Source organism: Pinus tabuliformis, chromosome 4_1 (assembly GCF_031772625.1).
Source record: "Pinus tabuliformis cultivar Carrire ecotype Pingquan chromosome 4_1, CPIR1, whole genome shotgun sequence".
Lineage (NCBI taxonomy): Eukaryota > Viridiplantae > Streptophyta > Pinopsida > Pinales > Pinaceae > Pinus > Pinus tabuliformis.
The window spans coordinates 394,634,898-394,706,986 of NC_142303.1; positions in this window are offsets into that span (position 1 = coordinate 394,634,898).

The following is a 72,089-nucleotide window of genomic DNA, read 5'->3' on the forward strand; positions in this document are numbered from 1 at the left end:
AAAAAATATATACAAGAAACTACAGTCCATCCTCTTTCTGTACCTTCTTACGAAATTTCAATCCGATGCTCAGAGAGAAAGTTATGATGATTTTCCCTATGTCAGCTGTTTGGAATGTAATTCAGGAGTCTGCAAAAAGACCAACTTCCTTAGATCATATCTCCGCAAATATAATGCAAAAAGCTTTGAAATTTGGACCCGAGATTCAACGCGATTTCTTCTCAAATGGGTTTCTTTTTAGCTTTTGAAACATCGCAGAAAAAAATTTATAGTGAAAATGCCATGATGACCTGTTTGGAGCAGCGAAACCCTAGAATCCAAAGCTCTGATACCAAATGTTATGAAACCAGCTCAAGAAAGAGATAGAAAAGATAGATCAACGCCTTAAAATTTAGCCTCTTCGAGGGGGAAACCTCCTTTACATTACATAAATGAACAATTCTTGGATGCTACAAATGAAAAGACCTCCTTTCTATATATAGGAGTCTAAGGGGTCATAACATAATCAGAGCCGACATAACAATAATAATGTAAGGGCACAATAATAACAATAGTGGGCTTCTATGGGGCACAATAGTAACAATATGGACACTACATGGGTACATCAATATAATAAGTGGGTTGTACTAATAACAATAAGGGGTTACACTAGTAGTATAGGGGCCTAACAGTCGGCTCCTTCACCCAGTTCTTCAAGATATCCCTGGAGTTGGCATTTCTGCTGGGTATGCTAAAGGGTGTCTCCATGGTGATCACTGGCTTTGACATATGTTACATTTGTTGAAAATCCTGTGCCCTGAAGGTAGCAGTCTCTGTCCTTGTTATGAAACCAGCTCAAGAAAAGATAGAAAAGATAGATCAATGCCTTAGAATTCAGCCTCTTCGAGGGGGCAACCTCCTTTACATTACATAAATGAACAATTCTTGGATGATTCAAATGACAAAACCTCCTTTCTATATATAGGAGTCTAAGGAGAAACAATATAATCCAGCCGACCTAACAATAATAATATAAAGCCACAAAAATAACAATAGAGGGATTCTATGGGGCACAGAAATAACAACATGGGGGTAATAGGGGCACAACAATATAAATAAGGGGTATAAGTACAATAGTAATGGGGTAATCACTAGTATTATAGGGACCCAACAGTCCTGCTGAAACTGCTCAATTTCATCGTCTCGGGATCAATGTGCAAGATGATCCAATGTATCATGTCTGTGCATGGGAATGCGGGATACCTACATGCAATCTGGTACAATCTAGACTTGTGAATGTTCACATAGACTTGGCAGTCTTCGAGATCTTCCCCAAATGTGCCTGCAAATGCATCATTTACCTCTTTCCATTTCAGCTTGATGTCTTTGTCTACAATGATCTTTGTGTCTTCATAGATCGACAAACTCGTAGACACTCGCTCAATTGCTGCTCTAGTTGTGCTTCCGTCGGTGTCCTTCGATCCTGCTCTCTAAGAGGCCATTGATCCTTAACTACTTAGAGATGGATGAAAACCTGCTATATATGGAGACATGGCGACATGCATGGCAAGAAATTTTTCAGCTAAAACCAAAGAAAACTTGAGGAATGACATGCAACATACCTGGGAATTGACTCGCAAGGATTGCACAATTTTCCTGTGAGGCCGAGAGACTGATTACTGGAACTGTGCAAAAGGTAGTTCAGACTGTTGGGAGGCTAGTTGATGGTTGGAATTGCACAATGCACAATCCAGACTGTCTTTTTGGGTGCTGGGATTGCGCAATGCGCAATTTCAGCGGGCATGTGATGCAGGCACAAGGACTGCATTGCACAATTTTCTGGGCCAGCAGTCACTGCCTCTCAGGATTACACAAGGCAAGAATGGAGGATAGTCACTGGATAGAAATGCACATTTTCTGGGAGGGAGGCAGAGCCTTCCCTCTCAGAATTTCACAATGCTGTCTTGGTGAGGCGGGGTCCTGGCCAAGGTTGCCCAAACCCACCGACAGGCAATTGAAAGCAAATGAAGATGTGAATGCATGGCGATGATGAGTGTAATTAGAGGTGAATGATCATGCATGCAAACAGTGAATGTAAGATTCATAAAACGAAATAACATGCATGTGTGTGGAACGATTCACCGAATCGACAACCATTCGTGCAAAACAGTGTCATGCATGCGACAGCAACAAGGTGCTAGCAAATAATGAAATGGTGCTAGTACAAGCTAATATGCATGCAAACAACAACAAGATTTCACAGAAATCAAGAAAACAACACTCACACAAGCCAAAACACAAAAGGTGACAAAAATGCTGCAAAAGAGAAGTTAAGCGGACTTACCCGGAAATAGTTGAGCTAGATGTGTCGAAGATTCCTGGATGTGCTGTGGGATATCAAAGCTCCAAGATCAATGTGAAGAAATGAGCTTTTAAGTGTCAAATAGATAAGTTTGAGGCTCATGACGTGCATGCCACAAATCTAGCAAAAAGCGACACTTGGAGGAAGGTTTCTAAAATGATCTTTGCATGTAACCTCCAGCTGCTAAAAATAGCTCCCTAAAATATAGGGATGCTTTTTGCATGTTTCTTTTTTCTATTTTGAGAAAAGCAGCTCGTGCATGTAAGTCAATTTTTCTTGGTCCCGGGTGGAATCGGTTAACCTGAGGGCACATGCAATAGCCTGCTTGACTGAGGGAAACTTTTGCACAGTTTTTGGGAGGAAGCTAAGCTGGTTGTCCAAAGTGATTGCGCAATTTCTGGGAGAAGCAACTAACTGCTACCCATAATTGCACAATTTATGGGCTGAGAAGTCCTACTGGGCCAGATTGCGTAGTTTTCACTAGGAAGGTTGAGTGACAGGATTGCATAGTTTCTAAGCCCAGCAGGCTACCAGTCAGATTTGCGCAATTTTTGGAGGGAAGGCTGGTTCCCCTCCAGAATTGCGCAATTTATTAGGGGAGATGTGCTGGCATTATGATACAAGTGTTGTCCTTGATTTCAACTTACTCAGATGAAATATCACAGTGCAATAGGTCAACAGCAAAGAATTACAGATCAGACTCCAAAGAATGAAGAAAGAGAGGTATACACAGGTTCACCTTTTCCAAGCTGTGTATACACATAGGTTTACTGAACAAAAGGAGCGTATACATACACAAACACTTTCATAGGAGGAAAAGAGCGTGTATCTTGGAAAACCAAAGTTTTTGGTCCAAGGTATTTGACCCAAGGTAATTGGTCCGAGGTGTTTGGTCCAAGGTATTGGTCCTAAGTAGTTTTGGTCCATGGTATTGAGAAAGGCCTAAAACTATATAAGGAGGAGAAGATCATTAGGCCAGAAGTGTGCAAGTATTTTGAATATCTTATGAGGTGTTGGATCATATATGCATGTTAATGAGCTTCTGATGGTTTGCTTGATCTGATCTAAGGAGGCACCTATATGGCTGAAAAAGGTTGATGGATTGGGATCATAAAGGCTTAAAAGTTTTTCTCATTATGTGGTTTGATCTTGAATAGTCTAGATCTAAATACTGACGCGTGTTTTATTCTGTAAATGTGATGATCTGGGTATGACTGAAGTTTGTAATAGTTGAGATGTTTTAAGTTAGCATTTACAGATCTGTACGCAGGTTCGCTTTAGTAAAAGAGCGTGTACACACTGGTTCAGCATATCAAAGTAGCATATACATCATAAATTGGAATTTGTAGATCTATACGCTAGTTCCCCTTGGTAAAAGTGCGTATACACGCTGGTTCGACACATGGAAGTAGCGTATACCGTATGAAGCATGATGTTTAAAGTTTCAGTTGTTTCTATTTGCTGTTGTAGAGTTCTGGGTTCTGCTTTGTGTTCTGGTGACTGTATTCAGGTAATAGTGTTGTGAATGATCAGATTGATTGATTGTGATTTGCTTCAGTGATGATGCGTTGTTAGTGATTGATTGATTCAGTTGTGGTTAATTTAGAAAGTGATGATTAAGTCTCAGTAATTGGTTGATGCAGATGTATTTCATGGCTGTATTGCAGTTATGATTTTTTGAGTTTCAATGTTGTTGATGGGTCCAGTATGAAAATTGGATGAAACGTGGCCTTTAGATTGTGGTGTTGTGTTCCAGGAGTATCCAATCTGAAAATTCATGAAACGTGGTCCCTGGTAGAAGAGTGGAGTTTTTTGTAGGCTGGCACCTACGTACTAGTAAACATATTTGCTAGTACAAGAGCTAGGGGGTTGTAGCTCCCTTCTAGTAGTAGCTGGAGAACGAGAGAAGGTTGTAGCCTTCTACAGGTGGGTGCCTGTGTACTGGTATGAGTCTGAATCAGTACAAGATTGTAAACAGATTTTCTTATTATTAAAAGAAGACAGAGATGACAACAATAGGTGATTTTTACCTACATTGGGTTTCCACCTTATATCTTGGTGTTCATGTGTGTTGCTTATGTGTGATGCTTTATTATGCTTTTAATACACTATCTAATAACTCTCTGAAATACTGATTAAAGCTCAATACATGATAAAGTTTCTAAATCAAAATTTCTTTGCATATACGTTGGTTGCTTTAAGTACAGTCGTGTATACATGCCATTTCACTTAACTGAAGTAGCGTATATAAATCTATTTTGGAAATAAAATTATTGATCATACTGATTCACCCCCCTCTCAGTATTATTTCCAACAATTGGTATCAGAGCAGGTACTTCAGAAGAAGCTTGATCTCTTGAAGGGAGATCCATCATCATGAGTAACCAAGAAAGTGCGGGATCCATCAGACCGCCAATCTTTGATGGGAGAAATTTTGTTTATTAGAAAATAAGAACCACAGCCTATCTACAATCACTTGGAACGGATGTCCGGGAAATTGTGGAAGGAAGATATACATTTCCAACAACAATTCCTACAGATACGGTAGGTAAAAAGCAATATGAAACCAATGCCAGAGCTGTCAATACTTTATTGGGAAGTCTGTCACAATCAGAGTTTGTCAAAGTCATGCAACTCAAATCAACCAAAGAAATATGGGACAAAATCGTTCTAAGCTACAAAGGAGACTCTCAGGTAAAACGTGCTAAACTTCAAACTCTCAGAATTCAGTATGAAACTCTTAAGATGCACAGTGATGAAAGTATAGCTAGTTAATTCTTATGTATAGATGAGGTTGTTAATTGTATGAAAAATCTGGGTGAAGAAATAAAGGAAGTTACCTTAGTTGAGAAAGTTTTGAGATCCTTGTCTACTAAATTTGAATCAAAAGTGTCTGCCATAGAAGAAAAACAAGATCTGCAGACTATCATTATGACACAACTTCACGGAATCTTAACGGCCTTTGAGATGAGAAAAGGAGGACCATCAGATGTGAGAGAAGCCGCATTTAAAGCTTCAGTAAAAGGAAAGGAAGAACACAATGAATTAGGACATATTTCAGAAGAAGAAGATGAGGTAAACTTTGTCAAGAAGCTTCAATGGGGTTCCGAAAGATTTAGAGGTAAGCTACCCTTCAAATGATTTTCCTGTGGTAGAGTCGGTCATTATGTTGCCAAATGTCCTCATAAAGATAAGGAATATGCAAAATGGAATAGAAAACAAGTTGTAAATAAAAAGAGTTACTATACTCATGAAGATAGTGATGGTTTATCAAATAGTGATGAAGATGAAAATAGTAATGACTATAGACTTCTAATAGCTTATGACGATGATAATTTTTGGGATGCTTTAGAAGAGGATGACCTTCATGAAGAGATCTATAAACTGAAAATCTGTTTAGAAGAAAAGAATATGATTATAGATACCTTGACATACCAACTTGCTGAAAAAGAAAAACACAATGAAAAACTAGAATGTGAAATTGTGGGTCTAAGAAAGGATCTTGAGAAAACAAAATCTCTCAATCTTAGATTTGCTAAAGGATTAGAAACCTGAAATGAAATTATTAAAGTGCAGCATTCTCCTCTGATAAAGACAGGTCTTGATATACTGAAGAAGCATCTCAATCACAGAAGCTGTCAACCTCCACCAAAAGCTATCTTGATGCAGCAAAGACCAGGGAATAGTATGGAAATTGTTAGCAAAGGCATAAAGCAGATCACCAGGTAAATCAGACTCAATTTTCTCCAAGGATGAATAGAAGCCACAACCAACCTTAGGTAAATCATACTCAATTTGCTCCAAAGATGAATATCAATAGAAACTACAATCACGAGGTCAATAGATTCGATAGTCGCAGGAACTTCTTTAATGGGCATTGTTTTTCATGTCATAATTTTGGACACAGAGTTGCTCAATGTGTTGCTTACAAAACCATCATGACTAGAGAAGCACGAAATCAAAGAAATGTAACAGGGGTCAAGAAAAGTTCCTATAATAACTTTTATCTTCTTGAAAATGAAATAGAATGCTCAATTTGTAACAACTATGGTCATGAAGAATCTAAATGCAGGAGCAAATTTCGGAAAACATCTCAAAAGGAGCAAACTCCATTAAATCCCAAGATATGGAGAAGGAAAGAATCTCAAACAGAAAGATGTGTTATAGCCTTGTATGCAGAAGGACAAGAAAATCAGTGGTACATCGACAGTGGATGCTCAAAACACATGACAGGTGACAAAGAAAAACTTCACTCATATAATGCCTTAGAAAAGGAAAAGAATGTCTCATTTGGAAATGACACTCTTGCTGTCATAAAAGGTAAAGGCTCTATTTTCTTGAAAGAAAATGTTAAAGCTAGAAATTTTATGTATGTAGATGGTTTAAATCATAACCTGTTGAGTGTCAATCAAATGTGTGATCAAGGAAATGAAGTGGTGTTTCGATCAAATGGATGTGTTGTTTGTGAACTTGATACAGGAGAGACTGTGATCAAAGGTACAAGAACTCCAAACAACTTATACATACTCAAGGGAGGACAACAACAATGCTATCTAAGCAAAAATGATGAAAACTGGCTGTGGCATAGAAGATTGGGACATCTAAGCTTTTCTCAAATAAGAAAAGCATGCAGATTCAAGGTTGTTCATGATCTTCTAGATATCAACATCCCTGAAAATACAATATGAAAACCATGTCAAATTGATAAGCAAACCAGAGCTCACTTCATTGAAAAAGAAGGGTCAGCTAGTAAGCCTCTTGAACTTGTCCATATTGATTTATGTGGACCATCAAGGAAAAAGTCACCTCATGGAGCAGAACACTTTATTTTGTTCATTGATGATTTTTCCAAAATGTGTTGGATAGGTCTTCTAAAGCATAAAGATGAAGCATTTGAAAAGTTCCAAGCCTTCAAAGCTTTGGTTGAAAATGAATTAGATCGAAAAATCAAATGCCTCAGATCTGATCGAGGAGGGGAATTTACCTTGGATGAATTCTTTGACTTTTGTGAACAATATGGAATAAAAAGGCAATTCTCCACCGCAAGGACTCCTCAGCAAAATGGAGTGGTAGAAAGAATGAGCAGAACTGTTCAACAAATGGCTCGAGCTATGCTAGATGAATTTAGAACTCCTGCAACCTTCTAGGGTGAAGCTACATTCGCCACTGTAACTATTCTCAACCAAGCAAATGTTCGGGTAAATAGCACTCAAAATCCACATGAACTTTCGTATGGTAAGACTCCTACTGTAAAATACTTTAAAGTTTTTGGAAGAAAATGTTATATCAAAAGGACTGACAAAAAACTTGGTAAGTTTGAACCCAGAGTAGATGAAGGTATTCTTCTTGGTTATTCTTCCAAAAGTAAAGGATATAAATGTTATAATAAAAGGCTTGGAAAATTTGTTGAAAGCATTGATGTTGTAGTTGATGAAGCATGCAAAAATCCAAAATAGATAAAAACAGAAGATTATGACAATGAAGAAGATGGGGACTATTTTCCCACATCAAATCAAAATGATATTGAAGAAGAAACAAATGAAGCACCAGAAGAAGAGATAATGGTAGAAGAAAAGACTCCATCCAGGTATGTTTAGAAAAATCATCCAGAAACTCAAATTTTAGGGGAAAAAGAGGTAGGTGTACAGACACGAAGAACTATTACAGGGACCTCAAGCTATCTAGCATTACTATCCTCCACCGAACCTCAAAATGTAAATGAAGCATGCAAAGATGAATATTGGGTCAAGGCCATGGATGAAGAACTTGAGAAAATTGAAAAGAATGATACTTGGGAATTAGTTCCTAGACCTCATGATAAAAATATTATAGGAACGAAATGGATATTCAAAAACAAGTTGAATGAAAATGGAGAAGTCATTAGAAACAAGGCCAGACTTGTTTGTAAAGGGTATGCTCAACAAGAAGGTATATATTTTGAAGAAAATTTTTCACCTATTGCCAGACTTGAAGCCATAAGGATGTTTCTTGCTTTTTTTAGCTTTCAAAAATTCAAAGTATATCAAATGGACGTAAAATCAGCCTTCCTGAATGGAGATTTAGAAGAAGAAGTTTATATTGAATAGCCAGAAGGCTTTATTCTTGCAAATGATGAAAAACTTGTATGCAGACTCAAAAAGGCCCTCTATGGTCTGAAACAGGCTCCAAGGGGCCTACTATTACCGTCTTGACAAATATCTACACCAACAAGGTTTTACAAAAGGTTCAGCAGATAAAAATCTATATACAAAGATTTAAACTAATAAATTGCTAATTATTATTGTTTATGTTGATGATATCATTTTTGGTAGCAATGAAGAATCCATGAGTCAGAATTTTGCTTCAGTAATGCAGCAAGAATTTGAAATGTCCTTGCTTGGTGTGCTTACCTATTTTCTTGGTCTACAAGTTCAACAAAATAAAGATGGTATTTTTCTTTCAGAAACCAAATATCTCAAACAGATCTTGAAAAGGTACGGAATGGAAGATTCTAAACCTGTATGTACCCCAACAGTAACATGATGTTCAAATGATGAATCAATAGCAGTACATCAACCAACTTACAGATCCATGATTGGTAGTCTGCTTTATCTAACAGGTACCTGACCTGACATCATGCATGTAGTAGGAATATTTGGAAGATTCCAAGCTAATCCAAAGGAATCCCACCTTCAGGAAGTCAAAAGAATTTTCAAATATCTTCAAGGAACTCAGGACTTTGGTTTATGGTATCCTAGAGATACAGATCTTACTCTTCATGCATATACAGATGCAGATTGGGCAGGAAGTGTTGATGACAAAAAAAGCACTAGTGGTGGTGCATTCTATATGGGTTCTAGGTTAGTATCTTGGTTCAGCAAGAAACAAAGTTCAATTGCTTTATCTACAACTAAAGTAGAATATGTGGCTGCTGCATCTTGCTGCACACAACTACTTTGGATGATGCAAACCTTGCAAGACATTCAGATCACATGTACTCCACCCATCTCCATTCTATTTGATAATACAAGTGCCATCAGTATTTCAAAGAATCCAGTCATGCACTCCAAGACCAAGCACATACCCATCAGATACCATTTTCTATGAGAACAAGTGCTTGAACAAAAGCTCAAATTGGAGTATGTTCCCTCCAAAGAACAGGTTGCTGATATATTCACTAAACCACTACCCAGAGACACATTTTAATATCTCAGACAGAAGCTAGAAGTACTTGCTGCATCATCGTGCTATTAAATCCAAATCTTTCAAGAAAGGTTATTATAGCATGTTTCATGAAGTATAGTCGTGTACACATGTGGGTTTTTGTGGGTTGAGGAGCGTATATATTTTTCAGACAAGAAAAACAGTGGGGCAGGCTTTGATATGGGTGCTCTGTCTGATGATATGCCATGTTCATTATTTTTTATCTAACTAACAAAGATGCCTTAATAGCATAGGTTCAAGGGGAGCATTAGCCTTCACTCACATTCTGCATTGTTGGCATTATGGTTGCTGAATACAGCTATGGTTGTAGATACTTATACCTAGGGTGTGATTTTTTAATAAGTCCTATTGGACAAATGATGTAATTTGTATCCCCACTTTGCATGGGATGGATGATGTAATTATATTTCTATCATGTATAAACAATTGGTATATCCCCACTTGGTTGGGTGGATGAGTCAAATTTGGTATATCCCCACGTGGTTGGGAAATTGATGTATGCATGAGTCATTGGTGATAGGAAGGTCATACTCACTTAGTTGAGTTATAGAGTCATGTTATTCTTTTGAAAAATATTTTTGCAGACTCTGCATATGCTCAGGGGGAGCATGGACGGTTTAGTGCATCTTAGCATGTACAAAGGGGGAGCTCAATCAAATAATTCAGCATGTACTCAGGGGGATCATGGACAACATAATTCTTGGTCCACCCTTTGCTCTTGATGTCAAAGGGGAAGAGTGGCTTGGTGTTGTTGTTGCCATCAAGTCCAAAGGGGGAGATTGTTGGCATTATGATACAGGTGTTGTCCTTGATGGTAACTTACTTAGATGAAAGATCATAGTGCAGCAGGTCAACAACAAAGAATTACAGATCAGAATCCAAAGAATGAAGAAAGAGAGGTATACACAGGTTCACCTTGTCCAAACTGCATATACACACATGTTTACTAAACAAAAGGAGCGTATACATACACACACACTTTCATAGAAGGAAAAGAGCATGTATCTTGGAAAACCAAAGTTTTTGGTCCAAGGTATTTGACCCAAGGTAATTGGTCCGAGGTGTTTGGTCCAAGGTATTGGTCCTAAGTAGTTTTGGTCCATGGTATTGAGAAAGGCCTAAAACTATATAAGGAGGAGAAGATCATTAGGCCAGAAGTGTGCAAGTATTTTGAATATCTTATGAGGTGTTGGATCATATATGCAGGTTAATGAGCTTCTGATGGTTTGCTTGATTTGATCTAAGGAGGCACCTATATGGTTGAAAAAGGTTGATGGACCAGGATCATAAAGGCTTAAAATTTTTCTCATTATGTGGTTTGATCTTGAACAGTATAGATCTGAATACTGACATGTGTTTTATTCTGTAAATGTGATGATCTGGGTATGACTGAAGTCTGTAATAGTTGAGATGTTTTAAGTTAGCATTTATAGATTTGTACGCAGGTTCGCTTTAGTAAAAGAGTGTATACATGTTGGTTCAACATATCAAAGTAGCGTATACATCATAAATTGGAATTTGCAGATCTGTACGCTGGTTCCCTTTGGTAAAAGTGCGTATACACGCTGGTTCGACACATGGAAGTAGAGTATACCTTATGAAGCATGATGTTTAAAGTTTCAGTTGTTTCTATTTGCTGTTGCAGAGTTCTGGGTTCTGCTTTGTGTTCTGGTGACTATATTCAGGTAACAGTCTTGTGAATGATAAGATTGATTGATTATGATTTTCTTCAGTGATGATGGGTTGTAAGTGATTGATTGATTCAGTTGTGGTTAATTTAGAAAGTGATGATTAAGTCTTAGTGATTGGTTGATGCAGATGTATTTGATGGTTGTATTGCAGTTATGATTCTCTGAGTTTCAATGTTGTTGATGGGTCCAGTATGAAAATTGGATGAAACATGGCCTTTAGATTGTGGTGTTATGTTCCAGGAGTATCCAGTCTGAAAATTCATGAAACGTGGTCCCTGGTAGAAACGTGGAGTTTTCTGTAGGTTGGCACCTATGTACTAGTAAACATATTGGCTAGTACAAGAGCTAGGGGGTTGTAGCTCCCTTCCAGTAGTAGTTGGAGAACGAGAGAAGGTTGTAGCCTTCTGCAGGTGGGTGCCTGCGTACTTGTATGAGTCTGCACCAGTACAAGATTGTAGACATATTTTCTTATTATTAAAAGAAGACAGAGACGACATCAATATATGGTTTTTACCCGCATTGGTTTTCCACCTTATATCTTGGTGTTCATGTGTGTTTCTTATGTGTGATGCTTTATTCTACTTTTACTACACTGTCTAATAACTCTCTGAAATACTGATTAAAGATCAATACATAATAAAGCATCTAAATCAAAAGTTCTCTGCATATACGCTGGTTGCTTTAAGTACAGTCGCGTATACACGCCAATTCACTTAGCTGAAGTAGCGTATATAAATCTATTTGGGAAATAAAATTATTTATCATACTGATTCACCCCCCTCTCAGTATTATTTCCAACAAGAAGCTCAGCCAGAAACTGGACCAAGTCCGGAGAGGCAGCCTGTGAGGGGATTTAAACAAGATATCATGCACAGGCTATCAACCTGATAGAAAACCAATGAAGCTCATGTACTTGACAGTGCAAGACATGTTGTTGAGGATGATTGGTAGGGAGGCTCCAAAATGAAGGTAAGGAAAAATTTTGGAGGGTGGTTGTAGTCGCTACAATAAGGACATGAAGATAAATATTAATGAACCTATATCTATCAAGTGAAACAATACAAGCGCAATAAGCATTTCGAAAAATCACGTGCTCCATTCAAAGAATAAACATATCCCTATAAAATACCACTTTCTCAGAGAACAAGTGGTTGAGAAAATAGTGAAGATGGATTACAAACCCACAAGGGAACAAATAGCAGACATATTTACAAAACCCCTTGCTATAGAGCCATTTGGGTATCTGAGAAACAAGCTAGGGATAGCACCTATAGACTCTCTTCACTAATGTGACTTCAAGAGGAGAACCTAAAAGACTGTAGAGTATATGAAATTGAGCACCATCTAAGGGGGAGTAAGAAGGAGTAATGAAGAGGAAACAAAGCTTATGAACAACATGTCAAGAATTTGAAGCAATTAATGAAGAAGAAAGAATAAAAGCATCATCAAAGTGGGAAATCAAGTCACATTCTCTAGTAGCTAACAACATGAATCAGTTTCACCATTCAAAAGTCCTTTCTTCAATGGATTTTTTTTCTCACATGTATATATCTAATGCATAAACATGTAAATGAATTTCTGCAAGTAGACATAGTACTAGTGCTACTAAGACAATTACATATCTATTCAAATCATGTTGAAAGTTAATCATAACTTATTGTATAATTTCATCATCAATTTTTCTCAAAATTATTCATTCTCTGAATGCTTCAATGTACATTATGATGATCCTTGTTAAATATCTGGTGTATAAAATCCTAAGAGCCATCCAAGATATTTCCATCAAAGTAGAGGAGCATACTCTATATATGTTTACATTTGGTTTATAGATGCATTCATCGTGAAGCATCATGAGATATACATTAGGACCTAATCATTGACAATCTCCATGTGAAGACTTATATTCCATCCGCTAATCAAATATTGTACCAATTTCATTGCATCACTCTGATTTCTTTAAATCCTTCAGCTCTCTTATTCTAAACACAAATATTTGGATGCAAGAATAGTTAAAGTGTATATATCCTCAATAAAAGAAACCTCTTGGAGAACACCAGAAATATATTTGAAGATGAAGATCAGATAAGGATTCACCATCTCATGAGGTTTCAAATGAAAAATCAATACTTCAAAAGCTTATAGCTATTCTAAACCATATCATTCAAATTCAAATAGAACATGCAATTCTTGGGCATTCAAAAAAAACTAATAAAATCTGCAGAACAACAAAATGTTGAACAAAAGGCTATTACTGCATGCTATTGAAAAAAAATAAAAAAATATTCAAGAAATCTTGCACAATAATTGGGTTGCAGCAGGTTATATGAGACAAAAACAAAGTGTTTCTAGTATTTGACCATATGGACTGCGATTTTTCAAATCTCATCAGATTCAAAAGAGGTAGAGATCATCCCTTCTCAGAGAATGACGTGTGCAACATTTGCTTTCAGATTTTACAAGGGCTGGCGTGCCTGCACAATCAACGATATTGTCAAATCAGAGTTGCGCAACATTTGCTTTCAGATTTTTCAAGGGCTGGCACGCATGCACAATCACGTATATTGTCACCATGATCTGAAGCCACAGAACATATTGGTGAGTGGAAAGGTGACTAAAATTTCTAATTTTAGGGAGGCCACAAGAACCGTATGCTGTGACACCTCCCTATTGAGCACCAGAACTCCTTGGCATCGATATGTGGGCGATGGGTGCTATCTTGGTGGAACTCTTCACCAGATGCCAACTATTTCGAAGCTTTTACATGGCACGTCAGTGATATAATATTTTCTCTATCATTGGTACTCCTCATAACAAGAAGGAAATGGGAATAAAAAGAGAATTTCATGCTCAGAACGAATTCTATGAATAACTGCAAGATATGTAACGCGAGAAAAAGAAAAATGGAGCAGAAATATAAGGAGTCAGAAACTTGAATAGAGAAGAAATGTCAGGAGTTAGAAAACCTAATAATAAGTGTTGACAGTCCCTTATATAGTATTGACAGTAAGGAAGATGTGATACTAATTGAATGAGAAGAATTCGTAACTGATGGACATTGTAAATATCAATGGGTTATCTGTCAAGCATTATAGACATTACCTCCAGCTCATGCGTGATACAATGATACATTGATACAGTGGCCAGCTCATGCATGATACGTTACAGTGGCCAGGTTATGAAGCAACGTTATTATTGTGGAGAAGCGTTATTATTTCAGAGAAGCTTTATTATTTTTTAGCAGTGTTATCATTTCCTTTGGAGCAACCTTATTATTTCATGCCTGATTATTTCCAGCATTACATATATTTTGTTGGAGCTAGTTTGGAGGAGCTAGGAGAGCAATAAGAAGTTATCATGCTCATTTGAATGAGCCGAAGAAGAATCCAGCCTAAACCTCATAACTACAACCCACTATTGTTCTAATTGGCGAATGGAGTTGGATGAGGTTTGAACCACGCCACTAAAGGAATAGCTGCAGGGTTAGGGTTCACGCGACGAGGAGGAGGCAGATTGATGCACTCACTAACGACTTATTCAAGGAAGAAATGTATCCATTGATCCACTTCATTTAGGCTGTGTAGATTAACCAAAGCAAGTCAAAGGTGAGGATTAATTCCACCCAAGTATCAACGTGAAATCTTTTAACTCGTCTCTATGCAAGAAGGTTGCATGCGAGCGAAGGAAATAGTTAGTACCCTCCTGTTCTCAAAATACTTGCACTCATATAGAATACTGCAACTCTATATTGCAATTTGTCTTCTCATTTAAGCGAGTTTCAATTGATACCAATCCCTGGCAGGCACGTTGTAGGTGACATTGAAGGGGGCATTGATATAGCTCCTTTTGATGCTTACTATCAAACTTGAGAACTACTTGTATTCTTCGACCTTGTGAATTGCCTACTTCTACTTATTTTCTAGTTGGTGTGGCCTAATGAATGAAGGTACCTGCCAATAGATGTTGACTACCAACGACATCATTTCCAACACTAAGGTTTTTCTCAAGATAACAAAGCGAAGATTGCAATTTTTTTTCACTCTCTTGACATGCGTTTCAATGATTAACATATAATTTAAATTTCATTTCTTTTTCACTTGGTTATATTCACTTTCGTTTCAATTGCTTATCCAAAAGGTAACCATGACACATTGTTTGCATTTATTTATGAGGTAATAGATTTATGCCACCATTGGACCGAGTTCAAGTCACCAACGTTCTTTAATAAATTCCACCACATATTGTATGTCATGACTTTGTTGGTTATATTCACTTCGGAAAAGGTATGGAAACCCTAGTTCAAGTCACCAACGTTATTTAATAAGTGCCACCACATATTGTATGTCATTTCTTCCTTGGTTATATTCGCTTTGGAAAAGGTATGGAAACCTGAGTTCAGTAACCAACGTTCTTTAATAAATGCCACCACATATTGTATGACATGATTTTGTTGGTTATATTCACTTTGGAAAAGGTATGGTTTCCAACATTGTCAGCATACACCTCAAAACCATTTGTTGAGTAGTTAAAGCATTTGGTGGATTATTTTTGTGTTCTGTTAAAGCATTTCATGGATGCTTTCATGAAGAAATTTGCTACAAAAGAAACTCGGCCAGGTAAAAAGTGAGGAGAGGCTTCACACCTCCTTAAGCTATCATTTGAGGATTTTTTTTGGACCACTTCTGAGATAGTTTGTTGTCTTCTTTTATGGTTGTCCAAAGTTTCACTAAAACTGAATTTCAAGTCTGATCAGAGAACGTTTAGGGCTTATTTTGCATTTTTTTTGAAGTAAGATTCCTTCATAACCTAACAATGAGACCTATCTGAGCAGAGTTGAAGGCTCAATTGTGGTAGACCTGATTGGACATTATAATAGGAGCAGACTGGTTGTGGAGATTTAAAGTTTTGTTGGATTTTCCCTTTGAACACTTGCACAGACTTAAATACTTGTTAGAGTTTCTTTTTGAACACCTTTTAGACTCAAAATATTGTTGAAGCAACATTGTTCAAGACATCTCTGAAGACACTTTTAGAGCATTCCTTGAAGACATCTTTGGAGCCTTGAAATAAGATTGGAAACCACTAAAGAAGCCTCGTGAGACCAACCTAAAGCATATGTTGAGGATTTTTTTTTAAGAAGTCATTGGAGATATTGGAGAAGTCCTTTGGTAGATACTTGTTGAAATTGATTGGAAAGACATGTTCTTAAAGACCCATAAATAATTATATAAGCAACATTGTTGAAGTCCTTATGATGTAGCCTTATAGAAGTTTACTTGAAGCTAAATTCATTGATCTTGCTCATGCCAAACAAGTCTTTGAAAGGACTACTGTGTTACTCAAGATTGAGACTCATTTAAAACAAATGACAATAGAATATTGGAATCTAGATTGTGCTCTTTCTATGCTTGCAGAATATATAATTGAGGATGGTTACATAAATTGTTCTCTCAATAGTGTTTTTGCAATATTTTACAGAGCGTTCTCACAACAATATTTTGCACCATTCTTATAATGTTTATATGTCAATAGACCAGCGTTCATTTTGGAGAAGCATTCATTCAATATGGAGGAGATCTAGTAAGCCATTTGTAGTGGAATTCATTTAATGATAGTGTCAACATTGTTTATGAAGAACAAGACATTGCAGGTTAAATATCATTAACGAAATGATGACAGCTACACTAAGGACGCTTTTATAGGCTACAAGACATCTATAACCCCTTTCCATTGATGTCAAAGGTGGAGGTAAGCAGAGGTTATGGGAAACAATGAGAAAAAAACAAAGGTTATGGGTAGCAATGAGAAAGAAGCAGGGATTATGTCCAATAAGGAGAAATATCTTTCAGGACAAAAGGAGGAGGATGAATAAGTTGCCATCAATGCCAAAGGGAGAGATTGTTGGCAATATTGGCATTGTTGTCAAGATTAAGCTAATTGATTAATGTCAATAAATGTTATTGATGTCACTAAGCACATTGGTGATAATCTATGTTGAATGGAAAGTGTACATAAATGTTGAATGTTGAATATAAAAGGTTGAAAGTGATGTCAAGTTCAAAGGCTATGCTAATCAATGTGAAGGCTAAACATTGAGACAAAATATGAAATACATATATTTGTTTGAACAGAAAATGTAGATAATCCAAATCTGATTTGTCTCTTGTAATTATTACTGAATGAGCTATTAGTTCAACTCTATTTTATATTAGAAATAATTTTCAGAACTGAAAATTAAAAGACAAACTTGTGAGTAGTTTTGGAAGTCCAAGAGACTATGCTTCATTTCATATTCCTCCAAAGAATACAAACAGCTAAGGGAGCTTGCTTGTAAAACATATAATGTGGAATGAAACTAATGATCTTCTTTTTGAATGGAAGTGGTCTGAATTAGAGAAAGAATGAGCAATAGCAGAAGATAAGAAGAGTGAAAAGAAGAAGCAATTTTAGTAGAAAACTTGACAACAAAATTGGATATGAGGTAACCAACATTTGTGACTTAAGAAATTTATTTTCTTTTATATGTTGGAGCTTGAAAAAGAACATGGTGTAGCATGTTGAGGTAGGAGTCTCCTGTGGGTTGTAACCTGCAAAAAGCTTGTGGGATTTGGAGCTACCTTTGAGGTAGGAGCCTCTTGCAGGTTGGAGCCTACAAAAATTTGATGTAAAAAGGAGTAACAACTTGCCTTCACATCACCTTCAGCCTAAAGTTCGTTGTTTTCTCCCTTCGGGGTTTCCAGTTATATCTGGTGTCTTCATTTGTTTAATTCTTGCATGTTGTTTGAATGCTTTGAATTCTTGGTAAAAAAATATGAAAACCTCTCTACTTTAAATCTACAAAAGGAATTCAATAACTATTGAGCACAAACATAAATCATTAACTGCATAAGAAGAAGATTAAGTTGAGAAAAATTAAAGAATTAAATTACTGATTCACCCCCCCCAATAATTTCCCATCTTAAATATCGATTCTGTTTACTTCCTGTCACAACAAGTCAAACTAGCATCCTTTATCAAATCATCATATATAAACATATCACATCAAGTTAGCTCAAACACAACCATCATAGATCAAAATCATAAATCACATGTAACCATCATAAACCAGAATCATAGATCACATGTAATCATCATAGACCAGAATCATAATTCACATGCATAGTAAAACTGAAATAAAATATTTATACTTATCCTTTAATCAATCCTTAGCTTCTATCTTTGTCCTTATTCCATAGGCACACCAGATCGGTTTCGACACTCAACAAACACCCAGTGCCTTCTGCTCAACCATGTGCACATACACACAACGTGAATCACACACATACAAACACACACGACATACAACACCATGCAATACATGCACCTAAACCTGACATACCACACATACACCTACACCCAGTGTAGAACACAACACGATACATACTCCTACATCTAGTGTACAACACAATACATATACATACACAGAGTACAACACAACAAATACACATGTCATGATACCACGAATACACAATGTACATACATAGTACCTAATTCCCGCAACACATGTATGACATGCGCACAATACGACATGTACACCAGTACCATATGTATAACATGTACATAATACCACTTGTACACCACACCACATACACAATATGTACATGAAATCACATGTACACGGCACCACCTGCACAACGTGTACACAATGCCACATGTACATCACACCATCTGTACAACGTGTACACAATACCACATGTACACAACACCATATGCATGAAATGTACATGACACCATATGTACATAGCGCCACACGCATAACATGTACACAGAACCACCTGCACATGCACCACATGTACAACATGTACACAACACCACATGCATAGAGCACCACATGTACAATCATGCACATAACACCATATGTACATAACACCATATGTACAACATGCACATAACACCATATGTACATAGCACTACATATACAACATGCACATAGCATCATATGTACACAACACCACATATCCAACATGTGAACAATACCAGATGCACACAACACTGCATATCCAACATGCGCACAATACCATATGTACACAACACTAAATATCCAACATGTACATAGCACCATCTATACCCAACAATGCATATGCAATATTCACACAACACTATCTGTACCACCTTGTACATAACATTGTATAAATAACATGTACACACACTATATATACACAACACTACATGCGCAGAACATCACAAATGAAACATGTACAACATATAGAATGTATGCACAACAGTATCACTATACATCCAAAACCACACTGTCTCTACCAAGAAACCTTGCTTCCAGTGTCTTTTTGCCATCCATGCTTATCTTAGTAGGTCGCAAGGCACATTGTTTTCATTTTGCTGATGTATCCTTCAACGTTACTTGTCATAACGTAAACATAGGCATAATACAAGCATACAATATTAATTCATATCCACATGATACTGACCTCATATATTTTTCATGACTACTCTTCCCACTTGATTCCTCATAAACTAGGAACTGCTTCATGTCATTCACATGCATAATAAATCATTCCTCCACAACACTTTGATCCCTGACAACCCTGTCAGACACTAACATAGATACATAGCTTCATAGATACATATACATAAAAATTAGCATAAACAATCATGATCCTGTCAGACAGAGACATACATACATATATAAACATTAGCATTAAACAACCATGATCCATGATGACCCTGTCAGACACGACATACATATATATACACATGTTTACATATATAAACATCAACATAATCATGATCATAACGTAATTACAAGATAGCATAAGGTAAAGGTTAATATAACTCCCTTTATTCATGCACACCATGTACAACATTGAGAACAATCGTTCCCAACATAGCCAAGGCATATGTTACCTTAAGCCCATTCACTTTACCTTTCTCGTTACCTTTCCCATGACTTTCCTTCCATCGTCCATTTACCTCAATGGACCCAACCAATCCAATGGGCAGTCAAAAGTTTTCCTTCAACTACCCTTATACATGCACTGAGATTCAACTAGGCCTTACATCACCTGTTGGGTATCGCACAACTCTCCCCGAACTCCATTAACTTTCTTCTTTCCCAAACCAATTCTTAAGACCCAAAACATAAAAATCAAGAAAAGAAACAAACAAGAAGAAAACCATGAAAATCAATAACAATACGACATCGCAAACAAAGTGGAAAGGCCTTACACTAGACATAAACAAAACCATGAATCAAGCACAACAAATCACAAAAAACCAAAATCAAAATACTGGCAACAAACACCATGACTCAATTCCCATGGTTTATAGTGCCTCCAAGTAAAAGCTCGACCCAAGCCTTATTTAAAATTTCATGGAAACCTCTTTTTCCATGCAATCCGCTGAATCATATTCCCATGAACACATAACTGTCAGTGCATAATTAAACATAACAACATACTAGTTACTCTACCTTGTCATACTAATTCTAAGAATTTTACCCTACAACTGTTCACACATGTCAACCACATGTTCCAAATATCAAGACAATCATATGTATCAATTTGAAATCAACCTTTACCAAGACTAACAATCATGTCATAATCCATAGTCAACTCATAGTCATTAGACATAATTCTACAACTGTCACCTATTTACACTCAAGTACATATCAGTTGTCTCAACACATGTGTTAGTACGACCATCTTAAAACAAGATCATTTCTTCAAGCAATCTTACAGACACGTGCTAATATCATGCAATTAATCAAACATACAAACAAACTATAAACGTACCATGTTATATAAATCAACTAGACAACATAATAGACACCAAATAGTCAAATACCAAATATATTACATAATCAAACAATCAAGCACCAAATAGACAACATAAGAAAATTCATACCTTAATGTACCTCAGGGGATGCTATCTTTTATACACAATCAATCTATTTAGCACGATATAACTTCACAACATACCAACGCGAATTTAAATAAGGTCATGATATCCATAATAGTAACTAACTAACATGTTCACATCATAATCTCATGAACAGTTGTCGTTCATGCATAACAATCACATAACTACGGCCATTCTAGATTAGTACAACACAATGTCACAAATAAGTCAACTCATAGTTGAATGTCATAACCCTAACCATATGCATAGGCCAATCCAATTTAGCATGATACATATAACATCAAGATATTAAAGTAATAATCCTAATCATCAAGTTACTAGCATATAACAACAACAAGTTATATATCATGCTCTTCATCAACATATAACCTAATCATCAAGCTAACTATTATATAACAACAACAAGTCAACCTATAACATGCTCATCAACAACATATAACATAATTATCAAGTTATCTAACATAAAATAACAATAGCAATGCGTACAACCAAAGGTTACTATCATTCATGACTATTCAACACGTGCATATGACTACACTAATCAACTATCATTTATCATGTATGTAACCATAACATAAATATAATGAAAGGTATAAACATAAGCATATAACAATCCTTAACCTACATACTTGCATGCCCAACGTACAAACCCATATGATGACATGCTCTTGCCTCGAGGTCCATTGTTGCAACTTCACTTAAATGATCTGCATCTCCTACTCTATCTTAGCCAACACATTAGCATCATAACATACCAATATTATAACGATGACTTGTTGGCATTATGATGCATGTGTTGTACTTGATGGCAACCCACTTGTAGAAGATCAACTCACTTATATATAACTAGATGAATCTACAAAAGAGATATCAGATGTGAAAGAATACATGGGATGCAGGACAGCTCAAAGGAATCAGTTCAGAAGTAATGAACAACGACAATCCCTTAAGATGACAGTTCTCATTATGGCAAGTTAGCTTTGCCATCAAGTCCAAAGGGGGAGATTGTTGGCATTATAATACAAGTATTGTCCTTGATGGCAACTCACACAGATGACAAATCATAGTGCAGCAGGTCAGTAGCAAAGAATTGATGATCAGACTACAAAGAATGAAGAAAGAAAAGTATATACGTAGGTTCACTATATACCAAGTCGTGTACACACGCAGGTTCACTATATACCAAGTCACGTATATACGCAAGTTCGCTATATACCAAGTAGTGTATACACGCAAGTTATACACATATAAAGGCGCGTATATCATACACACACACTTTCATGCAAGGAAAGGTACGTACATGTCGGAAAACTAAGTTTTGGGTCCGTGGTATTTGGTCCATGGTATTTGGTCCATGGTATTTGGTCCTTGGTATTGTGTCCGAAGTGTTGAACCCAGGTATTGGGTCCCTAGTATTAGTTATAAATGGTTTTGGACCATGGTATTGAGTAAGGCCTAAGACTATAAAAGGAGAAGAAGATCATTAGGCAAAGGCATTCAGAAAGTCTTGAATATCTGATGATGTATGAGATCTAGTATGCAGGTTATGGGTTCATGATGCTTTGCTTGATCTGAGCTAAGGAGGAATCTCAGCAGTTGATGGAGAACAAGATCTAAGGATAGATCGGGATCAAATGGTTTGGAATGAATCATCTCTATATGGTTTGATCATGCTTGTTCTAGATCTATATACTGATGCATGTAATGTTCTGATCTGGGTATAACTTAAGATTGAAATCGCTGCAAAACATGAATGAATATTTACATATGTATACGCTGGTTGACTTTGATAAAAAAGGCATACATACACAGGTTAGATACATTTAAGTAGCGTATACAATATGAACTATGATGTTTGAAGTTACAGGTGGTTCTGGTTGTTGATGCAAAGTCTAAGTTCTATTGACTGTTTACTGGTGTCAGTATTCTGCATATTCAGTTTGGTTGATTGTGAGATCTATAATGGATCAGGATCATAATGACTTATCTTTATGTGATCTGATGGACTAGATCTGGTTGCTAACATATGTATTATCCTTGTATATGTAATGATCTGGGTATGTTTGAAGTCAGGAAGTGCAGTGAAGTTACCAGTAAGTAATTGTTGACATATATGCTGGTTCACTTTGGTGAAGTTGCATATACATGCTGGTTCGGCTTTTCCAAGTAGCATATGCATGATTTCTGATGATACAGTTGGTTTTGAATATTGTTGTAGAGTTTTGTGTTCTGCTCTGTGTTCTGGTGATTGCAGTTTGTTGACTGGGTTTCAGTGATTCAGTATTGGGTGATTCAGAGATTGATGATGCTAGTGTTGATTGATTTTGTGCTTCAATGATATTGATGGGTCCAGTATGAAAATTGGATGAAACGTGGCCTTTCAGATTATGGTGTTGTGCTTCAATAGTATCCAGTCTGAAAATTTATGAAACGTGGCCTGGAGGATGAAAGAGAAGGTTGCAGCCTTCTATAGGTTGGCACCTACGTACTAGTACATCAGCTAGTACAAGAGCTAAGGGGGTGGTAGCTCCCTTCCAGTAGCAGCTAGAAAATGAGAGAAGGTTGGAGCATTCAGTACGCTGACACCTACGTACTAGTACATCGGCTAGTACAAGAGCTAAGGGGGTTGTAGCTCCCTTCCAGGAGAAGATGGAGAACGAGAGAAGGTTGTAGCCTTTTGTAGGTAGAAGCCTGTGTATTGATATAAGACTATACTAGTACAAAAATATTGTAAAAAGAAGTTTCTTATTAAAAAAAGATAGAGACGACTTGCAGCAGGTGGTTTTCACCCACATTGGGTTTCCACCTTACATCATGGTGTTCATGTGTGCTTCTTGTGTGTGATTATCTATTCTGTTTTACTGCACCTGTTTACTGTTCATATGGTTAATAAAAGTTTTGATGCACTAACTAAAGATCAACATTTAATGGATTAATTGAATCATAAGTTTACTGGATATACGCTAGTTTCATTAGACATAGTTGCGTGTACACGCAAGTTCCCTTCACTGAAGTAGCGTATATGAATCTAAGTATGGAAATGAAAAAGTGTTTGATTTGATAATACTGATTCACCCCCCCTCTCAGTATTATTTCCAACAATTGGAATCAGAGAAGGTCCTTTGGTAGAAGTTTGATTGCTTGAAGGAGATCCGTAGATCAATGGGAAAGAAGCTTAAGAAGAAAGCACCTAAGAAGAAGAAGATATCTCAGAAGAGCTATGAAAGTGGGAGAATTGATTGGGGAATATGTGGAAGAAGCACTTCAGATTCAGAATCACTTCAGAATGAAGATGAACAAGCAAAAGAAATGTCAGGTATGAATTTGTTATCCTCTTGTGATACATTTATCCATCCATTTGAAGATGATGAAAGTGATAGCGAAACAACTAAATTTTCTCTTATGGGTGAGCAAGAAAGATATTAAATAGAGGCAGAATTTAAAAGGCTTATAGACAAAATTAGAGATCAACAAGATCTATTGAACAAAAGGGAATGTGCCTTCAAAGAAGAAGCTACCAAACTAAAAGCTCAACTAGAGGAAGGAACAAGGTAAGGAAGTTATTCAAGGACAAGGAAGATCAATGTCAAAAGTTGTAGGATGAAGTGACATCATTAAGAAATGAAGTCACTGAAAGGAGCACAACAATCAAGAAACTCAGAGATAGATCCAGTTACTATGAAAGTCTTGAAGCTACGATCCTCTCGCTAAAAGAAGATCTTGAAGAATAAAATAAGCATAATAAAGAACTACTCCAATCTCTTGAAAAGCAAGAAAACAAAGTTCTTGAACTAAGACATCAGTTGGAAGAAGGAAGAAAAGCTGAAGAAAACATGAAGAAGCAGTATCATGAAAAGGAGGAGCAACATCAGATTGAGGTAAATAGTCTAAAAGATAACTTAGAAGAAAAGGATAAGCTCTTACGATTTCAAGATAGTACTAAGATCTTGGATGATATTCTTAGTAGTCAAAGGTCTCCTGCTATCAAAATTGGCCTTGGTTTTTATGAATCTGTTGAGGATGAATCTAGCTCACAAGGAGAGGCAAGGAATTCTAATGAGAAATCTAAAATAATCAACAAGGAGATGGGAGGACAACCCCATCAATAGCCAAGGAAATAAATTCTTCAAAGAAAATCTTTTACTTCTCCGATGAATGATGTTGAATGTTATGTATGTCATAATCTTGGACATGTTGTAGCCAGATGCAGAAGAATAATGGTTCAAGACCATCACACAGAAAGACCATCATGTTCCAGGTACTTTAAGGGATATTGCTTTGCTTGCAATATATTTGGTCACAGAGCTGTTGATTGCTACAAAAAGAATATGAAACATGTGAGATGTTATGCATGTAACAAGCTTGGACATATAGCTACGGATTGCAGGAACAAAGTACGGGCACAATACCAAAAGGAGAAAACATCATCACACTTGAAGATGTGGAAGAAGAAGGAAGTACAATTAGAAATATGTGGCACAACACAATATACAGACATAACAGACTCAGAGGGAGCTGAAAGTGTAAAAATCCAGTGTCCTAAATCTCATACGCAAGTTTCATAAAGGGAAGTCACGTATATACGTGAGTTAGTTACTGCACAGTCGCGTATATGTTAGTTTGAGGAAAAGCAGTAGGGACAAGCTCAGAAAAAGGGTCTGATATGATTCTATCCATTATTTGCTCTATTTGATAATGGTTACAATCTGCTGATGATGTGTGGAAATGTCTTGACACTTGTAAGATGTTTTAGAGTGTTTTGATCTTAAATTAATGATGATGATGCCTTGATACTTCTTGCTGATATATGCATGATCAAATCTGACAGTGAACAGATGGCACAGGTTCAGGGGGAGCATATGCTTTTAATAATGCATTGTTGGCATTATGGTTAGTAGTCCTTGGTAACGATGCTTATGTGGCTAAATGATATATCTTGCTATGATATGGTTATGAGTTATCCATGACAAAATCTCATATGATTCTTGGGGTTACATAGTTGATGTTCAGATCATATTTGTGGTTGATTCTCTGATGATGCATATATGGTGCTTACATGGTGATCTTCATAAGGATAAGGAGAAGTACAAAGCTTGAATACAAATCTTCATTACTTGATGATGAGTCACTCATATGTTGCTGTCATCATATGCATAAAGATCATATAATACAGTTATGATGTAGGATTCCTATAGTTCTTAGCGCTCATGTGGATGAGGATTGTTGCTGTTGATGATATCAAGAAGTCTTGACAAATGATCTTGAGCTCAAGATACATAGTGTTGGATACATGAATGATTACTCAAAGTTGCATTGTTGGAGACATGATGATGATGAGTTCTTACCTATATGATGATAGGTTGATACTTACATATGTTGATTGATGCAGATGTTCCCAAAGTGATGATACTTGGATCATGCAGATCTTGATGAGACGGCTATGGTGTTTTTCACATATGATATAATGTGAATGATTTTGTATGTCATATGCAGAATTCTGTTCAAAAGGATGAGTTGATATCTATATGCAGACATACCTTGTTATAGGTTGATGACTTATACACTAATGGACATATACAGGTTGCTGGTCTAGATGTTGTTGACAGATGCTTATGGAGCAGATCATACATTGTGTATGATAGTTGCTGATGACTATCATGGTCTTATTTAGATGTTTGGTCTCTGTTATAAATGTCATGTAAAGTTCATATCAAGACTCATGATGTAATAGTTTGTCTCTATCTATTGTAGTAATTTGATGATTCCCTTTTGGTCATATGATGTAATTTGTACCCCCACTATGCATGGGAAAGATGATGTAATATTTCAGTCATGTATAAACAATTGGTATTTGGTGTATACCCACTTGGTTGGGTGGATGAGTCAATATTGGTATATCCCCACTTGGTTGGGAGATGGATGTATGTATGAGTCTTTAGTGATAGGAAGCTCATTTATGATAGAGTCATGTTCTTCTTGTAGAACATCTTTTTGCAGACCTTGCTTACAGTCAGGGGGAGCATGAACAGCACACTTCAGCAGAGTAGAGATTTCGACATGTACTCAAAGGGAGCATGGACAGATTGGTACACCTTGGCATATACAAAGGGGGAGCTTGTTCAAAGATTTCAGCAGGTACTCAGGGGGAGTATGGACAGCGGAAAGAGAATATCTTGGTCCGCCCTTTGCCCTTGATGTCAAAGGGGGAGAGTGATTTGGTGTTGTTGCCATCAAATCCAAAGGGGGAGATTGTTGGCATTATGATGCATGTGTTGTACTTGATGGCAACCCACTTGTAGAAGATCAACTCACTTATATATAACTAGATGAATCTACAAAAGAGATATTAGATGTGATAGAATACATGGGATGCAGGACAGCTCAAATGAATCAATTCAGAAGTAATGAACAATGACAATCCATTAAGATGATAGTTCTCAGTATGGCAAGTTAGCTTTGCCATCAGGTCCAAAGGGGGAGATTGTTGGCATTATGATACAAGTATTATCCTTGATGGCAACTCACACAGATGACAAATCATAGTGCAACAGGTCAGTAGCAAAGAATTGATGATCAGACTACAAAGAATGAAGAAAGAAAAGCATATACGCAGGTTCACTAGATACCAAGTCGTGTACACATGCAGATTCACTATATACCAAGTCGCGTATATACACAGGTTCGCTATATACCAAGTAGTGTATACACGCAATTTATACACATACAAAGGCACGTATATCATACACACGCACTTTCATGCAAGGAAAGGCACGTACATGTTGGAAAACTAAGTTTTGGATCCGTGGTATTTGGTCCATGGTATTTGGTCCTTGGTATTGCGTCCGAAGTGTTGAACCCAGGCATTGGGTCCCTAGTATTAGTTCTAAATGGTTTTGGACCATGGTATTGAGTAAGGCCTAAGACTATAAAAGGAGAAGAAGATCATTAGGCAAAGGAATTTAGAAAGTCTTGAATATCTGATGATGTATGAGATCTAGTATGCAGGTTATGGGTTCATGATGCTTTTCTTGATCTGAGCTAAGGAGGAATCTCAACAGTTGATGGAGAACAAGATCTAAGGATAGATCGGGATCAAATGGTTTGGAATGAGTCATCTCTATATGGTTTGATCATGCTTGTTCTAGATCTGTATACTGATGCATGTAGAGTTCTGATCTGGGTATAACTTAAGATTGAAATAGCTGCAAAACATGAATGAATATTTACAGATGTATACGATGGTTGACTTAGATGAAAAAGGTGTACATATGCAGGTTAGATACATTTAAGTAGCATATACAATATGAACTATGATGTTTGAAGTTATAGGTGTTTCTGGTTGTTGATGCAAAGTCTGAGTTCTGGTGACTGTTTACTGGTGTCAGTATTCTGCATATTCAGTTTGGTTGATTGTGAGATCTATAATGGATCAGGATCATAATGACTTATCTTTATGTGATCTGATGGACTATATCTGTTTGTTAACATATGTATTATCCATGTATATGTAATGATCTGGATATGTCTGAAGTTAGTAAGTGCAGCGAAGTTATCAGTAAGTAATTGTTGACATATACGCTAGTTCACTTTGGTGAAGTTGCGTATACACGCTGGTTTGGCTCTTCCAAGTAGCGTATGCATGATTTCTGATGATACAGTTGGTTCCGAATATTGTTGCAGAGTTTTTTGTTCTGCTCTGTGTTCTGGTGATTGCAGTTTTTTGACTGGGTTTCAGTGATTCAGTATTGGGTGATTTAGAGATTGATGATGCTAGTGTTGATTGATTTTGTGCTTCAATGATATTGATGGGTCCAGTATGAAAATTGGATGAAATGTGGCCTTTTAGATTATGGTGTTGTGCTTTAGGAGTATCCAGTTTGAAAAATTATGAAACGTGGTACCTGGAGGATGAAAGAGAAGATTGTAGCCTTCTGTAGGTTGGCACCTACGTAGTAGTACATTAGCTACTACAAGAGCTAAGGGGGTGGTAGCTCCCTTCCAGTAGTAGCTTGAAAACGAGTGAAGGTTGGAGCATTTAGTAGGCTGACACCTACGTACTAGTACATCGGCTAGTACAAGAGCTAAGGGAGTTGTAGCTCCCTTCCAGGAGAAGCTAGAGAACGAGAGAAGGTTGTAGGCTTCTGCAGGTAGAAGCCTATGTACTGGTATAAGACTGCACCAATACAAAAATATTGTAAAATGATGTTTCTTATTAAAAGAAGATAGAGACGACTTGCAGCAGGTGGTTTTCACCCACATTGGGTTTCCACCTTACATCATGGTGTTCATGTGTGCTTCTTGTGTGTGATGATCTGTTCTGTTTTACTACACCTATTTAGTGTTCATATGGTTAATAAAAGTTCTGATGCACTAACTAAAGATCAACATTTAATGGATTAACTGAATCATAAGTTTACTGGATATACGCTAGTTGCATTAGACACAATTGCGTGTACACACAGGTTCCCTTCACTGAAGTAGCGTATATGAATTTGAGTATGGAAATGAAAAAATGTTTGATTTGATAATACTGATTCAACCCCCCCCCCCCCCATCTCAGTATTATTTCCAACATGACCTAATTTCATACAATGACCTCACAATGCATGTCTGACCTACCATACATGCATAACCATAACCATGACAATACATGCATAACAACATATAGACACCAACATGCATAACAATTGCATATACAACCATACACTCATGATGACACATCCCAAAAAAACACCATGGAACTTCACATGGTGACATCACTACAACCATGATCAACACCATGCAAATGCATCAAGCACATGGAGTACAAGCATAAGCAACACATATGCAACCAACATGAATAGATGACCAACACACCACCCGTCTAGTCCAAGGGGTGAACCATGCTCTGATACTACTTTGTAACACCCTCCTCCAACATCTACCCAAGTAACCGACCAATTGGGGTTACTATGATATGATTCGATCTCCTAAGTCACCTTAAGGAATTGGAACCAATGGAAACATGCCATGCTGACCTTCCACATCAACAAAAAGACCCTCAGGAACCATCCCAACCTCTCAGGTAACTAGCCCATGAGTCTCACTGAGTTTTTTGATCAATTGACGTCCGAACCCTCCCATGCAATGGGTATGTTAGTGTCCAAATGGCTCTGGATGCTCCCACAGCATGGCATGCCAACGTCCAGGGACTATTTTTCTCAGCGTTGTGTCAGTGTCCCCAGGATTTGGGTGACTTTTTCAGGCCCATAGCCTAGGTCACAAAATCAAGTACAAAATAAAGAGAACTTAGCTTTTATTAAAATAGGAAAATCCGACCAAGTTTGGGACTTCCACGTACCACCTGACCGTAGAAATGGCTAAACCAAATCTTTCTTTCAGCCAGTCACCCTTGTGCCATATTCCAAGCATGAATTTGGGATCTCATGGATAAACCAATCTAGAAACAACCAAGGGAATCCAGAGGTTAAACCGCCTCCACCGTCACCCAACCGTGATCTCACCAAAACTGGCACCGAGATCACAAAACCAAACTGAGCTAGGAATGCCTCCGGACTCCATCAATATCCTTGAGGAATTTTTTGTATCCTTATCTCTCAGGCTTTATTGCAATCCACACCAGATCACTAGGCCCTAAACTGAGACACCAGTCTCTTAGGATTTACTACAATTCACACCAGAGAACTAGGCCCTAAACTGAGAGTCCTTCCTTAGACTTACCGTGCATCCCACCAAAACTGATCAAGGGATTCCTAGGCCTTTGGGATTTCCCTAAGACCACCTCTGCCTCGGATTCTGAAACCATCTAGCAATTCCAATGCTCAAAACCGAGAAATTAATCCAATCACACCATGACTATCTAGAAAACGCAAGGCTAGGCTGAAACCATTGTCATAGCCTAGCAAAACCATGCCATTGAAAATAAGAGAACCATATACCAACATGCAAAGCCACGCATGTCAAAACCAGCTAGGAAATAACACATGCAATATGTTACCTGCAAGTATTCTTGTTGAAGCTGCTTGATCCTACTCTTCCTTGCTTGATCTTTCCTTTCGTTTCCTTTCCTTGTCCTTCCTTTGCTTTCTTTTCCCTTCCTTGCTCCAAAGCTGAGAAAAAGCTTAAAACTGACCAAAGCTTTCCAACTGATCCTTAGAATCCTTTTTATCAATGAGGCCTCTATTTTCTTCAATTTCCATTATTTTCCTTCAATTTCCTCCTCACATGCAATCTGTGACCTTTCACCTCCCTTTTCTCCTATTTTCCTTTATTTTCATAAATAAATGTGCCAAAAATTCCTTCTTCCTTTTTTAATGCCTTTTCCTTTTCCAATTTCCTTAGCCATAATAAACCGAATGAACACCCACTATGATGTTTTGCCCAATATTCATCTTGGAATACATGTCCGTTAACTGTGGTCTTATTTTTCCTTTATTAACTTTTATTACGTGAACTTTTAACTAGGGTTGTTACAACTTTGTCCCACCTATTCACACTATCTTGAGTCATTGCAAGAAAGTGGCAACCTTAAGGATATTACCTTTGACTCCCTTGAGAATAATTTTGATGAAAGAGAGAAGTATTTTGGGAAGAATACAACTTCTCATTCTTTTGAAGAATTTGTGTTCCTTGCACAAAAAGAGATGAATCATGCACAATATTCTTCTAGAGGAAGAGGTGGCCAAAGAGGAAGATGAAGGAATAATTTTGGAGGCAGGGGGGGCAGCCATTTCCAAGGAGGAATGTATGATTTTCATTGTATATGATGCAATAGAGATGGACATAATGCATTTGCATGTAAGTTGTCTTGGGAAAAAATTGAGCAGGAAATAAATGAAGGAAAAGGTAAGACAGTTGACAAAGGGAAAGGAAAAGCACCCGAGTCCACTCATTATGTTGTGGCACATTGCAACATTGGAGTAACTGAAGAATTATTCAATGCTTCACTTGCTTCATGGAAATATTCTTGGTTGCTTGATTCAGGAGCAACTTGCCACATGACTTTCAAGAGATATTTCTCTGAAGAATTCAATGGAAATGTTGATGGAGTAGTATATTTTGTAGATATGTCAAAACTCAAGCCATTGGGGCTTGGAACCATCAGTCTTAAACTGCCTGGTGTTCTACATGATGTTCTATACGTCCTGGAGTTTAGGAGAAACTTGTTGTCTTTGGTCCAAATCTCCCAGCAAGGACATTCCATTCATATATTCGATGGCAAGGTCGAGGTAAAAAAGGCATTAGATCACTCACTTGTCATGACTAGGATAGAAGAAGAAAGAATTTTGAAGCTGTAATGAACCTCTGCTCAAGCACAAAACATTTCATATAGTTCTCATTATGATGAAGGTATATTTCCATCAAGTCTTTTATGGCATGCTAGATTTAAACACTTCAACTATGACACCTCCGTTTGTTGAAGAAAATGTGTGTTACTAGTTTGCCTACAATTCCTAGGAAACTTAAGCAATGCGATGCTTGTATCGTAGGAAATCACAAGAAGTAGTCTTTTCATGATTCTCATTCCAGATCACATAGAAAAATTGAACTCATTATTTCTGATTTATGTGGCCTAATGCATGTTCCTTTTGCAAATGGTAATAAATATATGATGTCGTTTATTGATGACTACACCAAAATGTGTTTGTTTTATTTATTGAAGAACAAATCTGAAGCTTTTGAAACATTTAAGAACTTTCATGCATGGATTGAAAATGATGCACAATCTCATTTTGAATCTATTCTTCCTGATAATGGAAAATAATATACATCAAATGAATTTGAAAACTATCTTTTCCAACATGGGATCAAACATCAAACAACCATGCCTTATAATGCCCAACAAAATGGAGTAGCTGAAAGAATGAACAAGACAATCTTAAATATGGTACGTTCAATGATGTTTTTCAAGAAATTTAAGCTGATGTTTTGGGCTAATGAGGTTCTATGTGTTGTGTATATAAAGAATAGGTGTCCATCTCATTCTATCAAACACAAGAATCCCTATGAAATGTGGTATGGCCACATTCCTTCAATGAGACATCTCATGGTTTTCGGTTCCACCTGTTATGCCTTGATACCTAAGGAACAAAGAAACAAACTTGATGTAAGGATTCATGAATGTATCTTCTTGGGGTAATCAAATACCTCCAAAGCATATGTTCTCTATGATGAAGTGAATAAGAATTTTATAATATTTAGAGATGTAACCTTTCTTGAATCTTCCAAGGCTAACAATGTTGTTGAGCGATAACTTGATCACTTGGATAGATTCAAACATGCAAAGTATTTTCAAGAGTTTGATAATGGGATTCCACATCTTGAAGGGGGGATCCCTATATTGAATCAATGTAGAAGCTTCTTCTAAAGCATTCTCTCCCCCACATGAAGCTCTAGCCACTGATATAGTTGACACTTTAAGTGATGTGATTGACATAATTGGGAGACTAAATATGATGTTTTGATAAAGAATGGAACCTGGAAGTTGGATGATCTTCCATTAGGAACCAAACCAATAGGCTGCAAGTGGTTCTTCAAGAACAAGTATAAAGTAGATGGCTCACTTGACCAACATAAATCCAGGCTTGTGGAAAAAGTCTTTGCACATAAGGAATGGGTCGATTATGAGGAGACTTCCCCCCCCCACAACAAAATGGGCTACCATCCCGACACTGTTTTCCTTGGCAACTTATAATGGTTGTAAAGTCTATCAATTGGATGTAAAATTTTCTTTCTTAAATGGAGATATGAAAGCATTTTTTTTATGTCCCAACTAGAAGGATTTGTTGTGAATGGTTAGGGAAAAAAGTATGCAAGCTTGTAAAATCCTTGTATGGTCTTAAGCAAGCACCATGAGCCTGGTACGAGAAGTCAATTGAGCATCTTCTGAAACTTAAATTCAAACATTATGATCTTGATGATGTAACTTTGTTTTTCAAGAAAGTTGGAAAAATAGTTGTATATCTTGTGGTCTATGTAGATCATCTTCTAATGATGGGGAACAATGAGGGCTACATTTCATCCATAAAGAAAGAACCAAGGAAAGGTTTTGAAATGACATATTTGGGCTATGTTCACTACTATCTTGGTATTAAAGTAACTCAACATCAAAATTTTATATTGCTCTCTCAAAATAAGTACATTGGAGATCTGTTGAATAGGTTTGGCATGGTTGAGTGCAATCCTTTGAGTACTCCAATGGAAAAAAACTTAAAGCTCACATCCACTGAAGAAAACGAATTTGAGGATGCAACAAAGTATAGACATCTCGTAGGAGTCTCAACTACCTGAATACTACCAGACCAAACATCTCATTTGTTGTTGGAATCCTCTCCAAGTTTATGGAAAAGCCTTGTGAGGGTTAGTGGTCTGCTACAAAAAGAGTTCTAAAGTACTTGAAGGGAACTCGAGAATTTGGACTTAAGTATACACAGATTGATGATTTTAGCTTGATTGCATACTTTGATTCATATTTTGATGGAGATAAATAAATTGGAGTATCTAATTTAGGTTATGTTATGAGTATTGCAGGATCAAGAGTTGTATCCTATAGGTCACGCAAACAATCAGTTCCAACAAATTTCACAGTTGAGGAAAAATATGTGGTAGCCATTGAAGAAACAAAGGAAATTGTGTGGCTTAGGAAAATTCTAGAATATTTGCAGGAGAAACGAGTGCATTCAACTCCTCTTTTGATTGACAACACTTCTGCAATAAAGTTGGCTAAGAACCTAAAGTTCCAAGGTCGAACCAAGCACATCAATACAAAATACCAGCTTATTTGACATCATGTTGAGGCCAAAACAATCCACCTACAACATGTTTCCACAAATGAGCAGATTACAAATATCTTCAACAAAGCACTTGGAAGGGAAAAGTTTGAAAGATTCAGAATGATGCTTGGAATCACCAACATCCCTTCAAATTAAGGGGGGAATGTTGACACCTATTTTTTGGGATTAGGTAAATCCATGTAAAATTTTAAATATAAAAATAAAGAGAATTGGAAGACGAAGAGATATTGGGAGAGGAAACCCAATAGTCTCCCTCTCCATGTATATATCCATGTTCCATCTTAATGCAAAGCATCAATTCATTCATGGAGTTACTCCTGGACTCACAATATGGATTTGAATGTTCATAACTGAGATAGAGAATATAAGGAAATGTTGTGAATCTTGTTTGTTGTAGGAGAAATTCTTAGGTCACTAATATAATTATAACCCTATCTTGGACAGTAAATTTTAGAAAATTTAGGCTATGCTTGGGCTTCAAGGGGCTACAATTATGGGTGGTCTCCAAATTTAACTTAAACTCCTAATCTATATATAGTTATTATGATTAGTGGGGTGTAGGAACAACGTGCATTGTAGGCTCATCACTCTTATGGATCTTAGAGAGATTATGGGTTGAAAATCAACTAACTGATTTCTGGATTTGGGATTTGACTAGTTAAGCAATGAAAAACAAGCAGTCCATTGGTATATAAGAAAGGAAGACATAATGATTTTGTTATATTCTCTTATCAGTATATGTGAATCTTATTTCCCTAACTTCAAGGGAGTGGGTTACATCTTGGTGCTTTTTAAGATTTTCATATGGATGAATCTAAGGAGGCAAGTTGTGTAACATATCTATATGGAAATATATTAGTTTTTTTACATTGTTATGTAATTTGAGCTATGATAGGTTGTGTTTAAATGTTGTAACAATGTTTATAGACATTAACACTCCCTTGGAATACTATATCTCTAATCTGAATAATTTGTTTTCTAGAAATCCCCAAAATAAGATTAAGGATAAATGAGGATAAACTATTTAACCTTGCTTCCATCATACCTCATGGCACCCCTTATAACTTTCCTTTCTTTCCATTAAAACATAGTATCATTCATAGTTACAATAAAAGTTACATGTTTCAAGTGCATTAAGAACTTCATAGAGGTCTTGCCTCTAGTCATATTAGTTACCAAAATAATATCAAAGATAAAAAATAAAAGATATTATCCATATGAATCATAAACACATAGAGATTATATATATATACATGTTGATGATGTTGGATACCACAAAAATTGTAAGGGGATCTCCCTATTGTGAAGTCCAATTAGACCTCACACCATTTGGTGTAGGAGTCCCATCTGGTCATATGGTTTGGCCACAGTTGGAATGAATTAAAGATATTCCTTGGTTACAAACCAACACAAGAGAACACAACACCAGTTTAGGGTAGCAATATTATGAGATTTGTGAGACACCCAATGTAATGTATATGAGGGAGACTCCCACGGCTAGTGAGGGAAATGAGCCACTAGTTAGAAAATTAATAGTACTATCCTAAATGGGGGACCCGGGGATAATGAGAAAGACTTGTTGAATACCTACACATTAGTCCACATAATAAACAACAATTGTTAAAGCATAACAACACTCATTCAATAATATCCATAGCTAAGCAACAAATTAGTTCATTAACTTAGTATTTAATCATAACAACATATACCATAAACATAACCAGAGTAGTCCAACTACATCTACGATACATGTACGAAGAAGTGTCAGCTCATTGAGATTCTGATTACAAATGTAAGATCACAAGTACATTGTTACATGAATGAAACATTGTATCCAACAGTGGAACACGAAGCCACAACTTACTTCTCCAAATACTGATTTATCTCATATGTCTTACAAGAGAAGCCAAGGAAAGACCTCTAGAATCTAAGCCTACGAAAAATATCTTTGCTTGAGTTATGAGGAGATATTTATAGCAAATATCAATGACTTTTGGGCTTCCTTGTGACTCTTAGAATTCTATGATTATTCATATTCTATACATGACTTATTACATTACATGTGTGGCTACTCATATTCCACATGTGTCCCTTGGACTTCATTACATATCATTTATTAAATAAGACAATTTACAAATGAGACGGTGGCCTAATAAGACAAAATTGACAATGGGACAGAGACTCATCAAATGCATAGATCATTAGCTTCCTCATGGAGTTCACTTTTAATGTAAGTGTGCCATGCTCTGAACTCTCATGTGATGGCTTCGACTTCAATTGGAAAGTCCCCTTTGTACCACATCTTCACTTCGAGTGCCTCTGTTAGTATGTTCTTGGAGTTTGACTCTACATTATTCCACAGCCATGAAAGCTTCATATGAGCTTTGACTAGTGCAAAGGCATACTCCAAAATAATTTCCTTAGTTACCTCCAAGCCTTACTTTTCTGTTGCTTGTTTGATTTGTTAAATATATTCCATGATCTCCTAGAAGATGGCTTGTCTACCTCTAATTGCTTCAAGTGATATGATGGTGGGCATCCCATGTTCCTATGTTAGATACTCAAATCCATTATGCAATCGATTATATGCATCCATAATACTAAATGATTGTGCTCTAGGTTACGAGTAGTTCTGTAGCTAGAGTCTCAACTGAATTTTGTCTATCTTTGCAACAATCTTTTCCTTGTTTTCCAAATTTTTCAAATCATCCAGATATTTGACAACCCAATCTTGCATCTGGTCAATTGATTTGTTTTCTACCTTCAGGAGTTTCACCACTTCCTATGTGTTCTTCTTAATGCCAACGTGAGAAACCATGACCTGGTGTATAAGTATCATTTGATCATATATTCATGCCATGGTGACCTCCATTGGCCCCATCTCTTCTTGCATATGACTTCCATTTTGTAGTGTTGAAGTTTTGTGATGACAATCGTTGATTCTCCTTCGTAAGATGTTTCGCATGTTACTTCAACGCAACAAGTTCTCTTCTTATCCTAGCATTCTAATTCAACAAGTACTTAGAGTTATCCATTGTCATTGTAGTGAATGCAACATTTGACACCATGACTTCCCTAGGATTCTTTCTGGTGTTGGAAGTTATCACCTTCTCTATAGACATTGAGACTGGATTTTCAAGATCCTTTGGGAAATATTTGTGCCTCTGTTGTACGATCTACTTCTTAAGCTAATCAAACATTACGTTGCATACATCCATGAATCTATTTTCTTGTGGAGGTGTGATCCCCATCTCTCCAAATGGAAGATGACCACCTATGAGAGCATATTTGTTGGGTTGTGTTGTATTCTTTCCACGACTAGCCCACGTAGTTTACAGGGGGGTTTGACGGGGTGTGGAGCCCCCCATTGATTTTGTCGACTATGCAACAGGGGGGTTTGAGGGGGGCGGTTAGATGCCCTATACGGTGTCCAGGGCAGTGCCCTGGGGAATTTTTTTTGGACCCTATATTAGGTTGGGCGGACCTACCTATGGTTTTGTGCATGGTTTTCGCACATGGTTTTGGACATGATGGTTTTTCGGTCCATGGTATTGGATGCTTCGGCATGTATAAATATGTATTGTAACATTGAAAGGAACATAATGAAAAATCAAGCTGGTAGTCCTAGTTTTGGGATCCAGGGGAAAATCTCTGTGTATATATGTTTTATGTGTTATTCTCTCGCATTGTTTATTTTCTATTGTTAGAATTCATATGCAGGTAATTTCTATATGGGGCTAAAACCTACATTTGGTATCAGAGTTGTTTTGGCTTCAAGGGGACACCTTTGTTACTGAGGGTTTTGCTCGGGCCTGTGGTAGACATTATTCAGTGGGATATCTACGGGATTGATTCTAGTGGTGAAAGAAGATGGTGAGCAGTGGAAAGATAGAGATCAAGAAATTTAATGGTCAGAGTTTTGAGTTGTGGAAACTCAAGATGGAAGATCTGTTGGTGGATAAAGATCAGTGGATCATGGTAGATCCGGGTACTAAACCAACGAGAGTGTCTGATGAAGAATCAAAGAAGTTGGATAGGAAGGCAAAGAGCACAATACGATTGTGTGTCTCAGATTCAATATTGCTGAATGTATTAGGGGAAGATATGGCTAAGGCTTTGTGGGACAAGTTAGGGACTTTGTACCAATCTAAGTCTCTGGTGAATAAAATGTTCCTACGGAAAAAGCTGTATAACCCAAGGATGATAGATGGAGACTCGGTGACAGAGCATCTGAACGCATTAAATACTGTGGTAAGTCAATTATTATCTGTTGACATTAAAATTTCAGATGAAGATAAGTGCATCAGTTTGTTGTGTTCTCTACCAGATTCGTGGGATAGTCTGGTTATTGCAATAGGTAGCAATGCAACTGCCTTGTAGTTTTATGAAATAGTCTCATCCTTGTTGACGGAGGAGATGAGATGGAAAAATATGGAGAGCCAGAATGGTTATGCCTTGTGTATACAAGGACGGTCCCAGAATAGAAAAAAAAAAAAGTCATCAAGTGGAAGATCTAAATCTCCAGGAAAACCTATAAAGGTGGTTTGCTGGAAATGCAGAAAGGAAGGGCACTACAAAAGGGACTGTAAATCTAAAGCTCTTGACAAAGGAAAGGGATTTGATGATTCTCCTTCTACAAAGGTGAAAACCACCTCAAATGAAGGTGGGGATGTGTACTTGGCTTCTTCAAGTACACATGTAGATCATGAGGCATGGTTGATTGACTCAGGTGCATCCTTTCACTTCACTCCCCATAGAGAGTGGTTCCGCGAGTATGAGAAATACAATGGTGGTGAAATCTTCTTAGAGGATGATAGGAAGGCTAGAATCATTGGTTGCAGAAAAGTAAAGTTGAAGTTGCAAGGTGGAAGGGTTAGAACACTTTCGGGTGTTCTTCATATTCCTGCATTAGCCAGAAATTTGATTTCTATAAGCAAGCTGGATGATGTAGGTGTAAAAACAATGTTTGAGAAGGATACTTGCAAGATGGTTTGGGGAACACTAGCATTGATGTAGGGAGTTCAGATTGGAACTCTGTACAAGCTACAAGGTAGCAATGTTGTTGATGGGTGCAACAGTTCTGTGGTTCCTGAAAGTGGAGCAAAAAATCTAGTGGTCTCTAGAGAGAAGACCATGTTGTGGCATCAAAGGCCTAGACATATTGGAGAGAAGGGCCTTTGAATACTTCATAGTAAAGGTATGGTAGAAGGTATGAGTAATAGCTCTTTATATTTCAATTTCTATGAAAATTGTGTATATGTGAAGGAGAATCAAGTGAGTTTCCCCTCTGGTGGTAAGAGGGCGAAATAAATATTAGAGCTTGTGCACAGTGATGTGTTTGGACCTATGAAGGTTCCATCACTGGGTAAGTCTATGTACTATGTATCATTTATAGATGATTTCTCAAGGAATACATGGATATATTTCCTAGAAATCTAAAGTCTTTGACAGGTTTAAAGAATTTAAGGCTCTGGTGGAAAACCAGACAAAGAAGAAGATAAAGGTGTTGACGTCAGATAACGGTGGAGAGTTTTTCAGCAAGGAATTTGAAGAATTCTGTAAGAAGTGTGGTATAGCACAGCAGAAGAATACTCCATACACACTTGAGAAAAATGGAGTTGTAGAAAGAATGAACAAGACGTTGATGGAAAGGGCAAGAAGCATGCTCAGTGGTGTCAGGTTAGGATAGGAATTCTGGGTAGAGGCGGTGGAGACAGCATGTTACCTGGTCAACAGATCACCTTCATCAGCGTTGGAGGATAAGATTCCACAAGAGGTATGGACTGGTAAGAAACCCTCTCTTTCACATCTGAGGGTATTTGGATGTGACGCATATGTACATGTTCCAAAGGAGAAATAACCAAGTTGGATAGAAAATATGAAAAGTGCATCTTTATTGGGTATAAGGATGGTTTAAATGGTTATAAGCTTTGGAACCCAGTAACAAGGAAGGTTTTGTACAGCCGAGATGTGGTGTTCAGAGAGGTGAAAGAGGTTATTAAACATGAATTCCAACCAAAGGAACCTGAGAAGATAGAGTTTGAGCTTAAGGAGGAAGAATCAGACACTACAATAGAGGAGGAATCAGAAGATGAAGAGCCACAAACTCTGGGTGTGAGAAGATCAGTTCGAGAAAGAAGGCAGCCAAAAAGGTACAGTCCATCTCCTTTCTGTTCAAATTTTGCTTTATCTATTACTGATGATGATCCCAGAACTGTGAAGAAAGTAGTAGATTCAGAGGATGGAAAACTCTGGAAAGAGGCCATGGTTGATGAAATGGCATCTTTGCACAAAAATGAGGCTTGGGATCTGGTGGAGTTGCTGGCTGGAAGGAAACCCATTGGGAGCAAATGGGTGTTCAAGGAGAAGACAAATGCAGAAGGAAATGTGGAGAAATAAAAAGCTTGGGTGGTAGGAAAAGGTTATTCCCAAGTGCCGGGAATTGATTTTGGTGATATTTTTTCTCATGTTGCCAAGGTAACTTCTATTATATTACTTTTATCTGTTGTTGCTACTTTTGATTTTGAGGTAGAATAGATGGATGTGAAGACAACATTTCTTCACGGGGATCTATAAGAGGAGATCTACATGAAGCAACCTGAAGGCTTTGCAGTGAAGGATAAGAAAGAACTGGTATGCAAGTTAAAGAAGTCTCTGTATGGGTTAAAATAGTCACCAAGGATGTGGTATCAAAAATTTGATACATATTTACAGGGACTTGGCTTCACCAGAAGCAAAGCAGATCACTGTGTGTATTTTAAATTAATTGGTGACCGTGTTATTTATCTGGTCTTGTATGTGGATGATATGTTGTTGGTTGGAAATGACAGAGAAATTATCCAAGATTTGAACACCCAATTGTCCTCCAAATTCGACATGAAAGATCTTGGTGCTGCAAACTATATTTTGGGCATGGAAATTAAAATGGATCGGGCAAAGAGGAAGCTCTGGTTAAACCAGAGGAAGTATGTTGAGACAATACTGCAGAGGTTTAATATGCAGGATAGTAAACCGGTGAAGGTTCTTATTCCTTTAGGTGTAAAGTTATCTGTTGAACAATGTCCCAAGACACAAGAAGAGGAAGAGGACATGTCCCGTGTTCCATATGCAAGTGTAGTCAGTAGCCTGATGTATGCAATGGTCTCTAGTGGAGTATTGAGCAGGTTTACGTCAAAACCAAGGAAGGAGCACTGGACAGCAGTGAAGCGGGTTTTCAGGTATTTGCGTGGCACTAATGATTATGGTTTGTGCTACCAAGGAAGACTAGGATTGGATAGAGTTTTGGATATGCGTGGCTTTGTTGATGCAGACTGGGCTAGAGATCTCGATCACAGAAGATCTACATGTGGGTATGTGTTTAACCTATTTGGAGGTGCAGTCAATTGAATGAGTAAGAAACAATCTGTAGTGGCATTATCAACTACAGAGGCAGAATACATGGTAGCCACTCACGCAAGCAAGGAAGCAGTTTGGTTGTAGAGATTGTGTTCAAGTATGGGGTTAGTACAGGGAGCTATAAGGATAGATTGTGATAGCCAAAGTGCAATTTTCTTGGCAAAGAACCCTGCTTACCATTGAAAGACAAAGCACATTGATGTTTAGTATCACTTTGTGAGGGATATGATAGAAGACAAAAAGGTGTTGCTGGTAAAGGAGGACACTTTGAAGAATACTACAGATGCATTGACAACATATGTGAGCTCTGAGAAGTTCTCTTGGTGTAGAGAAATATTCAGCATTTCAGGGTTGGATAAATGACTAAGCTCTCCTGTGGCCCCTTGTGGAAAGAAAACAACAAGTGGGATAATGTTGGGTTGTGTTATATTCTTTCCATGACTAGCCCATGAATTTTACGGGGGGCCTAGAGAGGGGCCGAAGCCGCCCCTTCATTGTGCCAACTGCGCAGTGGGGGGTGGTTAGCCCCGCTCTACGGTGTCTGGGGCATTGCCCCGGGGAAATTTTTTTTGGACCCTATATTAGGTTGGGCAGACCTACCTATGGTTTTGTGCATGGTTTTTGCACATGGTTTTGGACGCGATGGTTTTTCGGTCCATGGTATTGGATGCTTCGGCATGTATAAATATGTATTGTAACATTGAAAGGAACATAATGAAAAATCAAGCTGGTAGTCCCGGTTTTGGGATCTAGGGGAAAATCTTTGTGTATATATGTTTTATGTGTTATGCTCTCGCATTGTTTATTTTTTGTTGTTAGAATTTGTATGCAAGTAATTTCAATATTCTCCTAGAGTATTTGTTTCTTCCTTCACTGGATAGATGGTATCTTCTTCCTTGAACTGTTCCTCTTCCAACTCTTGAGTCAATTGTTCTTATTCCAATCTCTGTGCTGCTTCTTCCTCCTGGGACTGTCTCTGATGTTCTTCTTCCATACTTCTCTTCTCTTCTTCTTATTCTTCTGCTAGTTGCTTCTCCATCAACTCTTTCTACTAACTCGTCCTTTATTCTTCTTCTACTTCTCCCCTCTCATCCTTTTCTTGAAATTCTCCTAATTTTAAAGGATCAACTTTCCATTTCTTACTACTCTCACCTATCAAAGAATAGTCCTAATCCTTTTCTTGGGAGCTACTTTCTTTACTTAAGCTATTATCTCCTCCTCCTCCTGTACTTGTAAGTCTTGAGCTGGTGGATTGTGGGGTGAAATGGTCTCCATCATTGGATGTATCTTCATGTTGGTATTGTAATAGTTCTTTGTCTTCTCATCCTGTGCTTCTAACATTGACGAATATCCCATATTGTGACCGATCATGTTGACATTGTTGCCTGACAATTCACCTAGGATCATATCCATAGAAGTATTTAGTAGTGAAATGTAGGTGGTCCATCTCCTGTATCTATCTTGTTGTTGCCTTATGGATCTTTAACTCATACAATCCAACCCTCAATGGAAATATAGGCAAAGGGGCTTTCTTCCTCCTATGAATAATTCCTGACACTCCCTTGTCCAACTGATTTGCAACTTCTTGCATGACTACCTTGTTGGTCATGTTTCATGACATGAGCTAAGGGGATATTTGATAACCGAAGCAGTTAATGTATATACCCTCAGATGCTACAAAATAGTCCGAGATATCTCAAAGTGACTCTACTTGATCATGTTGGACATTTGATGGTGTGTAGGTGGCTTTGTAAGTGTTGGCATTGATGTCAGACAAGGGTTAGAAAGGGTCAGCATGATGATTGGGTGTTTGGGAGGAATCCCATGGTTTTCAAAGTGATTTGTAGAGAATCATCACAGTAACAAGCTTACTAAAGAAGCTTGAAAATAATGATTACAGTGATGGTCCAGATGAAACTCCATGGTAGCTGCAGGCATCTTGTAGAGAATCATCATAGTAGCATGCCTACTGAAGAAGCCATAAAATGATCATCATGGTGGTTGTTGTTTAACAGTACAAAGATTCAATGAGAAGAGAAATTTGTAGTCTTATCCCAAGAAGCAGAAAGACTCAAAGCCTACATTAGACCCTCTACATTGGAAATTGCTCTGAACAAGATTTCCAACGATATGCGAAAGTCCAAAAATTGACCCCTCGATCAAAAGATATTGTCTGTTGAAGTTCAGGTTTGAGAAGCCTAAGGAAGGAAGAAATATCGGCACATCGGAAGTCTAGAATATCAGTGCATCAGAATATCATAGGTCAGCATAATCATCGTATCAACATATCGAAGATCGGAACATCAGAGGATCGAAACATTGGAACATCAATATGTCGGGGATCGAAATATTGGAACTTCTTAAGTGAGGAATTTTTAAAGTTGTGATATCTGATAAGTGTCGATAATCCTGTATAAGCATCATGGAATGCCAAAATAAGATTAACAAATGATCTTGGTGCAAAACCAAAGGTCTACGGGCCCTATTCTCTCTCCTCTAGCAGGACACATGGCAACATATGACTGGCTCCAAAAAACCATAGTGGCATCTGACGTCATCATGATTTGGTAGTATATCAGGACACATGGCATGCATATCTAATCGTATTAGGTAGTCTAATGGGCTAGAATTGGGTGACATGTGTCAGCTCTAAGGAGTCTCCATGTGGAAGTGATGGTGTCATATCAAAGCTCGGTAATCAAAGGATTAAGATAGCGGAACTCTAGAGAAGTTGGAGTTTGGAAAAGTTTCGATAAAGGGGACTTCTGACATTGGGTAGGCTCTTGGGCATGTAAAACCATAGATCCAAGTGCATAGAGCAATAGAAAAGTAAGATTGGCCCCATCAGGAAAAATTCACCTTAGAACCTTAATGCTAAGTGGCAGTCAAAGACAATAATCCTATGATGAGAAATGCAGTAAGGGATAAGCAGAAGGAGCTAAGATAGAATCAGAACTTCACAGAAGTTATGATAAAAATGGGGATTCGATATGGAATTTAGTTGATGGTCATGGGCCTAGTCATATGGGAAAGTAAATGCTCAGCGAGCTAAGAACCAAGGGGCTAAGGATATCGTAACAGTACACCACTGAGAAGATTGCGATATGGAATTGTTGTGATATGTAATTTCTCCGATAAGGAAGTACAAAACTTTAAAGAATGTATGGGCTGACAGCTACGATATTGAATGAAGGAACAAAGGAGTTGGTAGTTGAAAAGGGCTAATCCTGTGGAAGACTCTGTAACAAGAAACCAAGGACAACATTGGCAGTAGACATGAATTCGAGAGCTTAAAGGAAGAAATTGACTATTCTGTGTGCATGAATTATTGTGGTAAACAAAAAGAGAATAGTCACCTCTGTGGACTGTCAAGATCTGAGGAACGATAAATAAGAATGGGACTCTCGGATGAGTGTGCATGTCATATGAGAATTAATTTCTCAGTACAAGAGCTCTGTGCAGTCAGACTATGAATAACTACGATGACCATCTCTGTTTTAGGTGTTGTGACAAGAAACTATCAGAAGACGCAAGAGTGGAAATTGAAGCCATGCCTAAGTATATATTGGAAGCTACAAGACAATGTGGAGAGAATCCCTTGTGTAGAGTGCCTCAGTGGAACAAAACCATCACCAGCAATGGAAAATAAGTGGGAGTGATCATATGTGTGGTAGAGTAGTGTTGTGCCAGTGTGCATCAAAGAAAAGAGGTTGAAGCACTTGAGAGGAAACAATGTAATACAATGGCAAGAGCGGTGTAAGGACTGTGTAAATAATTGCAAGGGTAGAGATGAAGAGAAGTCAGTGAAGAGCCCTTGACAGTGAAGGCAGAGTGCAAAGGAAGTGTTGTTGTGAGCAGCAAGAGGAGATCCACTGCAAGTGAGCACATAAGATAAAGTGCAAAAGTAAAATTTGTGAACATCCATTGTTTGGTATTTTACTTGTATAATTGTATGCTTCTATTTTTAGTTTGAAAATTGTATGAAATAGTAGAGAAATGGCAAGAGAAGGTTTGTGTCGTACTGAAGATGTTGGTGCCTCTTGGCAAGTTGGTGCTTGCTAACCAAAGGGGGTTGGTGCCGCCTGTGAGTGGGTGCTCACAAAAAAACATATGCAATTAAGTGGGTGCTTAATTTACATCATAAACAAACAAAAAATTGGTGGTTTTTTTCCCTCTGTGTTTCCACATGGAAAACACTATGTCAAATGTGTGTTGCTCATGTGATTATTGTTTGAATATGCATGTCTGAAATATTGTTGGTTCACTGTTTTGTGAATGAATTCTCTCACAAGTTAAATAACATAAGAAGGGACTGTAAGCATAATAAGAAAAAAGAGTTTCTTAATTACTGATCCAAACCCCCCCCCCCCCCCCCCCCCCCCCCCCCCCCCCCCCTCCTCTCAACAATTCTTTATTTCAACATATCATCCATGCATGGAGGATCGAACTCAAATATCATGTGCAAGGTAACTGCAAAGAAGTGTTCATCCAATTTGTCATACATGCCTCTAAAGCTTGCTTTTGATAACACTTTGTGGTGGAAGTAAACAGGGAACTTCTCCTCAGGGGTCCAGTTTCATTTGATTCTTGGGAATGCATACTACTCACAGATTCCATCTAAGAGAAATGTAGACATGTAGAATTCTAGTGTCTAGTTTGCTCGTAAAGATGCTTCTACCTGCCCCACCTGATGTTGCAATTCATATGACAATATATCCACCAAATTGAAATTTCTCCCACATGTCACTATTATATTTAGCGTGTATATCCAATTCTCTTCAAATAGCTCAGCGTTCTTGCTCCCATACAACTAACAATACATGGCTAGCAGGTACTGATATACATCTTTGAGAATATTTGTTGGATAGATTGCGGATGGGTGATGGTGAAACTTATAAGGATCTAGACACCATGATTTGATAATGTTGTTAGTGTTGAGGGTTTCCCATCTCATGTAGACGTTGTCATTTTCATATTCATTGGGCTTGAGAATATTATAATATGTATGCATGTCTTCAAAAAAATAGGTGGTGAGCTGACGACCACTTTCATTGCGTAGGACAAGTTGAGAGTCATCCATATGTGTAATGATCCATTCAATCACCTCCACACATGGCATGACAGGGAATATGCATGTGATCCTGTGTATCCTGGACTTCCTGATGTTGATGTATGCATACAAATCTAAGTCCTCAACAAACCTTTCTTGCATGAATGTGTTGTATATCTTGCTCTAAGTGACCTTTGTATCCTTATCAATAAAGCACTGTGTATCTTCATGTATGGGAATATTTGGCCTTGTAACTTCTATAGGTTTATCAAAAATTTCTTCTGAACATTATTTGGAGGCCACTTTGCGAGGCAGTAAGGCTCCAAGATGGTGGTAGGGTGGCAATAATTGTAGCGTGAACATTTGTTTGGGGCAACACACTCATAGTGACAATATTATCATAAAACAACCTATTTATGTAGAAATACTTGTAAATAACATACAAAGAGCCACCATAGATGATAGAACATGTAAAACTATGAATGGAAACACAAAATAACTTTCATTCATGAGAAAATGATCATGCAAACTAGGAGGGTGCACTTTCAAATCACAAAGTGAATGACTGGCCCACCCCCAAGGGTCAAAGGGATAGAGTGTTAGGCCTTCAGGTCTTCCTTATGCACCCATGCACTCAAGGAGACGGGGAGTGCACACTTTTGCACTCCAAAGGGATGAAGGAATATGTTGACAGGTCTTCAGGCCTTCACAATGCACCCATGCACTCAAGGCAAAGGAGGGTGAAATTTTGCATGCCAAAGGGCTGAAAGAAAATGCTTCGTGTCTTCGTAATGTGCTCAACAGAGGGTGTAGTTCTTCATGGTGAAGAAGTGTGCTTTAGAGGAAACATGATTAAAGAGGGCATAATTTTCGAGGATGATCAGGCTTCGAGCTCAAGAAGTGAGCTCTACCCATTGGAATATTAGAAACAAGTTTGAACAATAAGATTTGATTCTAAGATGAGAAGAAAAAAGATCTACAATGATTTGTAATTGTTTTCACATTCAAGGTGGAATATGAAAGGTTTGAAGAACGTGAATAGTTTATGCCATGCGACAACATATTAACACTTGAAACATGAAGATTCATCATAAACGCCTGTAAATAAACTGAAAAACAAAGGATCGACAACAAGAAAAACAAGAATGGCAGTGAAATCATGAAAGGCAATGAAGAGATTTGACATGCAAAACTTACTTGTTGCAATGGTTGATGAAGAGACTTTTGATTCCTAGTTGTGTGCCTAACTCAGATGGAATTATTATGCAAGAAGAATTATTAACTCAATTACATTAAACACGATTACATGCAAAACTAATTCATGAATGAGTTCCACTTGTCATTTCGTGAAAGAATTAGTTAAGAGAAGTTTAGTGGGCTCCTCTTTTCTAGCAGTGTGCCCACATACAACAAGATGGCACATGCATGAACCTAGGAAGGGCGAATGTCTTCATCATGAAGAAGTGCGCTCATGGATGGTTCACTTGTTCAGCATGAAGGAGTGCACTCAAGGTGTGGGAAATTCTTCAGCCTGAAGGAGTGCACTCAAGCTGAGCACATGTCTTCACCAACTTGGAGTGTGCTTTTTCTTTTTTGAGTGTTTTTCTGACTTTTATTTTCTTTTTCATGCTTTTGAGTGTTTTTTTCGAGTGTGTGCATGGTGAAAAGAAAAGTTTCTAAGTTAATAAATATCATGAGTTCACCTAACCATGGACTAACTAACTCAAGCGCTTCTATTGTTTAAATCATGACACTTAGGAAATATTGAATTAGGAAGATGTGACAAAAGGAGAAAACACATAGCTAAAAGATCAAACAACATGATGACTCAAGGGGGCTTGAAATGATAGTTGTTGTAGGATCCAAAATTGACATAGAAAAAAAAATTGGAGGGTCGTTGCCACAGCAACAACACTTTGTGGCACACTGGGAGTAGGAAAATTTTAAGGATGGAAATTTATCTTAAAATTTAGAAACCTCGACGAATCTTACTAGTCCCTAATATGAAAAATATAAAATATGTAGAGATATATTTGTAAAAACATTCAAATTTCTATTTATTTTATATATAGTGTCTATAAAATTTAAGCGATATTTAAGGTAAAATAATTTTATACTACAAAACTTGGGCGAATCATTTTTAGGAAAAACAGAAATTGGTGAATCTTTTATTTTTTACAACATGGAAAATTATTCCACTTGCAAATATTAGCCCCTAAAATTTTCCATGACTGGGAGAACCACAACTTCTCTGAAATGGTTTCATTGTAAGTGTAAAGTCTCAATTCTCCAAGAAGTATTGATTCAGTTAGTGGGTTACATTAGCTCCCCATTCTTACCTGGTTAAAGATATAGTTTTCCCTGTTCCATTAATTGGCGTAACACAACAATAGAGTAATTTGTATCATTATCTTGTTGATGTAAGTAAGCATAATATATTATCATGAATTAAATATGATCAGAGTGAGAGTTTTACATTGTTGGCGTTGCTCTGCTACCAGCAGGCTTGGACAATACCCCGACAGAGTCACTTCAGGAACATAAATGTTTCTTCGTTTCTAGCGAGCTTGGAGAGTACCCTGACAAAGTCACTTTATTCACCTCCCTGTGCAAGAATCCTTTCTCTTCTTTCACCCTTTATACTTTTATTTTCTTTTTTATAGGGCTGTGCATAGGAATTTATTATTTTTCAATGGGTGGAACAGGGATCCTGACTTATTGAGAGTAGAACATGCTGTTCCTTCAGAGACAGGTTTTAGACCTCTCATACTTTGTTCACTAATTTTTTTCCCCTTATATTACTCTACACAGATAGATAATCAAGAACACATTATTTGTAAACAAGGCTGAGCATAGGAATGAGAATGCTAAGTAGATGTGGGCTTCATGGTTTTCTTACAACTTCCTGACTAAAGGATCATATTTCCCATAAAAAAGTCATCGACTCAAAAGAGATAAACCAAATCAAGGAATAGGGTAACACATAATCCAAGGGTTGCATGTTACTACAACTTTCCATTCACAAAGATTAGCCATATCATCTTGAAGCTCAAAATAGAATTTATTCAAAGACAAAGAAAACCAAAAGAATGAAGTCGAAACATGAAAGACCAAAACACATAACAAGAATGTAGTGCATCTAACTATATGTAACCTATCCTAACCTAATCCTAAACAGTGAAAGGTCGGGTCATGTAAAGTGAAATTCCCAATGGAACTAAACAAGTTCCTCCTGACCTTTAGACTAGAATATATGATCATGTAGAATCAAAATAGGAAGCAGTGCAGTGAAAAAGAGAAACTGTGTAAACATATGCACTAACCAACAGAGAAAGAAATTGAAACCACAATGGTGTATTACACTCAACTTATCTTTTAAGCAATAGACTCCAAAACAACAAAAACTACCTGGCCTATGACCATACAAGACTTTGTGAAGAGCGTGCAAGTACAAGCTATGAGACATGGGCCCGAACAGAAAAGAGACTTATAGTGATTCTACAATGGGATCATGGATACAAACTTTAGGGAAAAATAGACAAGAAATATTGAGCAAGGACAGATATGTGTCATAAGCATTGTTACCAGGTTGACCACAATCCAACTTGTCATGCACATGAGATTCTTTGAAGGATGATAAAAAAGATTTATTGCAGATTACAAATTTGCTTAAGATGGGCTGTAATGGCAAAATTTCGATTGTAAAATTAAATGTCCTCCCCTGGGGGTTGAAGAATTTTATGTGAAGAAAATGAGAATCCATCAGGAGAGATTCAACATCCCATGTGATGACTTGAATAATAAAACTATGCGAAAGAATCATAAACTGACCAAAATCATAGATATCATCATGGTGATAATTACCTGACATAACCATCAATGTAGGATGAAGTGTCCTACTCACCTGAATTAGCTTTGAATCCTGAAAAAAATGATAATCAATCTGGGAAAACATGGTCAATTTCTTATCAAAATAAGATCCATTACCCAAATCATGAGATTCAGAAGAAGATAGATTTTCAAGATTACTACAAAAATATTAGATGATAAGCATATCATTTTCTTGATCAAACAGAGATATACTTGAAAGAAAATTATTGATAATTTCATCAAACTACATTTGGAATTGTTGCAAACTCAAATCTTCATGTAAAAAAAATGATTCATCCATATCACTTGAACAATCATGGCTGTATAATTTAGAGAAGGAAATCATCGGGGTCACAGTCACCCAAGAGTTCAACTTGATTAACGGGTGGAAGATTGGTTGGTAGAATATCAAGATTGGGGGGTGGTTGATTAATAGGGTTATATGAATCACCATCAAGTGAAGACAAGAGAGAAAAATAAATTTTTCATCCGCTAATTGACCTTTCGATTGAATGATCGATTGAGGTTTGAAACACGAAACATCAAAAGGAGGAAATTGAACAAAAGGAAGGTCCAAGTCTTCCTTAAGATGTTGAAATTATTTTGGATCAGGAGGACAAGATGAATCAAATTCAAAATATTTCCTTGACATCTGGACTAAGAAATGTAATTTATTATCTAGAAATTTCCATTACACGTCCTCATTTGGTAATTCTTAACAAATATAAAGGAATCGATCAACAAAATGTGTAAGAGATTCATTGGGTTCCATTCTAAGTTGATCGATTTCATTAAGAACATCTTGATATTTGTACTTTTCAAAGATGCAATGAACCTCATTAACCAAATGCTTGAAATATGTGATAGAAGCAGTGGGTAGAGAGTAGCCCTATTGCTTCATATGACCATCCAATGTGAGGGTAAATAAGATTGCAAGGATTTCTTCAGAATAAACAACACTTGAAAATGAAAATTGAACAAATTCAATTACGTAATCAAGGACGGTTGTTGTAACCTTTCCATAGAATTTAAGACGTGACAAGTTATGTAAAAAGTCTATGGGGATTTAAATATTTAAAGCTTTGGAAAAATACCTCAGGATTATGATCTGGGATGAAGCCATTCAAGGTAAGAGGTTCAAATAGACTTTCGAGGCTCATCTTGTGATATAGCCCTCTTTCTAGCACCAAAAATATTGACGATGCTAGATGCCGCCAACATTGTAAGGGGATCTCCTTGACGTGAAGTCCCAATTAGACCTCAAACCATTTGGTGTAGGAGTCCCATATGGTCATACAACCTAGCCACCATTGGGATGATTTAAAGATATTCCTTGGTTACAAACCAAAACAAGAGAACACAACACCACTTTGGGGCAGAAAGAATGTGAGCTTTGTGAGACACCCAATGTAAGGTATATGAGGGAGACTTCCATGGATGGTGAGGGAAATGAGCCTCTAGTTAGAAAAGATATATTACTATCCTAAAGGGGGACTCAAGGATAATAGGAAAGACTTGTAGAATACCTGCAGATTAATCCACATAATAAACAACAATCATTAAAGAATAAAAAAAGTCATTCAATAATAGTCATAGGTAAGCAAACAATTAGCTAAATAACTTAGTATGTAATTAAAATAACATATACCATAAACATAGCCCAAATAGTCCAACTACATCTACAATACATGTATGAAGAGGTGACGACACATTGAGCTTATGATTAAAAGTGTAAGATCTCAGGTACACTGTTACATGAATGAAACATTGTATGAAATAGTGGAACAAGAAGCCACAACTTGATTTTCCAAAGAATGATTTATCTCCTATGTCTTACAAGAGAAGCCAAGGCAAGAACTCTATAATATAAGCCTTCCAAAAATCCCTTTTCTTGAATTATGAGTAGCTATTTATAACAAATATCAATGATATTTGAGCTTCCTCATGACTCTTAGACTTCTATGACTATTCATATTCTATACATTACTTATTACATTCCATGCGTGGCTATTCATATTCCACATGTGTCCCTTGGAATTCTTTACATATAATTTATTACATAAGACAATTTACAAATAATATTATGGCCTAGTAAGACAAAACTAGAAATGGGACAAAGAATCATCAAATGAATAGATCATTAGCTTCCTCGTGGATTTCACTTGTAATGTTAGTGTGCCATGATCTGAATTCCCTTGCGATGGCTTTTACCCGAACTAGAAAGTCCCCTTTGTACCAAATCTTCACCTCAAGTGCCTCCATTGGTATATTCTTGGAGTTTGACTGTAAATTATTCCATAGCCATGAAAGCTTCATATGAGCTTTGACTGGTGCAAAGGTGTACTAGAGAATAATGTCTTTGGTTACCTCTAAGCCTTCCTTCTTTTTTTCCTATTCGATTTTTTCAATATATTCCCTAATCTCTTAGAAGATGGCTTCTCTGCCTCTGATTTCTTCAAGTGATATAATGGCAGGCATCCCATTTTTCTGTGTTAGAGACTCAAATCCATTATGTAGTGGATTATACACAACCATAGTACTAACCGATTGTGCTCCAAGATGTGAGTAGTTATGTAGGTGTAGTCTCAACTGAGCTTTGTCTATCTCTGCGAAAATCTTGTCCTTCTTTTCCAAATGTTATGGAGCATCTGGATATTTGGCAGCCCACTCTTGCATCTGGTCAATAGGTTTATTTTCTACCTTCAGGAGTTTCACCACTTCTTTTGTGTTCTTATAAATTCCAACGAGAGGATCCACGACTGGTTGTATAAGTATAAACTCATCATAAAGTTATGCCATGGTGTCCTCCATTGGCCCCAACTCTTCCTGAATGACTAACTACCATTCTGCAGTGTTGAAGTTTCATGATGAAAACTATTGATTCTCCTCTGCAATATGTTCAAATTTTTTCTTCACCACAACAAGTTATCTTCTCAACCTAGCATTCTCATTCAACAAGTACTCAGAGCTATCCTGTGGCGCTATACGGAATGCAACATTTTCCGCCATAACTGCCCTAGGATTCCTTATGGTGTTGGCAGTTATCACCTTCCTTATAGACATTGAGACTAGATTCTTAGGATCCTTTGGGAAATATTTGTTCCTATGTTGTACAATCGTCTTCTTAAGTCGATCAAACGTTACACTGCATACATCCATGACTCCGTATACTGGTGGAGGCTTGATCCCCATCTCTCCAAATGGAAGATGAAAATCTATGAGAGGATTTTCTCCTGGAGTATCTAGTTCTTCCTCCACTGGCTGGATGGTATTTTTTTCCTCGAAATGTTCCTCTTCCAGCTCTTGAGTCAATTTCTTTTCTTCCAATCTCTATGTTGCTTCTTCCTCCTGGGATTGCCTCTATTGTTCTTCTTCATATTTCTCCTCTTCTTCTTCTATTTGTTTCTTCTCTAGAAAATCACTCTAATGACTCTGTATCTCTTCTTCTTTTGATTCTCCCCTCTCCTTCTATGGTTGAATAACTCTTGAGTTTAAATGACCAGATTTCCATTTCTTGCTATTGTTGCCTATCAAGGAATACTTGATCCTTTTCTTGGGAGCTACTTTCTTTACTTGAGGTGTTATCTCCTCCTCCTCTTCTACTTCCAATTATTGTGTTGGTGGATTGTGGGGTGAAATAGTCTCCATCGCTGGATGTGTCTTCATGTTGGAATTGTACCAGTTCTTTATCTTCTCATCCTCTCCTGTGGACATCAATGAATACCCCGTATTATGACCAATCCTTTGACTATGTTTCCTAACAATTCTCATGTGATCATATCCATGGAAGTAATTAGTAACAAAATGTAAGTGGCCCACTCTTGTATCTCTACTATTGTCACCTTGTGGAGCTTTAACTCATATAATCTAATTCTCAATGGAAATATAGGCCAAGGGGCTTTCTTCCTCCCATGAAGAATTCCTGACACTCCCTTGTCTATCTGATTTGCAACTTCTTGCATGACTACCTTGTTGGTCATGTATTGGTGCATGAGATGAGGGCATATTTGACAACCGAAGCACCTAATGTATGATCCTCGGGAGCTTCAAACCAACCAATGATATCTCGAAGTGACTCCTTTACTTGATCGTTCATGCAAGGGGGATCGATCTCAAAAACCATGTGGAAGATAACTACAAAGAAGTGTTCAACCAATTTATCATAAATTCCTCTTAAGCTTGCTACTAATAAAAATCTATAGTGGAAGTAAATTTGGAACTTCTCCTCAGGGGTCTAGTTCCAGTTCATTCTCGTGAATGCATACTATGCACAGATTCCATCTAAGAGAAACACACACATGTATAATTCTTGTGTCTAATTCACTTGTAAAGATGATTTTGCCTACCCCACTTAACGATGCAATTTATATGATAATATATCCAACCAATTGAAATTTCTCCCATGGGTCACCACTATATTGAGTGTGTATATCCAATTATCTTCAAACACCTCAACATTCTTGCGCTCATACCATCAACAGTACATGGCTATCAAGTACTGATATACATCTTTGAGAATCTTTGTCGGATAGACTGTAGATGGGCGATGGTGAAACTTGGCATGCTCTCAACACCATGATTTGATAACGATGCTAGTGTTGAGGGCATCTCATGTAGAATTCGTCGTTTGCATATTCGTTGGGTTTTAGCATCTTATAATATGGCTACATCTCTTCACCAAAATAGGGGGTGAGATGGCCACCACTTTCACTGCGTAGCACAAGGTGAGAGTCATCCATATGTGTAATTATCCATTCAATCACCTCCAGACATGGCATGATCGATAATATCCATGCGATCCTGTGCATCCTGGACTTCTTGATGTTGATGTATGCATGAAAATCTTCTAAGTCCTCAGCAAACCTTTCCTGCATGAATGTGTTGTATATCTTTCTCAAGTTACCTATGTATCCCTATTAATAAATCACCGTGTATCTACATATATGTGAATATTTGGCTTTTTAACTTATATAGTTTCATCAAATCTTGCTTCTTAATGTTCTTTGGAGGCCACTTTACAAGGAAACATGGCTCCAATAGATGATGACAGGGTGGCAATACTTGTAGCATGAACACCTCTTTTTGGCAGCACACTCATAGTGACAATATTAGCTTAAAACAACCTACTTATGCAACAATACTTGTAAATCATGTATAAAGATCCATAAAAAATGATAGAACATGCAAAACTATGGACGATAGGATAAAATAACTTGCATGCATGAAAAAATGATCATGCAAACTAGGAGGATGCGCTTTCAAAGCACGAAGGGACATACATGACCATTTAGGGATTAACGGTGCACTCATGTGCTCAAGCATGTAGAGAAAAACACCTAGGGTGCATTGGCACACCCCAAAGGGTTGAATGGATAGAGTGTTGGCCCTTTGGGTATTCCTTATGCATCCATTCACTCAAGGAGATGGGAAGGGTGCACTGTCGCACTCTGAAGGGACGAAGGAATGGGTTGAGAGGTATTTGTGCCTTCATAATGCACCCATGCATTCAAGGAAAAGGAGGGTCCACTATCGCATGCCGAAGGGATGAAGGAAGATTCTTCATGTCTTCATGATGTGCTCATGTGCTCAAGAGAGGGTACAATTTGTTGAAAAGTGTAACAAGGTTTGGTCTTCATAATGACATGTAATTATGATTTTATGCAATAGATGAAAATAAGAAAAATAAAATTATTTTAATACTTGCATCTTGGGTTTCATGAGCAAGAGGTTTTACTTTTAGTTAAGGCTTCCATTGAGAGCCCTTAGGAATATTGTCATCTAGTCATAAAATTCTATTGAGTCATTGTCATGTAATGAAGACATGTTACACATTGTAAAGAGTCATATTTGTCTTTATAGGTAACCCTCCAAGACCTTTTCACTAGCCCTCACTCAAGTTGGCCTACTATGAAGGGATAATTCTAGAAGATGAAGTTGGCCTACTCTAGAGATCATGTTAGCCTAATGGAAATGGAAAAATGACTATATATACCAGTGCTCGACCTCACTTGAAGGAAATCATTTCGGTGAAGCAAGTATAAGAGGAAGTATGAAAAATCATACTAAGAAATAGCCTCTAAATCAGTGAAGGAGGAAGAGAAGATATTGAAGGAGAGTATCATCATTGGAGGACCGTTTTTGGGCCAAATTACCCTCACACGTGTGAAAAATTGCAAGTCCAAAGTTGGTAAGGATAGACTGAAGTTTTGCAGTCATACAAGGGTGATCTAGTTTGGCAAAATACTTTGCTCAAGTAAGTCAAGTAAGGAAGTGAAAGGAGTATCCCTCTTGAGGAGACTATCCAAGAAGAAAAATTAATCTAGGGTTTATGTTGTAGGGTTGCATACCTACAAGAAGAGGCTGAGAATCTGAAGGAAACTGAGAAGAGGAAGAGGAAGAGCAGCATTGAAGAGGAGGCTAGTGACTTGGTCTTGGGAGGACTCTAGTGTCAAGGGTCTTTGTCATGGTCTTGATATTCATCAATTGAAGGTTCTATAAGAAGAATTTCATTTGGGTTTTCCTCTCAAAGAGTGAGAGGTTTTTTCCCTAGTTGACAAGCCTATACATTGTGTCTCTTGTCTCTTTATTGTTCATGATTTGGTAATTGTCTTGATGAAAAGAACACAATAATAAATCAATAAGAGAATATCATAATCAAGAAGTAAAAAGGCTATCACAAGAAATTATCATAAGTAGATAAATCACCTAACTATCGATGCCCTAGATTTCTCAACATGGTATGAGAGCTAAGGTGTTGAATTCAAGGAGAAGCATTTAATCAAGGAGACACTCAAAGATCGAGTTTCAAGAAATGAGATAAAAGAAAGACAAAGAATACCAAAATCTTGAAATCATGATCAAGGAAGAAGCAAAAAAACCCTAGAATCATTTTCGAGATCATCATTCATCCATCATCTAAGAAGTGGAAGCTTTTTCAAAATCTAAGGAGGTCCAGATCAAAGAAAATTGTCATAAATATTCAAAAGGGGTTTGTGAAGTAAGCTCTCTCTCATTAAATCAAAGGTTTACCCTTTACTACATCAAACTAATCTCTCTCTCAAAGAGATCAAGGATTACTCTTGTAAATAATCTATCAAGAAGTAGTCTTCTACTATCTACATCACTATCAAGATTAAGGAGGAAGAAAGTGGAGAAAGCAACATCTACTCAAGTAAGTATATGACTTAATCTAAATCTATTAAAATGTGTTTTTGCAAGGAGAGAAAAAAATTAGTTGGGCCTTCAAATTTTCTTGCGTGGAAGAAAAGAACAATCCTAAACCTTATTGAGAATGAATTCGTGGATCACATCAAAGGTTCAATAACCCAACCTCCCAAAGAATATACTCAAGCACTTGCTAAATAAATGAAAGGGGAAGTGAGGGCCCAGAGGATTCTAATAGAATCCATCAAGGACTCTCTCATCCCATATGTAGCAAAATTAGACACTTCAAAAGATACATATCACAAATTGGTAGAGTTGTTTTCCGTAAGTACTGCAGGAGAAGTTATCTCTCTAAGACAATAACTCTACAAATAGAATATATCAAGGGAAGAAGGAATAGCCTCATATTTCATGAGGATTTTAGAAATAAGAGATCAACTTCAATATTTGGGTGAAATAATGTCTGACGGAGAAATGACCATTGTAGTATTAAATGCACTACCAGAGGAATGGGGCAACTTCACTTCAAGTATTTATGGGAAGAAAGAAGCCACTCCTTTTCAAGATTTATGGTCATTATGCAAGATCAAAGAAACCATACTAAAGGAAAAAACTAATGTAGGATCAAATGAGCAAAATCAAGCATATGCTGCTATGACAAAAAGAAAAGGAAAGTTTGACAAATTTGTACCTTAGAAGAAAAAGAAGAACATGGCTAAGGTTCAGTGCTATGGATGTCAAGAATATGGGCACTATAGGAGAGATTGTCCTAAACTTAAAAGGGAAAATAACAAGAGAAATAAAGAAGAAGACAATATTACCGAAGAAGTGGAATAACCTAAGACGAAGAAACCTAAGAAGGAGGAAGTGAGAGATATCGATTATGATTGAGATAATCCCCTTCACTAAAAGTACTCTTCAGGTGTGTAAATTATAGCTATCAAGATAGGAAGCATTATTAATAAGATAGGATGCATCATAATAGAAAATGGAAGCATAGTAGAAGCATTAGAAGTAAGAGCTCGTGACATAGGTAACATGAAGGATGTTTGGAACAAAATCTATGGCAGACAACTATGTAGAATATAGCTCTTAGAACCTCATTGAAAGTTCAAGTGATAGTTATAAAGAAAGAAGTCATCTAGGACAAGGTTCATGATACATCAGTCAAAATGTAACATCTGCAGGATAAGGATATGTAAGATCCTCAAGATTCTCTGATGGAATATTCATTGTAAGGTTCACCAATCATGAGCGGAAGCAAGTATTTCATCAAGAACTCCAAACTTGTGGAATTTATAGAATGATGGTACGATGACATAACAGAGAAGAAGACCAAGGGAATGAAACTCATTCATTCAATGGAAGTTGTTGTAGGAATTTTGACCCAAAGGAAAGATGAGGTATGTATGCTTACATTCGATATTATGGAAGTCATGTCATATGGTTGCATATATCATGAACTAATGCTCTATCTTAAGAGCATGATCAAAAGAAAGGATCTCATCCCTCAAATGGATAAATAAATGCATGGATCACATATTTAATATATGAAATCAACATAATATGTCATATGGAGCATGAGGTGGTTGACTACAATTGAGGAACTCTGATCGGAAGCTCCTAGAAATGAAATGTGTGAAGAAAGGAAGGAATAGATCATGAAATATGCAATAATGGTAAAGGAAGTCAACATCTAAAATACCAAGAATATTTTGACTATGATATCTCCCTGAAAGATATGAAGACTCTGATGGAAGTCTGGAAAGGATGGAGATCCTTGACTATACATATCTTTAGGAGGTGTGTCAACATGTATGCAGGATGTTGATGCCCATAGGAAGATGTCATGATAAAATACCATCACAAAGGTAATTGTGATTTAAGTGTTCATTTCTTATTTTTGAACAAGTATCTGGATGAGCTTATGTAGGGCTGCCAAAGGAAGAACTGTGGATATCTTCCCCAAGGATCATGAAGAAGGATGTCAGATCCTTCTGAAGAATATAGTATGAAGAAGGAAGAATGGCATGAAGCAAGGATAGATGTAGACTGATGGACTCTTTCTGATAAAAGGAATGATGACATGACTGACTCATTGATGAAAGTGATGGATGGTGTATACCCTATGAAGAAGTTCCAAAAAATGAATACTCCTTGGAAAATAAATTCATGACATCGAAGGAAGGATCTCTTCAAGAGGTTGGCTATCCCATCATCTCCACCAAAGGAGATGCTATAGGTCCCTAATTAAGAGGGAGCCTGGACACAAGTTTCTTACTTGGAAGAAACATGGAAATTCCTAAGCCAACAGGGAGCTTAGGTACATTCCTTCTATAGGAATAAGTAAATTCATTTATTGGAATATATATGTCCTCCCTAATTGAAAGGGAGAGATAGACACCTCATTCTGGTCTTCACTTGGGAAGATAGAATGGAGGATTCGGTAATCATCTAGAATCCAATGCTCTTTGAGGATGAGATAGGGAATCTAAGACAAGAGTAGTCATAGAGAAACGATATTCTTTGAGGACTGGGAATCCAAGATAAGAATAGTCCAGGTGGAACACACCCTGAGAACCCGGGTGGGGTATGTTCCAAGAGAGACAATGATTAGAGTGTCTATAAATCATTGGTATCGCCAGCATGGAGTTTAGATATTGTGGAGAGATAGAGCTGTTAGTCAAGGAATTTCTATGTGACAATGTTGGTTTATATGGTGCTATACAGATGGATTACCAATCTGATTCTTCTTATGAGAAATTATTTAGATTGAGAATGATCAAGTACCATTATGAATACCTCCCAAGTTAAGAGGGAGTGATGAAAATTGTAACTAGGTTTGGTCTTCATAATGACATGTAATTATGATTTTGTGTAATAGTTGAAAAGAAGAAAAATAAAATTATTGTAATGCTTGCATCATGGGTTTCATGAGAAAGAGATTTTATTTTTAGTTAAGGCTCCCATTGAGAGCCCTTAGGGATATTTTCATATAGCCATAAAAGTATAAAGAGTCATTGTCATGTAATGAAGACATGTTACACATTCTAAAGAGTCATATTTGTCTTTGTAAGTAACCCTCTAAGACCTTGTCACTAGCCCTCACTCAAGTCAGCCTACTACGAAGGGATAATACTAGAACATGAAGTCGGCCTACTCTAGATATCATGTCAACCTAATGGACACGAAAAAATGGCTATATATACCAGTGCTGAAGGAAATCAATTTGGTGAAGAATGTCTAAGAAGAAGTGAAAAAATTCATGCTAAGAAAGAGCCTCTATATCAGCGAAGGAGGAAGAGAAGATAGCGAAGGAGACATTCATAATTGGAGGATTGTTTTTGGGCGAGATTATCCTCACACATGCGAAAAATTGTAGGTGTGAAGTTGGAAAGGATCGACTGAAGTTATGCAGTCATACAAGGGTGATCTAGTTTGGGAAAATACTTTGCTCAAGGAATCTAACTAAGGAAGTGAAAGGAGTCTCCTTCTTGAGGAGACTATCTAAGAAGAAAAAGTCTTCTAGGGTTTTTTTGTAGGGTTGAAAACCTATAAGAAGATGTCGAGAATCTGAAGGAAGTTAAGAAGAGGAAAAGGAAGAGTAGCATTGAAGAGGAGGCTAGTGACTTGGTCTTGGGAGGAGTCTAGTGTCAAGGGTCTTTGTCATGGTCTTGGTATTCATCAATTAAAGGTTCTATAAGAATAATTTTGTTTTGGTTTTCCTCTCAAAGAGTGAGAGGTTTTTTCCCTGGCTAACAAGCCTATACATTGTGTCTCTTGTCTCTTTATTGTTCATGATTTGGTAATTGTATTGATGAAAATAACACAATAATAAATCAAGAGGAGAAGATCGTAATCAATAAGTAAAACTACTATCACAAGAAATTATCATAAGTAGAGAAGTCACCTAACTATTGATGCCCTAGATTTCTCAACATAGTTCTTCATGATGAAGAAGTGTGCTTTAGAGGAAAACTTGTTCAAACAAGGCTCATTTTTCAAGGTTGATCAGGCTTCCAACTCAAGAAGTATGCTCTACCTATTGAAAGCTCAAAAACAAGTATGCATTGCCACTTTGTTGCAATAGTTATGTTTTGTGTTATAATTGTGACCTTCATTTAAGATTTAGATGATCCCATTTCTCCTCAAAGTTTTGATTGTAGAATGAAGTATCATGGCATATTAGACATTTTTATTGCACCACATACCACATTTCTTCTATAAACTTTATGAAAATTTCCTCCAACTCTTCGCTAGTCACCTATTATTTGGATTAAATCATCACCAATTATTATTATTATTATTTTCTTATTTCCTTTTTAAAAGAAAACAATAAAAAAATAAAAATAGTTAAGCTTTGATACCAAACCATAGTGTTTGAGAACCCAGACTAGAACAATTATTAAAACTAGGTAATTAAATAAAATATAATCAAAGATTAAGATATAGAGGCAAAGAAAAATGAGGGAATTTTCTCATCCAAGGGTGTCTTGCATCTACAAATTTGAGTAATACAAAAATATGTCTCAATAAATACCATAAACTAGTTGTTTGTATCAATAAAAGTATAGGAGAAACACATGAGAGGGGAGAAATCTCTATTTATAACAATAATAGTGCAAAAACTCTAACCTAAGAAATATGTCACTAATTAAGTCCCTATGCCCTTATTATATTAAATCATTATTTTTACAAATATAACAAGTGAAAGCATTTAAGCATGTAAATGTAAATAACTCATGTATATAGAGTGTAATATGCACTAAGGATAGTTTGGGTAGGTACACAAGTTTATATATATATATATATATATATATATAGATATAATTTCTATATTTCATGCATCTTTATAGGTTTAGTTGGTTGCAAGGGTGGTCTAACTCACTAGGTTATTATAATGTCCTATCTAACACCTCCACTACCCCATTTATATTTTTTGGGAATGCATTCTCAATTTGTGGTGGTTATTGGAGTTAGTTAAATTCCTAGGAATATTTGAGATAATTGATTTTTGTAGGTGGCATTTCTTTGCCTTATTGTCATTTCTCTCAATCAAATGCTTTATACTTATATTCTTAAGTCAAATTTTACATGTCAAGTAGTACATCTAAGGAAAATATTCTTGTAGTTAATTCCAATACTTTTCATGTATAGTTAAAATTTTCAGATTGTATGATCTCTAGTGTTGTTATTCTCTATTTTCTTTTCAACATTCGAACTTGCAAAGCCTATATTCTTGTTATGCAAAATTAGGGGGTATAATTTCAAAATTGTTCCAAATGCTTAACCTATATTACTAAAATAGAATCTTGAACCTGGGACCTTGAACTTGGTTTACTTATGACTTCGATGGGGTATTAAGCCATAAATTAAGCTTCTATAATCATTATGGTTTTCCCACAATTTTTTTATGCCAAAAATGGATGAGTTTGAATGCAATTCTTGGACAAATTATCATAATAGATACACCTCCAACCTAGCCGCCAAGTTGAAAGAAGCGAATAGTTTATTAGAATATATTCCCTCCAAACTAGCACCTAATTTGAAGGAATTTCATGTTATATAATGCAATCTCGAATGTCTAATCATGTTACACATAGAAACTTAAAAATAAATTAGATATGGAAGCATCATTTGTTAGTGAAAACAATCTCCAAGTTATTGTGATTATCAGAGTGGGTATTGAAGGAATCACTACAAATGAGATCAAAGTGCATCTCATGTCGCATTATCCTTTTGTGATTATTTTCACCCATTTTATTATGACCAATTTGATATGATGATTACATCGAATTGTCCATTTTTCCATTAAGAAATCCCTAATGATGTAGTCATCGATGGTTAGAATTTAAGGAAAGAATTCAAATAAATCATTATTGAAGATATGAAATATCTCTCCGAATATTTTGTAAGATAAAGACAGTAGAATATTTATGTGAAAATATCTAGTCAACTTTTATTATTTTGAGAATTAAACTCTTCTAATTATCTTTTTTCAATTACTCCTAAAAAAATATGATAATTATTCATACACTATTGTTTTGTAGAAGGTATTTTTGAAATGCATGATGTAGTTGTATAAGAAGATAGTTGTTGTGTTTTTACATTTTGTTTTAAAGAGTGATGAACGATGTTTACTTGGGATGGATATATCATCCCATTCCTTGGTATCATGTGTTGAGTTAAATATTATTTTAATGTGAATTTGGCTACTTAATTTGGTCGATTTTCATATTTTTTACTAAGAAAAATATTATAAATGTGTATGAATGTTAGTTGATTTGTTGTATAGACACTACAGTCTACTACCTTCTTATCTGATCACCATTTCTTCATTTTTCACATCCTTTGTCCCAAGTTACATGGAAAGTATAGTCCTTGACCACACTACCTTGACACTTAGGATCTTATTCCTCCTAAAGGTAATTCTTGTTGGGTATGTGTTATATTCTTTTCATAACTATCCCCACATGCAATTCATTGCATCGGGAATAGTTAGGAAATCATGGTTGGTTAGGGGGGGGGGGGGGGGGGGGGTTTGTAATCCTACTATAGAGGCTCAAAGGGGTTTTCCACACAAAAAGTCATCAAATGATTTTATCAATCGGTTTCCATCGAGATGTTTTTATCGACCAAATTTTAGTAGTATGGTTTTTTCCTTCAGTGATTTCATAGCACATGATTTTGTGGTCCTTGGTAATGTATATCCATTTAAGGAACTATGTTTATATTCTAATCTAGGATTAACTAACTAAGGGTTTATATTATATTGTAACATTATAAATACATAGTATACTAAAAAATATTTCTAGTTTTCCTAGTTTGTGTTTCCAGGGTAAAAGATTTGTGTTAAATGTGTGTATGTATGTGTGCCATTACATGTACTTTATTTTATAAAGAATCTAATTACATATAATTAATTGTATAGGTTTTAAACCTACATTTGGTATTATATCAATTTTTTCTTAAAGGGGATGCCTTTATGGCTAAGCTTTTGGCTCGATCCCATGGAAAATCTTGCTATAATGGGAGATATATGGTATTGATTCTTATGGTGAAAGGAAATGGAAAGAAATTCAAGTATAGAGATTGAGAAATTTAATGGGCATATTTTTGAGCTATGGAAGCTAAAAATGGAAGATATTTTGGTGGGAAAAAATAAGTGGTTCATTATGGATCTGAGTAATGCACCTACGGGGATTCCAATAGAATACTGAACCAAGTTGGATCTGAGAGAAAGGAGAAAAATATGGTTGTGTCTCTCATATTCAATATTACTGTATGATTTAGGATAAGCTACAATGAAGACATTGTGGAAAAAGTTAGGGGCTTTAAAATAGTTTAAGACCATATTGAAAAAATTCTTCGTGTAGAAGAAGCTATATAACCTAAGCATGAAGGATGGAGACTTAGTGACATAGCACTTGAATGCCTTCAATACTATGGTAAGTTAGTGATTATCTATTGATATTAATATTTTAGATGAAGATAAGTGTACCAATATTTTGTGTTCCTTACCAAATCAAGGGAAATTCTCATTGTTACCATAGATATTAAAGTCACTACTTTAAGTTTTGAAAATTTTTCTCATATTTATTATTGAAGGATGTGAGATGAAAATCATGGAAAGATAGAATGAAAATTATTTATTTATAATATGACACTCTAAAGATAGAAATAAAAATAATTCCCCAAGTGGGATATCTAAATCTAGAGGAATATCTAAATCTCTAGGAAAATTTATAAAGGTATGCTAGCGATGTCAAAAGGAAGTGCATCACAAGAGACATTGTAGATTTAATAGTGTTGAGAAAGGGAGATGATATGATGATGGCCCTTATACAGAAGTAAAACCCTCCTCAAATGAAGAAGGGGAGGTGTAATTTTTTTCTTGAAGTACCTATGTACTTCATAAGTCATGTCTAGTTGACTCCGATGCATCTTTTCATATGACTCCTCACAGGGAGTGTTTTTGTGAGTATGAAATTTTTGATGGTGATGATTGTTTCCGAAGCAAATAATTGACTACTAAAATCATAATATTATGAAAATTCAATTTGAAACTCATGGTTGGAAGGATTAGAACACTCCTTGGTGTTCTACACATTCCAAGGCTAGCTAGAAATTTTATGTTTGTAAGAAAGATGAGTGATGCAAGTGTAAAAATTGTAGAACTTTTTCTACAAATCAACCAGCTCTGATACCATGTAGAAATTTTGAATAATAAACACATATTCAATAGAGATTATCCTGATCATACACTATTGTGGAAAACATGCATAATACATAAGCTCCTCTATGTTGATCATCAATTTACAGAACCAGAAACAATAACATGCGCACATAGAAGCATCAATCACACATATCAACACAATATTTTCCCGGGGAAAGAATCTTGCTAAAAACCCCAAATATCTGTATATTATATTGATTGAGAACATGTAACAAACATAGTAAAATACGCCTCACAAGTACTCAGTACTATCTCCACCTATTACACACAATACAACTCAAATCTGATCTCCAAATCTCCTCCGCTGCTTGCCTGCCTCCACTGCACAATACCTACTGAGAATGAATGAGAATGGCTGAACCAAACTCGTTTTTACCTTGTGAAAGTCACCCAAACTGTAAATCACGTGAGCACAAGCTATATTTCACTTGGTATTGGCCCACACTACGCAGAGATCATTGGCACATTCTCATGCACAACTGATAGCAATCTCAACCTCTAACACCTGTCTCCACTGAAATGTACATGCACTGAGTTAACTGATGTATTCTTCAGTTGCATTATGAGTTAATAATTAGTGAATTAATTAATAACTAATTCACACAACTCATCACTTAGTCTATTGATCAGTTAGACTAAATACAACTAGTTCAACTAAGTCAAACTGAACACAACTCCATTAACTGCTCATCCAACTCCACAGAACTCAACCACATGAGTTCTAATTGATGTCCTGCATGCAATAGCTCAACTGACTCATAAAGAAAGCGTATTTCCTTCTGACAACTGCATGTGCCACATCTGTAGCTCAAACTGAAGTGCTCCAAGAGGATAAGATAAAGTTTATAGTCTAAATATTATTATGAGACAATAATATTTGGCTTTTGTATTTTTGACTAGCAGTCTAAAAATAGACTCTGATCACTCCTGCTGTGATCACTCCTACTATGATCACTCCTGTTGTGATCACTCCCGCTGTGATCACTCCTGCTATGATCCAAAAATAGACTTTGCGCCATAATTTGCCTGCGGGCCCACTTAGTGAAGGCGACTCCTTTCCACTAAGCTCCATAATCTTGTTGCATTCTCAACAAGCATTTCTTGTTGCACACTTTTCAACACTCCCTCTCAACAAGAAAGGCTTCCTCTCAAACCCGATCTTGTAACTCTGGAGTGTTTTGCATGCAGCACATCTGCCCGATCCACTTTGCTCCAACAACACTCGGAAAAAAAACACTCCCAACTGACCACTCTATTGGGCTAGGAACATACTCTGATGCTGAAGCTCTACCTGTTGCTGACAAGTGCTCCCTCTCTGACATCTACGCTACCGCAACATCTTCATGCATCTCGCACCATTGCACACCTCTCTGTGCTACCTAGCACTGTGCAAAACACTTGTGCCTCTCGCATTGCTGCAGCCTGCATGCTATGCGCTGTCCTGGGATTCCCTACACTATCGCTCTCTCTACCACTCCATCTGCATCTGTCTCTACCCAATCAATTAGTTCCTGCTACTCCACATTGGGGCTTCCGTAGCAAGGTCTCATCCAAGAGGTTGGGTACCTCAAGGATCCCGCCCCTCCTCCTTGGGATAGTCAATCCAAATCACCCCACCTCCTACCTAGAGGTATGGCTGCATGCGATCCCTCAGCCCACCTGGCTCAAAGTTTCCCCCTACTGGAGGTCTCTGCATGAGTAGATGTCTCTACTCGATCTCCACTCAGCTTCCCTTGTTGTGGCTGCTCAACAACCTCCTGAAACTGTTGCACCTATTGTGGCTCCTCCACAATCGTCTGAGACTTCTTCTGGCTTTGCATGTTGAGAGGTAATATACGCTCCCTCTCAACCACCAAGTCTCCATCAGTCGCCTCGCTGCTCAAGGCTTTGCATGCATCTTGAACCTCAAGATCATACAGGTTCTTGACCCGTGAACCAATCTGCTTCAACTATCTAGTGATGATGTGTCTAAGGAAAACCTTTCCCTTACTGAAGACTACATCATAGCCTCCATCTTCTAGCATCACGATCGACACCAAGTTTCTCTTCAGTCCTGGTACATACTTGACATCGGTCAAGGTAAGGCGAGCTCCATGCTCCCTCTGAAAAATAGTTGTGCCTACACCTGAGACACTATACTTCTCATCATTACCCATCCCTATGAGTATCTGGAGATCTTTCTCCTCCAAAGTACTAAACAAACTTTTGTCACCGGTCATGTGGAAAGAAGCTCCATTGTCAAGAAACCAACCACTTCCCACCATGGATGAAACCATGCATGCGAAGAGTGTGAAATCCAACTCAAACTGCGAAGCAAGTGAGGCTGCCTCACCTTTAGATCCTTCCCCGGATCCCTTCTTGGATTTCTTCTTTGGGCAATTAGTAGCATAATGGCCCAACTCATGACAACGAAAGCATCTCACCTTCGACTTGTCAACCTTCTTCCCATCATTGGAAGAACTAGATTCGGAAAGAGAAACCTTCCCCTTCCCCTTCTTCGCCTTACTCGCTAAGGCACAGTTCTTCTCATCATGCATAGATGAAGAACTGTCTTTGGTGCACCGTCTAATCTCCTCTTGCACAAGATCCGACCAAAGTCTCTCCCATCCTGGCAATTTCTCCCTTCCATTCACCGAGTCCTGGTAGCTATGCCAACTCTTAGGAAGGCCAAGGAGTGCTAGACTCACCATATCGTCATCCTCAACAGTTACCCCCACACTTCCCAGCTCATCCTGGCATTGGGTGAACTTCGTGAGATACTGGGGCATACTGTCTCCATTCTCACACCTAATGTTTCTGAGTTTATCCTTGAGCGCCATTCCACCAGCTCAAAACTCAACCGCTTCTGATCTAAAATTCATGAGAACAAAGTATTTCTCGTATAGAGATTGACTGTATGGGCTTTTATCGGATATCTCACCTTCCAAAGGAAGGATGAATCCAAAGGCTACCTGGCCCGATTATAGACTTTGCCTGAAGAAATAGAATGTAAACACTTCCTGAATAGTAGATCTGATGATCAACAGCTCCGATACCATGTAGAACTTTTTCTACAAATCAACTAGCTTTGATACCATGTAGAAATTTTGAATAATAAACACATATTCAACAGAGATTATCCCGATCATACACTATTGCGAAAAAAATGCATAATACATAACCTCCTCTACGTTGATCATCAATTTACAGAAGCAGAAACAATAACATGCACACATAGAAGCATCAATCACACATATCAACACAGTATTTTCCCGGGGAAAGCATCTCGCTAAAAACCCCAACTATCTATATATTATATTGATTGAGAACATGTAAAAAACATAGTACAATACTCCTCACAAGTACTCAGTACTATCTCCACCTGTTACACACAATACAACTTAGATCTAATCTCCAAATCTCCTCCGCTGCTTGCCTGCCTCCACTGCACAATACCTGCTAAGAATGAATGAGAATGGCTGAACCAAACTCGTTTTTACCTTGTGAAAGTCACCCACACTGTAAATCACGTGAGCACAAGCTATATTTCACTTGGTATTGGCCCACACTATGCAGAGATCATTGGCATAACTCAATCCCATGCGTGTGCACAATCTCATGCACAACTGATAGCAATCTCAACCTTTAACACCTGTCTCCACTGAACTGTACATGCACTGAGTTAACTGATGTATTCTTCAGTTGCATTATGAGTTAATAATTAGTGAATTAATTAATAACTAATTCACACAACTCATCACTTAGTCTATTGATCAGTTAGACTAAATACAACTAGTTCAACTAAGTCAAACTGAACACAACTCCATTAACTGCTCATCCAACCCCATAGAACTCGACCACATGAGTTCTAACTGATGTCCTGCATGCAATAGCTCAACTGACTCATAAAGAAAGTGTAGTTCCTTCTGACAGCTGCATGTGCCACATCTGTAGCTCAAATTGAAGTGCTCCAAGAGGATAAGATAAAGTTTATAGTCTAAATATTATTATGAGACAATAATATTTGACTTTTCTATTTTTGACTAGCAGTCTAAAAATAGACTCTGATCACTCCTGCTGTGATCACTCCTGCTGTGATCACTCCTGTTGTGATCACTCCCGCTGTGATCACTCCCGCTATGATCACTCCTGCTGTGATCCAAAAATAGACTTTTTCGTCATAATTTGCCTGCGGGCCCACTTAGTGAAGGCGACTCCTTTCCACTAAGCTCCATCATCTTGTTGCATTCTCAACAAGCATTTCTTGTTGCACACTATTCAACAAAAATAATGTTTGGAAAGGAAATTTATATGATGTTTTAAGGAGAAATGGTATTATTGAGGGGAGTTTAAATTGGAAATTTATATAAGCTACTAGAAAGAATTATTAGTGGCAAGTGCAATAATTTTGTAGTTCTTCATCGTGTAGCTAAATAAGGAAAAACTCCTTTAATCTCTAGAGAAAATACTCTGTTGTGGCATCAAATATTAGGACATATTGGAGAGAGGGGCCTTCAAGTACTACAAAATAAAGGTTCAATTGAAGGTATGCCTAATTTCTCTATAGATTTTTATTTTTTCAAACATTGGTTATGCAAGAAATAAAATCAAGTAACATTCCCCTTTAATACTACAAGTGCAGAGGGCATGTTATAGTTGTTGAAAAATGATGAGTTTGGACCTATGTTAGTTGCATCACCAGGTGAATATGTGAAAAATTTCATGTATACATGTGATCTGAATTGGATCATTATATCATTTTTCATCCATCTCGATGAATTTGGAGTGGAAAAAATGGAGGAATCAATTCATGGGACCATGTTTACCGGCAGGACCCAGTTTGGTAAAATGGGGTCTGAAACCTTTTGGGAGTGTTTTGAGGCATCAAATGACATTTTTTGGGGGTAAAACTTCATTTCTTGAGCACAGTGCCTTTTCACGCTATTCTACACATAAAGATATTTCCAACTGCTCAAGAATTGTGTCAATCAGAGTCTGTATACAAAATTTATGCCACTCAAAAGTTGACCATCCTGTTTTCACACCTATAGTTCAAGAGGATGCCACGTCAGCCCCCATTATTCATGGAAAAGGGGCTAGCCACCTTTTTATGATGTAAAAGACTCTAGAAGATTCTATTTTGTAACTCTAGTTAAGAGTTGATGTAGTCAAACTTAACCACTAGTAGGCTATTGGGTTGTGTTTCAATCGGGCCACTAGGAGGTAGAGGCATTCCATTTTTTCGAGAGAATTTTGTCCCATAGTTGAACAAAGATAGCCAAGAGAGATCGAAGGTGGAGCATAAGGACAAGATCTGTGTATTGTAGTAGCCCAGGGGCCACAAATATTATTTCTTTGTATCTACAGCCATATTTCCAGACAGAGAAAGAGAGCGAAGTGACCTCACCTTCCACTTGGGTTTTCTCCCGAAAGGGTTTCCTAGAGATCATATCTT